At 40.6% G+C, this 60948-nt stretch overlaps 2 protein-coding genes across 5 annotated transcripts; one reads left to right on the top strand and one right to left on the bottom strand.

The window, feature by feature from the left end:
- Window positions 1–1204: 1204 nt before the first annotated feature.
- On the top strand, window positions 1205–8427 carry LOC116964950. Of its 2 annotated transcripts, none has more exons than XM_033006289.2 (3): window positions 1205–1406; window positions 3669–3748; window positions 5464–8427. In XM_033006289.2, the coding sequence occupies exons 1-3, from the start codon at window positions 1264–1266 to the stop codon at window positions 6456–6458; spliced, it is 1218 nt and encodes a 405-aa protein (XP_032862180.2). In that variant the 5' UTR covers window positions 1205–1263; the 3' UTR covers window positions 6459–8427. The 2 variants fall into 2 exon arrangements, with proteins under 2 accessions (XP_032862180.2, XP_032862183.2); XM_033006292.2 differs by having other exon boundaries at window positions 1210–1488.
- Window positions 8428–19436: 11009 nt separating this feature from the next.
- Window positions 19437–52033, bottom strand: CNOT6 (CCR4-NOT transcription complex subunit 6). Of its 3 annotated transcripts, none has more exons than XM_033006152.2 (12): window positions 51853–52033; window positions 37936–38049; window positions 35189–35375; window positions 31283–31368; window positions 30175–30279; window positions 30020–30088; window positions 28385–28542; window positions 27720–27874; window positions 26907–27061; window positions 25751–25981; window positions 24201–24403; window positions 19437–23506 (listed from the first exon to the last, which is right to left on the bottom strand). In XM_033006152.2, the coding sequence occupies exons 2-12, from the start codon at window positions 38045–38047 to the stop codon at window positions 23294–23296; spliced, it is 1674 nt and encodes a 557-aa protein (XP_032862043.1). In that variant the 5' UTR covers window positions 38048–38049; window positions 51853–52033; the 3' UTR covers window positions 19437–23293. The 3 variants fall into 3 exon arrangements, with proteins under 3 accessions (XP_032862043.1, XP_032862044.1, XP_042646122.1); XM_033006153.2 differs by having other exon boundaries at window positions 30190–30279; XM_042790188.1 differs by lacking the exon at window positions 51853–52033 and adding an exon at window positions 50698–50847.
- Between the last annotated feature and the right edge of the window lie 8915 nt (window positions 52034–60948).

The following is a 60948-nucleotide window of genomic DNA, read 5'->3' as shown; positions in this document are numbered from 1 at the left end:
AACGCCGCTCCCTTCCTGACACTCTCTGGCATGTTTTTAGATACTGGCTCACAGTGTGGGAGCAGGGTTGTAGCATTTTCCAGTCGCACACCAGTCACTAGTGGTTTGCTATGTTTACCGAAATGTTTGCCAGTTTACCGAAGAGCCTCGTTTCTGCAGGCAGGACCATGGCAAGACGGCGTGCACGGGCTGCTGGCCGTCCCTTTGCAATGTTGATGCCTTTGGGTGCTGTGGCTGCTCCGGGAGGAGGAGAGGGCAGAGATGAGTGGAGGCAGATAGCTGCCAAGCAGGACAAAAACTGCTTAATAAAAAGAAAAAAAAAAAAAAAAAGTTGTGGGTTTTTTTTTTTTTTTTAAAAAGTGATTTAACAATTTTACCAGTTACTGGGAAAGATTGAAACTGGCACCCTAAGTGTCCCTTGGAGACCTCATAATCAGAAAGTGAAGGGAACAGACCTTCGGTTTAGTGTCTTTTTGACCCAGTTTTGGCAGCAGGCACAGCCTCCCAGTGCAGCAGCTCAAAAAACTGGGATTTCTTTCAAACTGGGATTTTGCTACTGCAGCCTGGATCAGTGCTGCCTCCGTCCTGGTGCTCAGCTGTGTCACCGCAGACATGAGCAGAGCAGCAATGTGGCATCACTGAGCTGTCACCCCAATGCCACTGGGTCTGACGTGCATTCAGTGAGTTAGGCTGGATTTTACTCTTTCACTTTTCTGTACAGATTCATTATTTTGGAAAGCATAAGGTGATTCCTCCCCCCCCCTCCAATAGATATTCTCTGCAATATTCCAAAGCAAAAGATATTTATGAAACAGCCTTGTAAGGGCTGGTGCCCATCAGGGGGACATTGGCTTTAGCCAGAAGTACTGATGCCATTCCAGAGCCCCTATTTGGCACGAAGATTCTATTTTTCTGAGAATACCCAGAATGGGAATTGACTTTGATATCCAGTTGAGCTCCCAAAGATTAATTGGTTTGTTTATCTGAACATCAACAAGCTTCAAAAATGCCCAGAGGAGAGCTGCCAGTTACACTTGTGCAATTACTAAATTATTTGAATACAAGGCCTTCCCCAAAACTGGAAGCATTCCAAAAAACCCACTAACAAACAGAAAAACAAACAAAAAGTAACTCTCTAACATTTAGATCTCAGACACTCAAGCAAGTCTTGCAGAAGTAATAACTCATGTTTTCCTCAGCAGCTTGGGCACTGCTACTATTGCTGTTTTCTTTCACTATTAATCCCATTTGGTTACGGTTTTCATGAACTCAGGAATGCTGATCCGCCACGGTCTCTCAGAGGAGTATAAGAACAAGAGACCAGGATGGTTTACCCAGAGACATCCTCAGAAGTGTTTGGAAGAAGCCTACAGCAGTTTTGCAGAGAGACAAACAAGTGTTCAAAGGTGCATTTTTTTTTTTTTTTTTTTTTTTAAATTAATATTTTTCAGCAACCACTCGATGAAAGAGAAAACCAACTGGCTGTGGGTGAGCTAAAAAAACAAAGTATTACTGTAAATTATATTTGGTTAATGATCTACTTTTTAAGCTGTATCTGGTATATTTAAATTTATATTTCAGTCTTCCTATTATCAAGGATGTAAAAAAGATGATAGAGAACAAATAATTTATAATGGGGTTATCCAAGTAATTCTAATAACTGTGATTCAGATAAATGTGATTTTCTTACAGTAACCCCAGATGCATAGGGGAAACTAATTTCAGTAGATAGAAGGGATTTTTATTGCAAACCCATATTTTTAGTGCAATTTCATAAAGAAACACCTTACCTAATCACACTTTGTGAGGACCTTGATCACTTTAGAGGCTCTTGGGCAGCTTCTCAGTGCAGGGTGTGAGATCTCCATCACCCCGTCCTCCCAGGGCAGGCTGCCACGTCCCACCACCAAAACCATGCAGAGAAACGATGCTATGGAAAAGCTTTAGGGGAGACCCTGACCCCCCTTAGATACCTGATAACCCAACCCTGAGCGTAATTCAGCTGCAGCCTTTGGGAAGGAGACATCTCCAGCAGGGAGGAGGAACTTTCCAGGGGAGGGGAATGATCTTGAAGAGTTTTACAAAGAGAACAAATGTATCCATGCGCATCTGCACATGTGGAATTTTTTTTCCAGCTCAGTGATTTTCCTCATGAAATGACTTTCATAAGTGTTATACTGCAGCTGCTTAGAGTAGCTGGGGTCTGAGGTGCTTTTTTTTTTTTTTCTTTTTTTTCATTTGCTGGTAATTAATGTTGCCTGCAAGCAAGAAGGAGAAATCTAGGCTCTGAATTGTTACTACAGCATGATCCCAACCAATCATTGCTGTTCGCAAATTTAATGCATGAAGGTTGAGGGTCATTTCAGCTAACTTCAGCTGTTTGGTATCAGAAGTTCAGACAAACAGTTTAAGCTTGCACACCTTTATATGTAAATACTAAGGAGTGGCTATCTCCAGAAAGCAAATAATCTCTGCTTTGAACCATATCCTGAAGGGATGCACGATGACCAAAACAGCAGCCAAAGCCAATTCCATCCTTAACACTGGGAATATTTGCATTAATTATAAAGCAGTGATTTCAGTCTAGGGTTTCTACTTTTCTCTCCATCCGTCGCAGCAGCTCAGGACAGGCAAGCAGCAAGGTTCTGAAATGCAGTCACGTTCTCTGGCCTTGGTTGCACAGAGATGCTGTGCAGCATGGCTCTTCCCTGATAATGAGTAACAGCTATCGAGGTTCCCTCTGAGGACAGTATCGGGAAATAAAAGCAGAAGGAAGGTTCTGCTGCAAAATAACTATTCCCCCCTCCACCCAACGTATGCTGCAAGAGAGGCTACAGAGGGATACTGGAGTTATATGAGGATTGCAATCAGTTTGCAGCATGTTAATAAACCAGAAAACAAAGACAAATCCCTGCTGCCCGGAGACCCGCAAGGTTGGATGCTGCCAGTCCTCCTAGAAAAGCAATTCGCCATAAGGCACTTGTGTGGTCCTGCTCAGAGGGCAAAATGCAAACGGGTGATGCGGGGGGCACTGTGGGGGTTAGAGGAGCAGAGCCCAGGGGAGGGGACAAGGCTGCCAGTGCCACGGTGGGGCCGGCTGCTGCTGTGCCTCCGCAGCGGCTCTGCAGCTCTGTGTGAGACGGGGAGCAGGGAGGGAGGACAGGAGGGATAACGATGCTGCAAGCACCCTCCCTGCTGCCCTCTTGGGCAAACCTGGCAAAGTGGCACGAATTTGCTTGTGAAATAAGGCAGAGAAGGAGCAAAAGCAGCCCCAAATCCAAGGAGACCCTCCCACCACCACATCCCCCTTTCTGCAATGAACTGTGATGTTACTGCGGCTCCTCTTTTCACACCCCCAACTCAGAGCAGGGGCACGACCACGGCGCCGTGCTCTCTTTTCCCCCGGGGAAATACGACAATGCAGTTGAGCAGTGGGGATTTGTCGTGGACTGTCCCATTGGGGACAGGGTGGCCCTGCCTCCCTGGTGCCCCTTTGCTGTCCCGATGCTATGCGGCGTGTGTCAGATGCGGGCTCTGGGGCAGGGCAGGCAGACAGCGGGCTATATTTAGCAACAGCAATGAAACAGGCAGCCAAATCAGCTGACTGGAGGCAGGGAGCCCAATGCACGGTTTAGTTTTAGACAGCACATATTCTGCACTGAAAACAGGGAGGGACAGAGCCGGGGAGCGACGTGGGAGCCTGGGGAGCTGAGAGCCGCCCGTCCCTCCGCACCAGGCAGCAGCGCAGGTAAGGGGAGGGCGGCCCAAAAGCCGGGGTCTGACATGGGCTGCGTCTGGGGTGTCACTGGGAAGGACCCGGGGTGGCCGCAGCGGTGATGCTCCCGGCGTGGCCGGGAGGGGAAGCCGCAGGGCAGGGGGGGGTTGTGCTCTCGGGGGGCTGCGGGCGGGTGGGAAGGTGACCTCGGCATGGAGCGGGGCTGTGCCCGGGGCGAAGGGGATCGCCGCCGGGCTGGGACCGATCCATCCCATCAGAAGGGTTCTACTGTAAATGGGTAATTTATCTTCCCTCTGGAGGAAGGGCATGTTGACAGGACTTGGTTAATGATTAGCGCTACCGTAAGTTAAGACGACATGCCCGTGCCCGTTAGCTGAAGCATCCGGCCGCCAGGCCGGGGTGGGAGCAGGCCCAGATCCTGACCCTGCCGAGCTAGGGTAGGCGGTGGGAGGAAGGGTGGAGGAGCAGGCCACCTCCCTACTGCCTAAAGAAGTGAGAAGAATGGCAGAGACCGAAAAAAGGAAGGGAAACAAAAAGGCCATATGGTTTAAAACAAGCATCTCCTCTCAGATCAACAAATCCCAGCTTGGCTGACTTTACCAGCACTACCTGAGATGAAAACCAGTAAGAGCCAGCAGTAACTCAGGGAGGGATGGATACCCCATGTGCTCTACCCTGGGCTTGGAATGAGCTGCTCACTTGTGCTCCATATGTGATCTGCAGCTTTTCAGGGAGGGTCAACAAAGCCATATTTATTTCCAGCAAGGCATTAACATAGCTAATAAAGCACTTTTGTGTTTAATCAACAAAACAAAGCTATATTGTGTTGGCAGATTATTCACAAATAAATTCCATTGCAGTGGGGACAGTGGAAAAAAAAAAAAAAAAAGGACCTAGGCTATGTGGTCATTTCTACCAGAATGGGAGATAAGCAAAGCACAGGGGAGAGTATTTTGAGAAAAAAAAAAATATCAGTACAGTTAGAAAACACTGCAACACAAAATATTTGTAAAAAAGTTTTACCTGACTGTAGTGGGAGCAATCTGATGGAAATCCATCCTAAAAAGAGCTGAGGATAACTATTTGAATATAAAAGACATGAATTAAAGCCCTTTGACTCTACGTACGCATTCAGAGAAGGATCTACAACTCCATAACTACATTTATGAACCACTGGCAGAGACAAAAATGAACATGTTTGTACATTATCACCTACAGTTTATAGAATAGATCAGCTGCAATGTCACTTTATCTACATGATGCTCCCCACAGGTGTAGGTTGGCTCCTGTCCTGTTGAGATCAGCTCTTGCCTGTTGGGACACAACAGAGCCCTGTTACAGTGAACAGACCAGCGGAGTATTCAATAAGCAGTGTAGTTTGTCCCTTGCTGCTACAACCCGGGCAGTGCTCCCGCACTGCACCGCTTCAGCTCCTGACCCTGACATTGCTTCAGAAGGGAGCACTGTTGTTGATCTCTTTACTCAACCTTTTATTTTCTACTGGATTTAATCACTTGGCTTCTTTTCTATATATGGGCTCTTTATGAAGCCATGGGTATAAAAGTACTGCCAGCAAACTTTTAAAATGCAGTTTCTGTAAACACCACTATTTGTCACAAGAAAATATTGGGTGGTTCAGGTAGCGTAGGCTTTACAGAAACAGGCCCAGAATTTTTTTACCACACCTGGCTTTCACATGCTGATCATGTCTGGTCTGTTCTTTGCAGCTATGGCACCCCGGATAAGATTGAGTCTTTCAAAGCCTCTCCCAACCATATGCGAAACCCACGAGGAAGCAATGGAAGATTCAACGAGCAACCCGAAATGCACTGGAAGCACTGCAGCCAGCCCAGACTCATACACCAGCGATGATTACATTCAATCCATCTGCCATCTTGCCAGACCCACCTTCCCGGGCCTTCCTGAAAATAGCCATAAAGCTCAGGACAGAAAGACCCTGAAGACCCCTGAAGACATGTCATGGTGTCCATCCCTTGGTGGGACACAGCAGGAAATGTCAAAATGTAAACTGACCAATTTCATCTCAAATATGGTGCCGCTGGGAAAAGTCATTCCTACAGAAGCTGACTTTTGGTCCAGAGAAGACCCCCTGGCACAGATTTACACCCGTGCAGGAAAGCTCTGCTCCTCCAAAGCTTCTTTGTATGGTAAAAGCTCCAACACTGATTACTCATGGTGCAACTCTTCTGCCCCAAACAGTGAACTTCATCCCTCAACCATGAAAGAAAAAGCCACAGGGAAACCCAATTTTCCACAAGTGTTCAGTTTTCCAAGGCTTCCCTCCCCAAGATTGGTGCAGAAAGATGCAGTCTGCTCAGAGCTGAAGTATCTCAGAAGAGATGAGGGAACAGTTTTAGGAAGTAACCACAGTCAGAAAGGAAACGGCCCCACATTCATTAATAGTGAAGAGCTATCACCATCCTCAGCCAGAGGGAAGCTGGTAGGAAACCCAGTCTTGCACTGCTCTGTAAGAAGGCAGACTTATTTGTTCAGTACAGCAGGCACCGATGCAAAAGAAGGGAGACAAAATTCTCACTGTGACAAAAATGTAATGGGTGATGTCTCCACTAAGCAGAGATACTCCAAGTGTTTCCAGGTACCTAAAAAAGCCATGATCCACAACTGGATTTCAGAGCACAGATGCATCTGGAAAGAAGCAAAGGTAAAAGCTTGTTTGCTCCCAGCCATTGCTGAAGTGTGAAAAAGTAGATGCTCAGAATCATTTTATTCACAAGATAGAACCACCCTGTGCTCTAGAAGCTCTCCCTGGAGTCCTTACACAGACAACATGGCTTGAATGTGCATGCAAGTGAGGCAGACTTTTGTGACCCATCGTATCCCTCATCAGTGGGCAAAGGGACAATTCAGAGTCTCATCCACTAAGGAAACAGCAATTAATTCTCATTTTGGAAAGGCAACAGTTCATAAAGCATCTCCCCCCAGCTATTGCCTAGAACTGCCCTGAGCATGAAGAAAAGCTGGCGAGAGTACAAGCCCCATGTGTTCTGGAGAAGAAGTGGCCTGTGGGAACATCAAACTACTGATGTTTTCCAGCAAATACCAAACAGCCAGATGTTGCTCACACTTGGGTACAGTTATTCTGAAAGGAACATTTTGATCGATGCTTGGACAGTACTGAATGCGCTCTCTCTGACATAGACATTTGCTAGGAGACCCATTATAGATCACTGCCTCAACACCAGAATACCACTGGTCACCTGTTAGTGCAGTAGCATAAAGAAATATTTTTAAAAAATAAGAAGTCTTTGATAAGGATTTACTAGAGGGCAACATGGAGAATTTTACATCTCTGCTGGTTGGGGATTTTTCTGTTGCTTACCCTGGCACAACCCTGTTACCTTTACTCCTTGATTTACCCTTGGCAGGAGGAGAGCTAGGAGCCCTGGGTGGGCATTGCCATGCTGCACTGTCCTGGAGCTGTAACAACCTGTGATGCCAGCTGTGAAACACCAGGCATCACGCTGGTCTCTGCCGTCACACCCGCACCAGCCGGGCTGCACGCCGCGGGCACCCGCAGTTCGCTGTGCGGGTGCAGGAGCCCCACGAGCTCGCACGCAGCTCTGCAGCCTCAGCGGCACGACAAGAGCAGCTTTGGCTGAGGGGCCCCCTGGGGATGCTGGGCTGGTGGTCACAGAACTTGAATGTAAAATAATAATTTCTGGGTTTCCTATCTGTGCTTCTGTATGCTCACTTACCTGACCGTGCTTCACCTGGTGAAAAACACAGCCTGAGTGCATGGTACAACCATCCAGCACATAACATATCTAAACCAATTCAGCTGATGTTAGTGCTACGTGGGATGTCTGTAGGAAGAGAAACATTCCCACACCGCTGTAAGGTCCTGGCACGGTGTGGTGAGCATGCACCCAGGTCATCCCTTGCTGCTGCGTGGAGACATCTCCATCCAGAGAAACTGTCTCTCATCGGCGCTTCCCCCTCCAGTCAGAGCAACCTCACGTACCTGTGTCTGGTACAGCACTCTCCGGAGCCAGCCAAGAGAAGTAGGTGAGAAAACTGCAAAGCAATACTAGCTTAATTATCACTCCTACTACTATGAATAAATCTTTTTGTCACAGAAGAAAGCAGAGGGACCAGGCTGTTTGTTCAACAGCAGCTAAGATGGGAAATACCATTGGAAAGCTGCAATTATAAAAATGCTCACAAGTGATTTCCAAACCACCCCCTGAGCAGATTAAATCAGAAGGCAACTTCTACTTAGTACCAACATGAGTGTAAATACACTCGAGGATCAAAAGGTGAGCATATTTGAGCTTCTCATTCTCACACCTCTTACCTCAAATATTTTTTCTCCTGTTGAAACTCATTAGCACTATGGAGCTGAATTGCTTCTCATCTTCTTTTTTGAACTAACCACACATCAAGAACAAAAGTGAAAGTGGCTCCAGCATTTATTAGAGCTGATGGAGAGAGCTGAGTCGGGGAGGTGCTAGCCCACTCTGCCTCCTCCACATTTTTCCCTTCCTTCTCAGGTTAACACTGGGATTTAAGTGATGCTTGTCCTCATTGCCCTGCTGACGTTTTAATTTCTCTCCATGTGAATATTTATGACATTAATGCCTAGCAAGTCTTGTGCCAACTGCATGTATCACTGCTTTTGTCAGAAGAAGCAAATAAAATCATTGCATCAAGTTGCTGTTTCCATTACTGCAGAACCATGGGTGATTATTTTCACGGCAGGGCTGGGCCACAGCACGTGGGTTTGTGACTTGCACCCAAACACCTTCTCATCCCACCAGGTCATCAACTGAGACAGCTCCCAGGATCTTTCCCCATACAGTCAATGTCTTGCAAAGCTTTTCTGCTTTGTCAGGGTCAGGCCCTCCATGCCCAGGACCCAGGAAATTGCTTCCCTTAAAACCAGCCAAGCTGTGCATCAGCAGGTCCCCCTTGGACAAGCGCTGTAGCTAAAATACTCATTCTTGTGGCAGAGGCACAAAATGGCCTTCACACCTCACCCCTCTGGCAGCAGATGCCCAATGCTGTGGCTCCTTCTCAGCTCCCACATAATCCTGCGAAACTCTAAAACCCTGAAACCCATCAACTTTTCCAGCAGAGCTCCCTAAAGACTGAAAGCTTGCAAGGGACTGGAGCACCTATATGCTGTGTCCAGAGGAGAGCCCAGCCACAGGGCTCACAGCTCAGCCATTCCTGCTGCTCCTGGCTCTACAAATATTGCAATATCCAGAGCAAAGAGGTGCAGGAACAGGTTAGAGCTGCAACTCAGGACACCCTAGGAAAAGCCCCCAATTCCTCTTATGCAGGACAGGGAGCAGTGCTGTGGTCTGTGGGGTTGGGGTGAATGGCAGGGCTGGGCCCAGTGCCGGGGGGCATTTGTGAACACAGCAGTGATTCCAGGTTTGCTCAGCAGCAGGCTGTGACGTGCCCGTGGAGCACTAGGTGTTCACTGTTAGGTGCAGCAGGGCTTGGAGGAACGAAGCTTTGGAGTGAACTGGCTTTTTCTGCAGCATTCTTTTTCATTAGTGAAAACTGAGGTTCTACTCAAGCAACTGTGTTTTGTGAGAGAAGCCAAAGCTGCTGGGATGCAGGAAAGATGGGGACAAACAGAGGCACGGGGAAAATTAGGGTCACAGGAGTGACAAGGCAGCAGGGTGAGAGGAGGGAAACACGGAGTCGGTGGTGCCTGCAAGGGGGGCAGCTCCCAGCCGGAGTGGGGTGCTGGGGGCGCTGGGCTGAGGGGATTCTGCCTGTGCAGTAAAGTCTGTGATGGGGGTGAGAAAAGGAAACCTGGTTTTCATAGGACAGAGACAGAAGATAGGGAGGGTTGTTTCTTCAGCCACCCTTCAGGTTCAGGTAAATCCTGTTCTGAAAAGCACAGCCCTCACCTCCTTCACCATTGCCTCTGTTGGAAACAAGCACATTGGCCCCCATGAAATCGGTGGGCAATTAAATACTGCAACAGTTCCCGTGATATGGCAGCTCTGCAGCCATACAAAATCATTTACCTCCCAGGGATGTGCTTTGGGCCGGCTCGGTGAGGAGCCAGCGTGTGGGGCAGCCCTTTCGCCCCATTGCTGCTGGTGTCGGTTGCTGTAGCAGCCCCGGTGCTCCCCCACCAGTCCTACCAGAGGAAAAGAAGTGGAATGCATGTGGAGGGGGTGACAGGACACTTTTCTCCCTGTTGCCCCACTTCTGCGACCATTCTGCCCCCATGGATGTACATCTGGGGCTATTGCGAAATGCTCCACCCTGTGTTTTCCTCTATACGAAACAGCAGCAGAGGAATCAGCAGTCGGGATAAACCTGCAGAAGTCACAGCCTGTTCAGAAGTCCTCCCACACAAGAAAGAAAACCTTATCTAGGAATTTAGGTCACGGCGTGAGATAAAAGCTGTGCTGCTTCCATGGCCAATCTCATGGCAGGCTCTGCATTTAAAGTCACTGGCAGCAAAATCTCATTTATTGAGATCATTGGAACTGCCGAAGGGATTTGGATTAATTTGAATGGGGAATTGGTATCCAAATCCCACCGGCAGCTTTCAGTCTCAGCCTTCGCAACCAGTTCACAAGCAATCTACAGGCTAACGTGCAATTTTGCTTGCATGATTATGCCGCCCTTTACTGCTGCAAACAGTAAATACATCTGGACACAGAAAATCACAACCAGAATTTACAAAGCAGAGATGGTGAGGTAGTAACAAAACTGTCCCACTCCTACCTCAAATGCTTGTCTTTGAAGTGACAAAGATAGCAGTCAGCTCGAACCAAAGGTGAGGAAGCAATGGCTCTGTGAGCCTCGCTGATGGGCTCTGATGATTAGGCCCGTACAATGCAGATGCAGCTCAGAAGCTCCTCATCCAGTGCAGAGGGGCCTTTCTGTGCCAACAGGACAGCCAGGAAGACAGATGTTGATTAGAAACTAAAATATGAGCCAGTACAACGTGGTTACAGGCAGGGATAAGTCACAAATGGGTCTCTTTCAGCGAGGGATCGTCATGACCAGAGACAAGCTGGAGCAGATGTAAGGGCTGAATGCAAACAGGTAGCTGCAGGAGGTGGGGAACTGAGGTTAGCAAAACCAGTTTCTCAAAAGGTCTAACTCTGGAGTTAGGATAGAAGCAGCTATTTTTGTTTTAAGAAAAAAATCCCAATCTTAAAGCTCCAAGAGAAAACACAGGACCTAAACAAGGGGATCAGACCCAAGCCTGAGGCAGAACACAGGGTCTCTTTGCTTAAAACAGGGGCTTTGTGGATAGTGCATTAGGCTTTCCCCATGCCCTGAAGTGCATGCAATTGTGTCTAATTGCTCGTTGAGAGCATATTTTAATTAACTTTGAGCCTTCCTAAGTGGAGAGTAATGATAAATGGTGTACAATGAAGTTAAACTGCATTTAGTGACTAAGCAGGAATCCCTTAGCTTTGAATGAAAACCTCGTATGTCCCATCAGCATGATTAATGGCAAAGTGGTTTGCATTTGCAGCTGTAAGCATGGGCAGAAGAGAGATCTGAAATGATGGCTGAAAGCTTTTCTGTTTGTGTTTGAAGAGTCAGATCACTTAAGCACAGCTCTCTGTCTCACTCACCGGAGCCCATGTGTGTGTTTGTGGCTTGCATCACTTACATGGGCCACAGCTGACACCAGTGATGACACCTGAAGCACCACATCTTGGGCTTGTGGCCTTTTCCCGTGCTCTGGGATGCTCAAGTATCATTAAAGTTGCCTGGCATGAGCTAGAGCTGATGCAAAATAGACATTGTGTAAATACAGATATAACATTCCTGGCAACTGTAGCCTTCCTGGAATTAATGCTCCTGGAGGCAACATTTCCGAGGACTATTGTGAGCAGCTGATGAAAAACTGGACATTTTTGGAATACCATCTAGTTGCTACACAATATTTGACCAAATGCCATTTAAAATCAGAGGGGGCCTGTAAGTGCTTTGCAATGGGCCTGCAATGGGAGTAAGTTTTTGCTGTATTTAAAGCACAGATTTCTAATAGCAGATGATGAGGAAAATCAAATTATTAGTTTATTTATTTGTGTGTATTAGCCTTTTGTCAGCCACTTCTTGACTTTGCTTTTAATTAATCTCACTGAAAGTCCATCAGCCTGCTGTGAGCTTAGCAAACACTGTGTGTTAAGCACAGTGTTTGAGCTGCCTGCACTTCGCACCACTTGCAGTGGCTTTTCCCCTCTGCGATCAGCAAGTCTCCGTTCTGCAACGTGGGGTGGTCACGCAAGGTGAAAGCAGAACTAACCAGCAGGGAGGCTGCCACATCGCATCTGATGGCAGAATAGGACATTACAACTCAGCTGAGTTTAGCTGAAGGTTTTGTTATTTTTCCCTTGGTCACAAGTATGTAGGAGAGAAAATGGCTTCTGGTTTATACCAGAACCTGCAATTTTTATATTTTTCCAACTCACTCGATGGAGCATTGGGTGGAGCTAACGTGGCTTGTGGCTCACCTTCAGAAAAGGGAGATGCCACATCTCAAGTGTCCAGGCTCCAAAGCAATTACACAAGAAATACCAACTTTGCTCAAACGGCTCTTCATGTTCTCCCTCAGGTCATGCTATAGAAGCATTGAACTGTACAGAAAAAATTATGATGTTTGCTCGCAGATGGCCTTCATGGGTTAGTAACACCAACTGCCCCATCAGGTCCTGCTCACCTGCTCACCTGGGTGCTGCACAAATGCACAGAGAGTGGCTGTCCCCAACTTGCTGAGCCTATGAGCCATTCAAACCTCATTAGTGAGATTAGCTGGCTGCTTCAGATTAAAGTTGATTTGCACAAAGAGCAAAGGAACCTGTGCATGGTCCTTGCTCACAGCAGAGCCAGCGCTGTTAGTCAAAAATATTCCTGGTCTTTAGGGCAAGCAAAGGCTTGATCGTGCCCAGTTTTGAATCCAGAAACATCCACATCCTACTCAGGACCCCGGTTTAAGGACAGGTGGATGTCTGAGCAGCTGACACTGCAGTTAGCAGTGATTTGGTAGCGATGGCAAAACAAATTTCTGTTCCTGCCCAGGAAGAGGAGGTGAGGATGGGCTGGAGAAGCTGCAGCTGGGGCTCTGCTGCTGTCCCCAGGCCTGGTTCAGCCCCAGCACACCCCAAAACATCTGCAGTGCCACTTCAGCAAGGTGCTACGAGGTGACATGCAGCATGGCCAAGGCACTGTGATGCTGGAGCTGCTCAGCCATGGTGCAGCGTCCCCCCTCCCCGTGCAGCCGGGTGCGAGGCACCCCCAGCCCCTGGGGCACAGCCCCCCTCCCCAGGCACAGCCCTGCCCCTGCTCCAAACCTGTTTGCTTGAGCAAAGGTACACAGATGGAAAATGAAAAGTAGACAATTCAGAGAGAAAGCACCAGACCTTCTTGCTGTGCAGGGTCAGCTCCTGGAATTAATTGCTGCAGGATGTCAACAAGATAAAATTTAACAGGATCCAAGAGAGGATTAGACAGTCCTGTGATCAGGAGCATTTGTGCAATGCTAACTGGGTCAAAGAAATATGAGAGCAATTAAGCGCTGGGCTTCCCTGAAGGGCTGAGCTAGTACCAGCTGGATTTAAAACAGATTCCTCCCCACTTCCCCTTCCCAATCTTTTTATAGCAACAAGCAAATAGCAGGATCTATTGCAAAGTGTTTTCTCTTTTCTTAGAATAATAAAACATTGCCTGCTCTAGGAAGTCCGCAAAAGCCACAGTGATGACTGGTCCATGTATGATGTGTGGTGAAAACCTCCCATCGTAATTTTAAAGATCAGAAATGGAAGTTTTACCTTCTCTGCTGCCTCTAAGCTTCAGATCAAGTAATTTCTCAAGAAAAGAATGAGCTGCACAAGAAACCAGCTGCAATGAGTCAGTTAGGTCTCCACCCTGAAACCCTTTCTAAGTATAATTAACCAAATTAATTATTTAACTGTATGATAGCATCAACCAGAAAAACATGCAGGGGTAACAGCTGAATCCAGAAGGCAACACTAGTGGAATCATAGGGGAGTCTCCACGGGCGAATGGAAGTGGTGGTTTCTACCACCAAAAAGATAAGAAATTGAGTCTTGCTGCAAGTAAGCAAAGAAGCAAAATCCTCGATGAAACACAGACTTCACTCTCCAGGTGGGCAGATACACACTGGCTGCTCCATGGTGGTAGCTACCATGGATGTAGTAGCTGGCGACTGGGGGACCCATTATAATCTTTCCCAAAATTTTCTTTTTTGTTAGAAAGATGCCAACAAAAATCTATAGTCTTTGCACATTTTTCTGATACTGTAAAAACACTTCTGGCACAATTGGCCAGAAATCATGACGCACTGCACATGACAGTAAGGGTAGTACAACCTGCTCCCAGCTCATCAGTTCACTTCATTAAATTTCACTGTCTTCAACAAAAGGATTCTGAGAAAAATGTCTTGCTAAGGCTAATGCTGGCAACAGAAAATTACCTGGTAGTCTCAGTCAGGCAGCAGAAATCTTTGGATTCTGTGCACACAGACAAAACCTTCTTCCTACAGTCCATTGCAAGAAATATGGGATAGAAAGAAAAACAAGTCAACATTTAAATATCATCCCATTAGGCTTGGCAGAAATTTGGGATGCCCATTGCCTTGGAATTTTTGGTATATGAAAGTAAAGATGAAAACAACTGCTGCCAAAATTCCCGAGGAAACAAACCCCCTCCTCAGCCTCCCTACCAAATTCTGCTGCATCCAATGGTATTTGGTCTATTCTAGCAATTTCATTTAAAAATTAATTTCAAAATGTTTTGCAAAATGGTATTGTGTTTCCCATTTTCCTTACTTCCCGCTCTTCCAGGAATAGCAACACTTAATACAATCTGCCATAACTTCGTCAGACTCAGACACTGTGGGGCTGTAAGGACCTAGGTATCAAGACAGAACTCTCTAATTAGGATTTATTAGGATTCTTTCCTTTCTCATTAACGGTATCAAGGGCTACATTTACATAGCAGTTTGTCACTTTTTTTTTTTTTTTTTAATAATAGAGAAGTGTTCCTCACTTGGATCATAACTTGGACTATAAGATTTTACTGCTTCGGGTACAAGCACGCACATCCTGATCTGCACTAGCTCCCAGGCTATTTCAGCTCCATTGTACTTCAGCAGACAACACAGATTTATGTATCTTTATGGATCATGGACTTTGCAGGCATATTTAAGGAGCCACTGCTTTCAGAACCTTGTACAAAGCATTCCATGCCAGCAGTAGAGTATTTTTAAAATCACTAAGAAAATAAAACGCTGCACCACACACATTTCCCCCACTGGGGACAGGAGAGGACTGAAGGCACATTGCTCAACATGCTGTGGAGAGGTACTCTGGACAGGACATGGCCACAGCTCCGTGCTCTTCTCACACCATTCCATGTACCTGAATGCAGAGTAATTGCATCCTTGTTATGTTCCCTCCGCTCACTTCGGCTCCCGGGAGGTGACTGATGCTCACCCGCAGGACACGAGGGAGCTGAAACAACTGAGGAGCCGGAGCTGGGGACCACAGGCATCACCCGCTCCACAGTCCGGACACCTGGGACCTTCAGCAAGTTACTGTCTTGTTATTTTTGCTTTCTGTAGAACGGGAGTAATTCTTACTTAGGGGAAGAAGAAGAATTTGTAAGATCAGCCAAACCTATAAGAAAAAATGAATGTATAGAAACAGATTTTTCATAGCCAGCAAAGTATCGCGGTGGTGAGAGAGGAGCACGTGCTGCAGTGCTGTGTGGGTTCTTTCTCTTTATTCATTTCAATAGTTCCTATAGGACATGACTAATACAAAGACAAATGTAATGAAAAAGCTGGCTGTCTACTGAAAGTGATGTAACTAGATGAAACCACAGTTTTCACACTGTCAAATCTGAAAGCTTGATTAAATTGTACAGCTGCCCCAAAGACTCAGGCCTGGACCCAGCAATGTAAACTCAGTGCAGTGGAATGTGAATTCCCATGTTTGGTGCTGCAGGTCACTCACCCTCCCTGCCTGCGGTGGTTCAGTGGGTCAGGACAGATCTCAGGGAAGATAGTCTGTTCTATATGCACATGTGGTAACTTCATTTTTCTGTACTCCTGGAATATTTGTTTTCCCAGTGAAATCCCAGTGGAGTTAATGGAAAATTTCCTGTTGGCTGTCTTGGGCCAAGACCCAAATTTCTACCATTTGTTCATCAACTTCCTCCCTCACTGGTCCCTGGATGAAAGATTCCACCTAAGGGAGAAAACATTACCAAGAGTAATCCCAGACCTTCCTGTAGTCTATTACTTAAATTTACACCAGAAATACTTCCGGTTTAATACCTGAATGTGTTTGCAGAAATAGCCCATGCTGATACAGAGGTACAGCCTCCCAGAGGGCAGCTGTGGAAGTATAAACCTTCAGCTGTTTTACACATTGTCTTAAAACATTGCAAAAGGAACGAAAATACATACGTTCATGAACAGAGACTCTGAAAATCAAAATGCAGTTTGAAAGATAAGTATGTTTGGCTCACTCCTTTGTCTCTGGGCAATGCACGTAGACTTTCTACTGAGTATAGTTGCTCTTATTCACTGGAAAAACTCATGACCGTGCTGAGACAAAGGAAGCTCAATCTTCAGAGGTGTTAACCAAGACAGATATTAAATATCTCCATTCACTTCCTTTGCACGGTAACCTGTAATTCATATTTCTGAGGCTTCAGCAGCAGCTCTTTCATGACAGCAGCATACGCGCCCCATGACCTGCATGAGTGCGTGAGTCCAACTAACAAGAACAGGGTTCACAACATCCCAACACCATGAAACTGAGCTGAGTGGTGAAGCACTCTGATGTACCACTGGAGCTTGGCTTATGTCCCCACAGAGCCCAGAAAACTGCAGAGAACAACTAAACGAGAAAAGAGAAGGGGTAGCCTTGTCAAACGACTGGCGTGTTAGAAGCAACAGCCCTGCCACGGGTGATACCGTATTGCCAGGCACAGTGTCAGGCAGGGTGCTTCACCCCACACTGCTCACGAGAGCAACTTGTAGGCAATCCTAACACTCCTCTGCCACTGCTTTATCTGGGAGAGGTGGGAGGGGAGGACAGGGTGGAAAGAAATCCTTGTGCATCAATAGGCATTCCCCCATCTAACCTGCACCTTGGTGATGTCTTGCTGCCAGGGTCAGCAAAAGCAGCACATAGCTTGGTTTGGGTCTTTAGATAAAACAGGTCTTGACTATCTTGGCCAAAAAGCAGACTATTCACTGATATGCTATTTTTTGAAAAGGAAGAAGGGAAATAAAGTCAATAAATCCAGTCTCTGAAGAGCTATCAAGACCGTTAGCCACAGCAGAGAAACTACTGTTAATTCACTGTTGTCACCCAAAGGGAGCAGTCTGTGCCTTGAACTAGAAAAAACTAGAAAAACTAAACTAAAGTAACTAAGAAAATAGAAAGTGTGCTAAGAATAATTAGCTGAAGCTTAAATCACTGTGATCATTAAAACCCAGCAGGAGTATATATAAGTTTTTATTTTCTGTAATGTATGTTTTTACAACATCTAGCATTTTTAAAAGAAATCTATACTGTCCACTGACACGCTGGGAAGATTTAACCAGAACATACCTTCCTATCTTTTAAAAATTGATAACCTGTGAGAATACCAGGCTTATTTTGGAATAAGAAAATATTCAAATGCACCAAAGGTCCCCATAGGTTAATTAGCTTTACTGCTTTCCATGCAAACAGAGTAAGTGAACATTTAGAGAGTGAACAATTAGTGCCTCTGGTCTAGGAGGGGAAGATGAAAAGCAAGAAAGTAACCAGAACACTCACCTTTAATGAAGTATGATTTCTCCCAAAAGGTCATCTGATGTACCTTGCATATTCTTGTCCTTTCCACTTATCTTTTTCTGGTTCTTCTCCTTCCTCCTCTCTCTTCAGGCTCGATTTCAGATGTTTTAAGGCTCCTATGCTCTACCTGTGTCAGAAAAGAAATGCCATGCAGTCACCTGCACTGATTTGGGAAATTCCCACCCTACAAGGCATTTTTCCAACCTGTAAGAACCCTATAATCCAACTTTGTACTATCACTGAAGTGCCAGTGGCACAGAGTATGAAGGACCAGTAACTTGGAGTTGGGCCAGAGTGATTTTGGGATTCAATTATATTAAGATAGTTATAATTATTTTACTGCAAGCTAAAGAAAGAAATTTTCTCCTAGCTGGCTTAGGACCACAGGACGCAAGCTCAACTCAATCCTTTGTCTTTGAGTGAGATTCTTTTTTCCATATGCTCTCTCTGGACAGGGCACCAGGCTCTCCATTAAGTCAGGCACAGAGTTTTCCTACAGATAGGTCTCCCAATACTTACATGCCACGTTAGCAGATATTATTTAAGAGCTCAGAAACTCCACTTTGGAACCATGTAACAACTATACTCATCTTAAAACATAATGTTAAGATTAAATGGAGCAAGCAAAGGCCCTGGAATGATTTTACCACTGAGGACCAAGTAGGTCATTTTTGTTCCCATCATGACAGCTGGATTTATAAAGCCAATATTTAATCGGTATAGATGTTACCAAACCAACTGCTGCCACTGGAAAAGTTCGTTCCTGGGCCAGAATTCCCACAAATACTCCAAGTAATTCTACAAGCCCTGCCTTCTGGACAGGTTCACAGCAACATTCTGCGCACATGAAGCCTGTGTTACACACACCATCTAGTGGCAAGGCTGCCAATGTGATGGTGGGAATTAAAACTTCACCCACTAGACAGAACCAAAGAGAAATCATTGCTGAAGTCTGTAATGGACTCATCGCTCTGTTGGGGACTTACAGCTGCTTGAGGACAGCAGATTTTAAAACTACAAACAAGCTGAACACCCTGGGGCACGTGGTATTCATGGAAACACTGAACTAGGTTATTTATTTCAAAGCAAAGCAGTGCCAATATGCTGAACATGAGTTCTGAAGAGAGGCAGGGGTGCCAGTGAGAAATCTTGTGTGCTTCAGTGCTTTACACAGCAAGTTTGTTCAGAAGTTTTGTGTTTGTAATGGGAATATCATATAAAATGTCAGAGTCTGCACTGTTTACGCATATACTCTGATACAGAAGAAACCTCCCCAGAAAGAATGTGTTATTAAAATAAACTAAGGCCAACAATTAGTTGAATCTCATTCCTGAAAAAAAAAAAAAAAAAAGTAAGAAATCTTCACTTTGTTCCCCTTCCATGGTAAATTAAACCCTTTGAATCCCTTCCTGCTACCAGACCCCAAGTCTACTTTGGCCTTTCTGGGGTGGGAAGAGGAAGGAAGGTGCAGGGTCTACAGGACCCAGACAAAACCTGTGGACCCTACACTGCACAACTGACCTTCCCAACTGTCTCAGGAAGGTCAGAAGATGGCCAGATATGAAGACATGGGGTTGAGATCTGAGCAGGTTTGGACACAAGTTTTCCACAAACTCTGGAGGCATTATTAATCAGGTCTTAATTTTGCAATCCAAACCCAACTGATTCAAGCAGCTTTCTGGTCTGCAGATCTAGAAAAGTAACAGAAAGTACAGGAAAGTCTTTCTGGGATTATTTTCTTACATGTTTCCATTTTACCCTTAACGCACTTTACTCACTTTGGCTGTAGGTGCAACTCTTCAGGAAAAGCTTCAGGAATTAAGTTAAAATATGAATTAGACTTCAAGAAGGTTTGAAACAGATATTGGATTTATTGGTCAGCTATGAGTAGGAAAATACATTGGTAAAGAAAAAGAAGACCCTGTATATAAATATAATACTAACTAGTTAAAATTTGACCAAGAAGAAAGTTCCACTGAAGAGAACAGTAAAAGCCCTTGTTTACCATCAGACCATATTCAGTTTCCCATTTATCTTATTGAAGAGCTGCCTATAGACAAATGCAACATTCTTTGAGCTTAGTGCAGATAATGTGCTGGTTTTTGTTACATGAATGGTAAACAAGAGTTAGTCCAGTGCATTACACATTATACAGAAGTACTGTGAATAAAGACTAAGGTATTCTATTTTAGACACTACTTAAACATACCAAGACACTTAAGTGTTACAAATTTATGCAACCAAAGGAAAAGAATAGCAGTTAACATACTAAAAAATACTGTGTGTGGCTGGATGAAAAAGGCTTGCTACTTAAGCGGTTAACTGAAGTTTTTTAAGTTTTACAGTGTAATTAGTTGGGTTTTTTCCCCCCCAGTGGTGTTGTAATTATTTTGTCTTTCATACAGGTTTTGTGGGGTTGAAAAAGCAAACCATAAGCTATTTTCTAAGTCTTCTCTAAAAAAAACCTCGAGAGAGTTGCTACAGTTTTATCAAAGATGCAAACATACAATGTTCTTAAAGTCAGTTTTGTCAAAGGCTAGCCAAATTTACTTTTTTTTTTATCTGCTAAAAGGACAAAATAATTACCGCACGCACTGACTTATATGCTTCCCCCCCCTACTCGTGTTATGTTAAAAGCAGTAACTTGTGATATTAGTCTTTTATTCTAACCAATTCTTTTAGTTAAAGGTATATTTCAATTTACACTTTGACACCCAGAATTCTTGGTAAATGTAAATAAAACTAGACAAGATATGGCTGACTGTACTTTAAGTGGAAAAAAGCCTGGTCTAACCTAAATAAATTCTTTTAACCCCAAGGACGTTCTGTGACTTCTGCTGAATGTGCTTTTACAAGAAGAACACTGAAGTTACATTATGGCAACACCCAAAACCACCTCAAATAAAATATTGCAAAGAACCATTTTATGTTAAAAACTATGAAACAAACATTTTGATTTTGTGAAGACACAGTTTATTGCCTTATTCTATGTTATAGCTGGAAATTGAGACTTCTGAGTTAGATTTGTTTGACACAGGAATATATTTTCTTTGAAAGATTGCTTGACAAAGTTTATCTCAGCTCTGTTTTGGTGCCATCTGATCTTTCCCTATATTCAAAATATTTCTCCTTCCTTCAGCCCCTGAGTCATAGCTGCAGTCCAGTTAAAACCCAGTGAAGTCAAAAGGAGTGTCTGCAATGTATTCAGTGGGTTTTTGATTGGGACATAATGGACTAATAGAAAAGCTGGAGGAAACGGTTATTTAAATGGACCCTTAGCCTGTAAGGTGACTAAGCAGGAACAGACTCCAAAAGCAGAAGGGGCCCTATCTTAACATGCTGTCATAAATTCAAATATTTTTTAAGACTAAGCAATACAGGAGAACACATATTGGATAAAGCTCAAACCTTTAGAATCTAACAAGTGCACTCAAGCTCCAGCATCTATTAAAGTAAATTATCCCCCTCTAAGAAATACAAAATGAGTAAGTGCTTCCCTTCCCCTTCTGTAAAGCTTTCTGGACTCATTACACAATCCAGATAATCAGAAAAGAAAAATAAGTTTGCTCAGTCTGACAAGCTGATTTGGCTCATCATCACTGGAAATTATCATGATGTACATTACCAAGACATCATTAAGGAAACAGGAGTAAAACACCTTTTATTCACACTTTACAAAAAAACCCAAAAAACAAACAGAAAAAAAAATAACACTACGCATTAAGTCTACTACAGCAATACTACCAGCATTTCAATGTACTGATTATAAACTGGACATGTTTGGTGTTTTCACAACTAAAACCAAAACAAAATAATCCCAAGAGATCAGGTCCCAGACAAGGATTCAAGATCAAAATTTCTCATATTGAAATTTTAAAATGTACATTTTACATATCAGAACTGTTTGTAATTTTTACTTTCAGATTAAAACAGAACTGTTTGAGCACACTTATGTGCTGACTACTTTTCAATAAAATTTTGATTCATTATTACCAATCCACTCTCTTATATATAAAAATTCACAATATTTAGAAAGTTTTCTCTTAATGCTCAGTGTCCTTTTGCTTCCCTGCCCGCAGCTGAAACAAAAGCTGTTTAAGACCAAGCTCTCTATCTCACATTTTTTTTTTTCTACATTGATTATTCAACTTGTATTAGTTTAAGGAGATGATAAATTCTCCCTTTTAGATAGAAATAGACAAGTTAAATTTATAAGCTGTTATATACTTGGCTTCGTGACACAAATGGCACTGAGGGTACACTATAACTTTTGCTTGACACTTTAAAACAAGACTTGGTCACTTTAAAAAAATGATCTGAAGAATTGTCTTTGGGACCTGTATTGAAAATGCATTTATTTTACACTGCTTCATCAATAGAAAATGTGGGGTTGTTTCTTTTTTCTTCAAGGAATTATACTCTCCAAAACTGAGGAACACACTTAAATGAAAGAGAATTCACATGATAGTAATTCTTAGTGGGAAAAACTGCACTGTGCAATGACACTGAAAGAAGCAGTGCATGGGTATTAGAAGCTAGAAACTGTGTACCCATAACCTGAACATGTTCAAAAAGTGTGATATTCAATGCTTCACAAAGGAAAAAAAGATGCCACAGCTTATACAAAAGTATCTTCATAAAATTTTCACAAGTGTTAACATTATTTAAAAAAAATAAAAGAGGATGCACAGGATCTCTCTGCATGCACAGGCAGTGCTAGTTGAGAACAAATTTAAGCAGGCACAGTGGAGATAGGACAAGTATTTAAAACAGAAATGAAGAAGCTGTACACAAGTATTCCTAAATTTTACTTCAAAAGTTAGAGATGAGAAAAATATCTGAGGGTATACACATCAGCAATAACTTTCAATCCATACAGGTCTACTTATATTCACTGCTTAGCTTATCTGTTCTGCGAGAACTCCATGCTTTTCTCTCTTTTTTTTTTTTTTTTAAATGAGAAATAGACAGAATGTATTTCGTTATCTCTGTAAGATATTAAGATTTTATAGGTTTGGATTTTAAAAGCAACGTTCTCAATTGAACATAAAAGTAGTACAAAAGGGCTAACAAAACCCTAACAGTGCAAATCATTAGCAGAGAAAACCTGTGACAACCTCTTTTACAAGCTGGCCTTTATAACACATGAAAACAGATAAAAATTTAGCCTTAGTTTACAATACAATCATTTTCCAAATCTGATTTTTCTTTTTTTAAAGTACAAAATCTCATAAATCAGGTTTTCTGTTGTTCATATACAATCAATAAAGGCTAAATTCAAATTCTATATTTTACAAACAAGTCTGAAAAAGGAGGGAGTGAAGTACAGAAGAATGTTCTGTGGATGTTCCTACTGGCCTCAAAAAAGTAGTGCTACAGATAACTGTGCAAAGAGAATATACTGTATAACAATTCCCTATTTCAAGGCATGAAAATGTCATGTTGGATAGAAGAAACAGGAAGGTTAATTGTAACGTATTAAAGGTGCAAAATGCACCAATTGCTGACAAACAGTATACAAAGTATATTGGGCTCAGAATTGTGTCTGTTGATAGCACCTGGCTTTTACTATGTCTTTAGCAAATAATTAGATTTAAGATTAAGATTATTAAGAAAAAAAATCCCTGTTGGCCATACCTCACTCCTCTATATTCAGATTTTACAATTGTACAAGTTAGATTGAGGTTGCCCTCTAAAATGTACTTGACTACCTCCTGCCAGGGAGATGGATTCCATTTACAGGAGGCAGGAAAGGCAGCAAAAGCTCCAGTTGTGCAAAAAGTGAGAAGTGGTCAGAAGGGATGAGTGGATGTGGACAACCACTTATATTGTTCTCTATTAACCAATGATGATCCAAAGGTCCAAGAATGCCAAGTATGTTTAGCTGAGGTTTAGAGTAGAAGATGTAGTCAATAATACCCTAAAATGAGAGAAGAAATAAAATTGATTATTAGTATATATTCTTGAGTCAAGATATTCCTCCAAACAAAAGGTGAGCTCAGGATTACAAGTAAAAGAAATGCCACCATTCCTTCTCTATAGCACATCATCCATTTAGGTGACTTCTATTTCCTATATCCCATGGGTTGCTTGATACAGATTAGGAAAACAAAAGGGAAAGCCACCCTGTATTACTTCTGCTATGATTTTGTGGGTTGCAATTTCCAACCTCCTACACAGCTTCAAATGGTATTTATCTGATTTTGAAGAGGAAAAGAATCATCTTTGTTTCCCCTAGGCAACAGAGCACTGAGAGTTTTCCAGTAACAACATGGATTATTTCCTTGCAGTTGACAGTTTATGTGCCCCTGCTGTACTATTTAATTTAGCTTGGAGTATTAACATACAAAATCTTCCTATTTACAGGGAAAGCTAACAGCGACCCAAACTCTTGCAAATCTATTGCAAGTTACTAACAAGAAAGGAAAATTTTGTTTCTAGGAGACTGAAGTGCTGGGCACTCTAGCTTGAGATGTTTTAAATACAAACTTGGTGAATTTACTGTTAGCTACCCAAACAGATTAATTTCTTTGTTAAACAGTTTTGTACAGCGAATCACATTAGTTAAAATTCAAAACTGGAAAGCTTTTCCAAAATGTCAGCCAAATCCCTACCTTGAAGTCAAATGTGTAATTTGTATAAGGCATTAGACCATTCTCATAGGCACTCTTCAACTTGAAACCATGTGTAATTCTTCCATTTGTTGTTCCATTTTTTCCATTACAGCTGAAGTTAGTAAGACTTTCATTGTATCTCAGTTCCTTAAAATCTTTGTGGTTTGTTTCCACTCCACCAGTGCTCAAGTACTCAACAACACCTATAAGGAGACACACATACACACAAGAAGGTATTAATAAGCATTCAGCAAATAAGTGTGTAGGTACTTCAAGTCATACATGCAACTTTATGCTTTATATAAGCAAAACCTTAACACATACACAATGCAGTCAGCAGTAGTTCTTTTAACATTGCAAAACAATGTATATGTATGTCAAGAACAAACATCACCTAGAACAAAAAGACATGCGTTGATCAGAAAAAATGGAAAGGTTAATAAGGTACAGACTAGGGGTGGAAGATGAAAAAAGTGTAAATAAAATTCTACAGATGCTAGGTAGTCATCTTCCTCCTCTCCTAATCTCTATGCTCAACTCCTGGCTTTTAATGTTTTTCAGATAAAATGTTGCAAAAAAGTCAACTTTTGTAACACTACTTCAAATAAAGTTAACTTTAACGAGGTTGCAAAACCAAACTGACAAGATTTATGTCCTGGAAAACTATGAATGTGCCTCTTAATTTCAGAATAGCTGTATTAAGGTTCTAGAATATAAAAGCAGCAATTAGTTGTTCTGAAGACACAATCAGACACATGAACTGGCTACTGCAATAGTCACTAGTGATATTTGTCTTCCTGGTATCAAAAAGAACAAAATTTCCATTAATGCAGAGCTGTAACTGTTCCTATCAACCCTAACATATGTTAAGAGTTGCCAAGCAGAGTCCAAAAGGAAGGGGGACCAAGAATGGAGATTACTGTATTGGACAACTAGCAATAAGAAGGAAGGATGGGCCTTGAGTTCAGCAGTTCAACTGGGTACCTGAAAAAGCCAAGAAGGCGATCACTGAATCTGTTCTTTTCTTGCCCTTTATAAAGTTGGCACCAAGTGGAAATTAAAAAAAAAAAAAAAAAAAAAAGGTTGTAGGCTGGTAAAGAAGGAAGAATCCTTTTCTGGTAGGAGATGTATTGAGTTTTAGAAGTCCTAAAACAACTGAGCTGCAGAAAATGATTGTATGGTGGCAACTTTAAAGAGAAGAACCTATCTTCTCACACTTACAGTTAAGAAAACACAATTATCAGCAACATACTCATGTTACCAGTTATTTTTGGAAGATATCTTCCTCCTTTCCATTCCTGTATTGTAAGATAACAATAAAAATGCTTCTGAAAGACGAGATGTAGCTATACTACTGCATAGGCAATAAGGTCACTCACAAAAGAAAGTTCTGTCTTCTCACTCCTCCTTCTATTTCCTTAGTACCTTCAGAGCGTATGATATCAAACAATGTATTCTCTAAATTGAAAGCTCCTTTAAAAAGTGAGACTTTAACATTTAAATTGTTACACACTTGAAACAGTCTGAAAAATAAGAAATAGAACTCTTACCAGAGTCTGGTAGAGAATTGAGATCTGCACACAGTACAAGTGGAATGGTTCCAAGTTCTCCCGAAACACCAGGTTTGAGACTACGAGAAGCTTTATCAATAATGTTCTTTACCTCGGACAGGAACATCATAGTCTGAACAAGCTTCACATCAGAATAATCTGGGTCCCAATGCATATGTGCATTAGCTACAAGTACTAGCTGCTTTTCCATCCCAAGATGTGGCTTTCCAGCTAAAATTTAAAATCAGGTATTTACCTTACATGGTCAGCAACAGAAAACACTATTATTGAATTTTAAACAAGGTGTTTGAGGAGAGGAAAAAAACATTTAATTTAAGGTCGTAAAACTCCTCTTACATCTACTAAGTATTTGAGTTGATAGAAAGCATTTGGAGTAATTGTGTTCCACATTCAAGACCATTATCAGACAGACTGTCTTGTTACAGGTAACGGTTACGTATCTAAGAATACTATGAATTAACATAAATAACATATAATTCTAATTACAGGCAAATAGTGTTGTTCTAAAAAATTACAACAGTTCTCTTCATGTTTTGATAGTAAACAGGCACTGCTCTTGTCTTATTAAGCAAGGAGCTCTGAATTTTAAGTGATCCACATTTTAAGTTACCTCTCTTGCTAGAAGTGCTTCTTAAAAGGCTTGTTCGTTAGAATCTGAATTATATAAAATAACATTTGGATAAATATAACACGGGTTGAGTAGGTACCCACTGCGATACTTGTAAAGCCAATTTACATTTCCTAAATTAAGAATGACAGGGCAGAACAAACAGGTTGTATAAGCATGACAGTGAAGAAAATAACAAGCTAAAATGATGCAGATACATGACCCAGAAACACACAACTAACACCAACTGATTCTCTGATACCTGTACATAAAGTATCATGCAAAAATCACTCAGACTCAAGTTTTTGTATTTTTTAAGCAGAAAGGTATAAGTGGAAAAAAACAAATCTTCATCATTTAAGCAATATCACTTTACCCAAATCCTCTTTGGAAATAAATTTGTCTGAGCCTACAATGTGCAGAGTTATATTCATCTGTAGAACCTAGTTTCTCTGGTTTACTATGACAAAAGTTTTTTTTCATGTACAAAATACAATCTATTAAAAAATTAAACTAAATAGGACTTACATGACATTTCTATCAATTCCTTTCGCAGTTCTAACAACACAGCAACTCCAATGTTATCTTTTGTCATAACTCTGTTCAGCATAGCTTCTGAACCTTCCGAGTTTGCCATAGCTAGTTGATTGAACTCAACAGTATGTTTCTGAACCAAAGTAAATCTGAAAGAGAAACATCTTATGTATTTTTTTCAGCAGCCAGATACAAAAGGAAACGTTATAGATAATTCTCCTTTTCACTAAAGCTCAAACACAGTTATGATGTGAAAATCTGAATGACATAATTTCATAAAATCCTAAACTGAAATCAAAGAATATAGTTTTCCTAGCAATTTTTATATATAACACCTTAGTTTCAATTAAAAGATCTGAGAGAGAAAAAAAGGAAGAGAGAGTTTGAGAGACTAAGAGACTGTAGAAGAAGAGTGCTTCTTTCTAATTCTGCACCAGTTTCTAGTTCAAAGATGCAGGTTTAATAGAGGGACTAAATAACTTTTCTAAGCCAAAAGGTATTAAACCTGGCACCGACATTTACTTGTGGGCACAAAAGAATGGAAGCAGGAGGAGGAAGAGAAGTTATTTCCTCATATCCAAACAGTTGTATAAGTACAATATGATACAATCAGTAAGTGCTGCAGCTCTTAAATAACAGCTTTTTTTTCAGAAGCAAGCAGTGACATTAGGTGCCTTGTCTATTGCTTTATCGGAAGGCTACAAAAAGGGCGACTAATGCCAAACTGCTTGAGCTGCAGACAGATCTGAGAAATGATGTGAAAGAGATCAAGACACAATAGAAGGCTTTGCAAAACACATCACTTACTTTTCTGTTTTGAAAAATATTGCACAACCATCAACATGTTTTCTTTCCTGTTCTGACATTGTCCTAGCTCTAGATTTTGGACTGAAGAATCCATTGTAGCCACGTTCTTTCAATTCTACCAAGAAAAAACTGTAGTACTGTTCTGTTTCAACCTCCTATAAAGTTATAAGACAGCACAGCATTAATGTACTATTAGCAAAATACAGAAGACTGATATTATTTAGACTCTTCAGAAGTGTAAATCACTTTCAAATTAGATTTAAGGGAAAAAAATTGTAAGAATTAAATACATCAGAGAATGCAAATTTGAGAGCAATATCCCTATTTTAAGAAAATATAAATTAATTTCTGTAATCCCTAGAGTTAAGATTATCTCAAGACTTTGATTTGAAAATGTGTCAGTTATAGCCCCACATACACACACAGGCACAAAGACACCCCCACGTACATTTCTTTGATCAGCAGCTGCTGGTTCACACTCCAACTGTGTGGGCTGAAAAGCATTCTTTTGATGTCAAGCAACAAATAATGTTCTAAACACCACTTCTTTTTTCTTTTGTTTTCATAACGTTTTGAAAACAGATCGTTTACTGTAAATATATTTAATATAAAGAAACCAGCACATGGGAATGGAAAAGGAAAAGAAATAACAGTATATCTTTTACCTGAAGACTTATGATGTCAGCATTGCAGCTCAGGATTTCCTGCATAATGGCTTTTTTTCTATATTCCCAGTTCAGTGCCCAAGATGGACAATAGCCATACAGCTGCCGGGTAGCATATTTATCACAGAGTACGTTGTAACACATGACAGAAAACAAGGCTGCAGAAAAATAATTTTACTTACACACTGACATATTTAACAAAAACAACAAAATGTACAATTATGTTATTCACTTTTGTCTTCTGCAAATTTCTTAATTAATGCTTCATTTGCTTCAATCAAAACACAGCTCGTGTATCTACACTGGAAAAAAAAAATTGTTAGTCCTAAACCGATAATTACAAGTTTGGAATTATGGCAGCTGTCTTCTAGCATTTAATTAGAAAACAAAAAACAAACCTCCTCTTCATATGGTTAATGCAGTGAATATCAGACAAATGCACTTTAAGCTAAGTTGTGCTCTACTGTGAAAAGTCTAAGACAAGGCAAGTGTATCTGAACACTTATATTTGCTAGCTACACAAACGTTTGCAAACTCTTCAAATAGATTATTTAAAATCTTCCTTAATTATTACCACCATGAACTGTAACAGAAACATAGGCAGTGTAAGGATCCCTTTGCACAATGAAAAAGTATAGGCAAAATAAACCCCTAAATGTTTCCATATCCAAAAGCTTACAATTCAGGTGTAAAGATAAGATATATCTGCTCTGTGTATTCGTTTGGAACAGGAGTGATAATTAGAGAGTTTGTGGCAACTTGACAGGTAATCCAGCAGCATGGATTTGGGGTTTTGCTTTGTTGGGGGGTTTTTGTTTGTTTTCAAAAAGCACTAAGGAATTTGCAGTGCAACGAGATACTTGGAAGCTTATTGGGAGCTCCTCTCAAATGTGGAGTGCAACTCTGGAAAAAGAAACAAGACAGTTGGTGGAAGATTTAGCAAATTGAGGCAACAATCTCAGGCTGATTGAGAGTCAAAACCCAGTATTTGAAAACAAACAGGTGACAGCAAAAGAAGCTGCATTAACATCATGATCTCTGAAGCAACTGCCTTAATAAAATCTACTGGAGAAAATAATGTACATCAATCCTGAAAGAGGGGACACTGCAATAATTGAGAAATACACTAAGATTTTTGGTGTGCAGGTAAACAGAAAAGGCTGTATTTTAGACAATTCATTCAGAAAAAGTAGCAAACAATTAAACATGAATCCCAACAGCAAGAAAATTACAGAGTCAAAGATGACACATTTGTTTACTTGAAGGAAAAAAATTCTACATTTTTTTGAAATTATGTTCACATTCTTGCATTTTTTTATTCTCCAACAAATGTTCAATTAAGGCTATCATAATTCAACTATTTAATTTTAATTGTGGGCAATGGTTTCAATTCCTGTGAGGAGGTTATTAAAGAGAAATTACTTTATAGTAAAAGATGGGCAAACATGAAACAGGTCTCCCAACTGAGACAGAACTACTTCAGCTGGCTGATCAGCACTGCACAGATGATTGGTTAATTTGAGCATGAATGTTTTTTCAGTAGATAAAGATCAACAGCTTTTATAAAACAAAATAAAATTTAAAAAAAATAAAAAAAAAAAAAAAAAGGAAAAAATCCTTGAAGTGTTACAGTACCTGTTGGTCTTGTACGGTCTGGTTCTTGCAACATAATCCAAGATCTTGGAGGTGGTTGTTCTGTTGAAACTATGGAAACATTTTAGAGATACAACAAGTGACAATCACATTTATTTTACACAGCAGAAATAAATGTTTTAAGAATGATCACTTACTTCTTTTTGCAGTACCTGCCAAATTATCAAGCAAATAGTTCAGTAGCCTTCGCGTCCCATCTGGTTCCTGATAAAGGTTCAGAATATCCTGTGTAAGTGGATTTCCTGCAAACAAATTTACAGAAATATTGAATAAAATATACAGAACCATTATGAACTTACATATCAGCGTTTAAAGCTGGCATCTCTCAGAAAAGATACTGCACCTACTATGAACTACTTAAAGGTTTCAGATCTCTGGTCTTCAATTCCCCAAAACATTAGATGTGTGAATAGCTCTAGTGAAGTTAACCACATTCCCTCCTGCCTCTGTCCTCTGACTGACCACCCCAAGGGCTCGTTGGATCCAACTAGTGAAGAGCTGGCGTGGCACAACACGCAGGCAGAGCGGGTAAGGCTGAACACAGGAGCCACCTCTGCTCGCTTGGCTCCACACGAGTGAAACATCCACCGTCAGTTTATTCACCAGTCGTGTCTGGGTAGAGAGTCTACCATCTCCCAAATGCATAAAGTGATTGTAAAAGTTTTCACAGACAACACACATTGCAATTATGTAGTTTTAAGGGCGAAAAAAAACAGACTTTTGAGATTTAACAGTGTTTAGAGGTACTGTATCACTCAGTGCTCCTGATTTAGTGATGCAAGTTCCCCCAAGGTCAGTAATTTTATAGCTAGAATCCATACAGTTCAGAGGAAAAAAAAAAAAAAAAAAAAGGATTTAAATTGCTGTTTGCATAAACTGCACAGTACCCTACAGCAGTACAAAGCACATTCCCTTTTTGGTTGGAGTTGAATACCTACAGTTAACAGCAGACTATTTTTTAGTTAAAGCAGCATTGCATGCAACCCCTATGCAAGTAACAGAAAGCTTCTGCTCACTCTGAAGAAAGAGAAGCAAACATCTTTATATGTGGAGTGCTTCACTAAACTCATTCTTTTTCTTTTTTTTTTAAATAATCCCTAAATAACGATATTTATAAGTGCAAGTAAGTAGCTATATCTGAGATTTCTATTCAATAACATTTTATGAACCAGCAGTCTACACCCATTACATCTCAGAAGCAATATCATTAAACAAAGCACGGATACCAAGAAAAAGTAGTAATACCTTTCAGACCCAAAGTCTGTAACTGGAACAGTTTTCCCAGCTCAAAAGGTAAAACTCGTAACAGGTTGTTATTTAAATGTAGTTCCCTGTAGACAGAGCAAGAATCATATAGGGCTGAAAACAGACCAAAATTTGTCTTCAGCAGTATAGTATAAGTTTAACTAGAAGAGAAACAATATACTAGCAAACCACAATACTGAAAAACTCAAAGACTAAACAGTAATAGTTACAGAAATCTTGCTGCACTCAAAAACACACACAGAGACAAAACACATATTATTTTGAAGTACAGAGAAAAGTAGCTGTTCCATTTCATCTTAAAAAGTCTGAAAATTTGTAAACATCAGCAATAATTAAACACTTTAGTAACTACAAGTGATGATACAGCAACAGCTCTGACAAAGCAGACCATGAAACAGTTCGGCTATGATTAAAGGCCAAATAAAGGGAAATTATACCCCAGAAGACAAATAAGCAAAAAATTCAGGGTCACAGCAGAACGATTAGAGCTCTGACAGTACCATGTAGTCATTTAAAATAGTAATTTCTGGGCTTTTTTTGTTTTGGTTTTGTTTTTTCCCCCCCCTCCCCATAATTTCAGTGTTAAGACAAAATACATGCTTGTTAACCTACAAAACCAATATGCAGACAGGAGCAGAATTCATGTCCTGAATTCTGATAGCCCAATGAACTAGGCTGAGAAAATGGACTTGTTAGGAGCTTTTCACTTTCTTAAATGTATTCCCATCTAAGCAGCAGAGACCTTCCTCACCATATTCAATATAAAGTTGCTACTTCAAAGTGTTTACAACTTAGTGCCTAGAGACTTGAAAGTATTTTGGAACAACAAAAAAGGGAAAAATGGAAAAAAAAAAAAAGAAGGAAACCTGGATGCCAAGAGTCACCTTATCCCTTTTAGATTTCTACAAGACAGCATTTGAAGCAAAGAGACACAACTCTTCTCCTAGACTCACCTTTCAAAAGTAAACTCTGCCTGGTCCTTCCCTAACAAAGACTTCCTGAGAAATTTTGTTTCACTGCATATTTAGAAACATTGGTAAAAGTCAAGTGGCTTGTTCCAGAGGCACTCCGTGGTGTGTAATAGTGAAATAAGATACAGGAGGGGACTGTCTTTTTATTTCACTGGGTTATCTAGAAATGACAAGACTGCTTGCCAGACTATAGAACAGCTAGCCAACTGTTTTTTTTTTTAATTTTGGTGGTTTTTTTTTTTTTTTTCAATATAAAATCCCATAGACAAAAGCACATATTTTAGAGAGCAACTCAGCAGCCCACTGTGTCATTCTAGGGTTTCCAAGTACGAATGAGGCACATGGCAGGTAGAAAAGAGGATGGGGGGGGTGTGTGTGTAAAAAAAAACCAAAACTAAACTAAACAAAACAAAACAGAAAAACAGCATCTCCATTAGTTCTCAGTGCTTCCATAGACATTTGATACTTAAATCGCTATTATTTCTACAGATGATATTCTATACATTATAAAGCTACTAGTTTATTCTTTAGGAAGCTTTTTTCCTCTAAGAGTTTTTCAAAGCCCCGCTGAAGTCTAAAAATAGTTACGTATGAATTACAAAAAAATACACAAAACTCTTCTAGAGGAAAACCACCAATCTGGAAGAATGGCCCAGTAGTAGGTATCATTACACTTTCCCTCTTGGATGAAAGAACTATTTTCTCTAATGATCCTTGCCTCTGCAGAACCCTCCCCCTCTTCACAGCAGAAGGGATCACAGCAAATCCCACTAGTTCTTTCAAGCATATCAGGAGAATCTGTTTTACAGCTGAGCTTTCCAAGATAACATGTTACAGTGTTTATTTTTTCTCCTCTTTCTGTAAAGATCAGAAATCTTACTACTCTGACACCTTTCTTCAAGTACCCGCAGTAAGAAGGGAGATGCAAACCCAGAGCTTCAGATCTGGGAGCTGTAAGACCTGTTATCAATTCTCAAATGAGAGAGCACAAATGATTTCTGTGGCTCAAGATATTAGCAATGCCCAGTGTTGAATTACCGTTAGGTTTGAACAACTTCCCAGAAGCTATGGGAAGTATCTGCAGTAAGAGACAGCCTGAAACATAAATGACAACACTGCTGAGACCTATCACGTCAGATGCGCTTAGGGTTTTTTTTCCACTTTCACCCCAGTGAAAAGAAATCATGGATCAGCTGCAATTACCGAGGACTGAGAGAGCGCAGTGGATCAATGCACTAGCTTTTCACACCTAGAGACCTGGATTCAATTGTTATCTTTAGGTCAAATAGAAAACTAGTGTGTTTCTAGACCTTAGCTACACATTTCACATTCACAAGATTTAACCTCCTCTGCTCAGAAGAGACTTAGGATTTGGAAGAGCTGAAACTTCACAGAATCAGCCAGAATAAATTCGGAAGAGTGCTGAGAAGAAGGCATAATATCTTTTAACATTACTGATAACTAAGCTAACTCCATGTCATGAGTATTATGTTTACAATAACATTTAAAAGGTAAAAGACTGATGAAAATAAAAGGATGCTAATGAAGTAAAGAAGAATTTGAGAATATTCCAGTACATTTAGGATAGCCAGCTCATAATACCTGAGGAGCGGATAAAGGAGGGAAGAAACCTGTTACTAATAACTGCTTTTAACTGAAAATCTAAAGAAAGCTTTTCATTAGTAACAGACTACTTCACAGCTGAGAATAACAATACAGCACACTACAAAACAGAGCTTCCAATTATGGTCTAAAAGGTAAGGTCTCTTTGCTCAGCCCCCAAGGTTGGGACTTTGGAATTTGAGCTTTTAGTACCAATTTAATCAACTAGTTTAATCCTCCCCAACAGAACGGACTTTTCTAAAGTAGAAGAAAATGCAATGGCTGATATTCCTATGTGCAAAGTTGCTTTGCTTCCAGTTTCATTAGAGCTGTTCTGGCAGTCTATTTCTCTATTGTCTTCTTTACTTCTAATAACATTTTCATTACTCTTAGACTCAGTGTTTTCTGGATTTGAGAAAGTTCTCCATAAATGTCTTCAAAATTAAAAGCAATAAAGGCAGTTACTGGTACCTGTCTAATAAACCTAAGATAAGGCTCTTCCTTTGGGTCAAGGGCAAAAGGGTTTTGCCTGTGAATATTTACTCATATAAATTATTTATTTATTTACATAACAGTGATTTTACAAAGTGAAATGATGCAGCCTTAATTATAATCTAAATAGGCACCACTATTCATGTTTCACTTCCAAAAGGAGGTATCATCCCATGCAAACTTTGCACATCTTAGCACTGCAAAACTGAGAAAAAACCAAAAGGTGTGTTTAGAACATTTTTTTTTTTTTCTCCTCCACAGTTTGCACTGGAATGCAGTTACATGATAACAAACGTGGGAAGGAGATATTAGACTAGTTGCTGTTGTTATAAAAGAAACAGAATAAAAACTATCATTACGAATGATTACTACAGATTAATAAAGAGGAAAAACTGTAGTTAGCATGATTATGAATGTTTAATCTGACCTCTTTCCTACCTTACTATGAATTAAAAGCATTTTTTTTTTTGTGCAGCAGTATTTGTTAGAGAAAAACACCACAAAGATTTGTAAAAAAAGTCTGGAAAGAGATGAGTAAGAGGGAAAACCTGACTTGAAAAAATGTAAAATGGGTGATTGCTATCATACTGAGCACTTCTGAAGCTCATTCTGTACTGTCATACATCGGAACAGATCACAGAAAAGCCAGCATTGCTATAGCTGCACAGACCATATCAAGTATTCAGGGTGACACATAAAAAGAAGTGAAGAAGGGGGAATTTACTTATGCTTACTAGAATATAAAAATTATGCTGAAATTTCAAGTCGTACTACAAAGATAGTAAGAGAATAATTTTAACTCCTGTTAAAATTTACATACCTGAGTGACACCATGTTTCCGAGCTCTGCTGGTAAACTGCGTATTTTATTAGAGGACAGGTCCAGATATACCAGATTGTGAAGCTTGGCAATGTCTGAAGGAATACGGGATAAGGAATTGTCACTGAGATGCAAAGCTGTCAAATGGGTCAGTGTCCACAATGATGAACTTAAGCTTCTCACTTTCCCTGCAGAAGGAAGGTACAAAAGAAAAGAGAACATTTAAAACATACAGGTTTGGCAGTAAGTACACATTTTGTAAGTATGTAGGGAAGGGTTTTGGGGGTTGTGTGGTGGTGTGTTGTTTGGGTTTTTACTATGTTTTTTATTATTATTTTATTCAATGAAAAAATCCATTAATCACGAATTCTATAGATCAAAAAAATTCAGCAATGCATAAGAGAATGTAAGGTGTTGCCAAGGATACTTAAATTGTTTTTTCCAATCCATACTGAAAGTTTAAGCATTCTTCTCAAGTTCCATACAAAACAAGACATATTTACTGACCATTAATTCAATAATTAACAGAGGTGTAAGGAACAGATTTTTTTCAAATATAGTTTAATGTTTGAGATGAAAGATGCTTCTTCAGTTTGCCCCTTGTTTCTGCACAACTTCCAAACCAAAAATCTTTATTCTGTGGCATTAATCCAGCCAAGAACAGATAGAAGCACTATATTTAGGGTGACTAAGATGCTTAGTTGAGAACATGGATTTCCATCTGGCATTCAACTAAAAGCTGCATAAACCATTGCCAGATATTTAAAAAAAGGGTACAATTTTTGTATAAACTGAAGGGTGGAAACATGGATTTGTGTGACAGAATCAAGATTTTTACATTGCCATATGCAAGGAATGTGAGATATCAAAGGTCTCAAAACATTTATTCTCTCCAAGCTTTTTCTTCCCCGCCAGGGCTGGATCCTTTTTCATTTACAGAAGTCATCTCACTATACCAAAAGCATTAGAAGAACAGTACCAACATAAGTTTGTCCTAAGCAAAATGTTACTTGCAACAGCCTTTAAAAACTCCACCACGATTCACCGATACTAAGAATGGTCTGGTTCATATTATACCAACATACACACTTTATAATTCCTTTCCTTAAATTATTTTCTTCAAAATAAAAAAAGTCATATTTAGTACCAGGGGAAAGCTAAAAGCTACACTGATACATGTGTATCTGGGACCCAACCCCTGGTAACAAAAAGTTTAATACAGGTGTCATTGCCAATGAGCTATAAGAAAGTGAATGGCATAAAAAAGCCTGCAGTGAAAAAACTCAGTGATTTAAATGAGAGCAGTTAAAACATTTGTGGCTTTCTGTATTGGAGACCAAGTATTTAGCATGGAAAAGACAGTGTGAACGTTAATAAAACAAAAACATCATCACATTTTGTTTTGCAAGGCAAATGCATACAGTTCTTAAAGTATTCATGCTACCGTAACACTCATTAAATAAAACTTTTGAAAGGTTGTATTTAAAACGTACAAATCAGTAGTTCTTTGCATTTTAAAAACTGAATTAACACCTCTTCCCCCTGCAATGCAAACAGGTGACTAATCAAAGAAACCCTCGTAGCTGAAAGGATTTCCAATCAACATCACTGATCCATCCCCTTCACTATCACTGCCTCTTTTGGCTGGAATCAGCCTATAGTGAGATTACTGGGCATGAAGGGAAAGAGCCATCACTTAATGCATTTCCTATACAGAGGCAGCAGATGTCCAAATAGATATCCAAGCCTAATGCTGATATATAATACTGATTCCTGAAGCAGCATTTAACTAGGTTCTTGCACCTGTAACCTTCAAGAAAAGAATGCTATTCACATGTTAAAGCACATGGCACTTGGAAGACACAGATTCAAAGATCTGAATGGAAAGTCTCTTCACAATTCAAAGAACTCTATTTGTATTCTTCCTTCCATAAATTTCACTATTGGACACTCATTTAGAAATACCACACGCAACTTTTGCAGTCTCTTAAAGAACCTCCATGTTTAAGCAAAATTTATAACACCACAAAATAATTTTAAAATACTTAAAATATTTGCTCAAATTTCCTTGTAAACACACTTTATGTAGCAGAATCAGAATTTACTCTACAAATCAAGAGAGACTGGTATCCCACACCAGCTGGAATTAATGTTTATGAATTCTGAGCATTATCTTACTTTCAGTAAAAGATCCAAAAGTCAAACAGTATCTCAAGGCTAGCACAGTTCTTGGAGAATCTTTTTCATTATTTTTTCTTTTTTTTAATCTTGAGAACAGAGAAAATATTTACAAATGCTTTTAAACTGAAAACTACTTGTTCAATAGAAACTACACTGTCATGGACCAAGACAATACTGTTGTTACGTTACTTAAAGAAACAGCATATGTCTATGTATCTTCCCCCACTTCATCCTCTTCTCTTTGACAAATCAGATCTTAAATCCACACCCTCATCCATCCCATCCTCTTAAAACACAAAGAGCTCACATGCAAATCCTCATCTTCCCAACTTTCCTATGTGTTAGGATTCTCCACCTGCCTCAACTTACCTCTCCTACAGCTCCCTACATTATCCCAACCCAGCCTCTTCCCTCAACACACCCAGAGGCTGGCAGCTGCTATGCTGGTGTGCTGGCTCACTCCAAGGTAAGCAACTTCACTCAAGACTTCTTGTTCAAGCCCATACTACACAGGGTAGTCTTAATTGCAGTCAGTTCATAACTCAGGGCCATTCATCAGTTTCTTACCACTTATTTCCAACTCTGCCCAGTGTGATTTCTTTCCGTTGGCTGCTTCCTCTGAGGACATAATTGTGTACATCCTCCGTGGATCAGGTGGATCGTACTTTTCCTTGGGCATTCCTGACAAGATAAAAAGACAAATAATTAAGATATTATATACTGAGAATTCTTTAAAAGATAATTTCCCTTTCAGTTAAACTTTGTGTTGGATGGTCACTCCAAATACTTTTCAAAACTTCAGATAAAGATAACCCGTACCCATTTACAAACTTCACTGAGTGCAAAAGACTGCTATAAAATAGAAGAACCCAGATTCCTGATGCTCTTAGAATGGCAGACAACAGCCTAATTCCCCAGTGAATAATTTAACAAAACCTGTAAATCAACATAAACATTGCATGCTGCCACCTTTCAAGGGTCTGGCACCATGTCTGTCAAAATGAATCCATCCCACTGCAGGCACAAGCACCAAGCTACAAAATTATTTATATGAAAGAGATAAATTAAACCTAGACTATCAACCAGACTTATTAACTGTTTATTGAGTTTACTGGAAAGTGGTTACTCTGCATGTTAAAAAAACGACAGAAAAAAACCCTAAACTTTCAGCTAATTATGCATCTTAAATAAACTAAAGCTTTTAGACACCACACGCTTACTTTAATACAACAGCTCTTTTACTAATTCACACTCCTCCTTCCCTTTCCCACTCCCACTACTGGTAAAAAAACAGATATCTGCAGTGAAAAGAAATTCCCCTTTAAAAAGTGAATTGTGGGTAAAAGGATGAGATTATAAATAGCAGCTGGGTGGAGCTCCTTAAAGAATGAAGGCACTTGAGTACCCAGGGTACTGGAATCACCAAGTGTAACACTTTCTTCTTCAAACTAAGCTAATTAAAGGAGATAAAACTGGATTATAACCCTTGGAAAGGTAAAAGCATAACTGCTCCCTGCAACAGCTATGCAACTAGTGCAATAATATACAGCAAAATAATGTCCAGAGCATCTCTTCTCAAATTGCTCTATATAATTATATATAATTCACGAAGACCAATGCCACATAGGAACGCTCCAGTTTGTCAGGAAACATTTACCTTCCTCAGTCATTTGGTGCTTTTTCTTCCTGCAGCTTCCTGAACTAATAAATATGTTCCAATTTTTCAAGAAACGAAGCAGGTATACTAGAGACAGAAACCTCATTCAGTACAGAAACACGAATGTTCCCCAGAGCACACTCAATCACACGCACTAATTAACAGCCTTGCTGGTACCAGCAGCATATCACTCCTTTCTACCAGAAGAGGATGACATACTTTTCCGGTGGGTTTTGTTAATGCATGCTAAAACAATTACAGATTTAAGAATTTGAGGTTTTAACACTGAATCCTGGTGACCCCGCACTCCTGGTCCATCCCTGGAACTATTCTCCCTCTCGTTAATGTTCCTGCTCTTGATGGTTTTCCCTTTCTCACTGCTGCGTTTCACAGTGGATAATTCCCTGCTGTTTAGGATTACCAGGAGCAAAAAAAAAAAAAAGCAAATGCTTGAGAGACTTGTGGCTGAAGGAACTGTTGATGACCAACAGCATCACTGACATCAGCCACACCAGAACACTAAGAACACTGTCACACCAAGAGTTAGCACATCTTTAACCATCACGTAGAGCTCAAGATTTATCAGGATCTCACAGCAAGGCTATATTTGGGTCGTATTTCACTGGACATTATAAAACATGAGCACGATACCTTGAATTGCATTTTAAAACTTCACACCATGGAGTAGCTCAAGAAAATCAGCTTCTTTTACAAATCACTGTCTCTCCTCCTTTCTCCACCTCCCCAAATCCAAACTTAGAGCCTGCTGAGCTGCTACAGTTAAATGTAAAAACTGAGGTAAATATCAGATTAAGTGATACAATTTTTTCAGATTAAAGCAATTTTTAATAAGACCCATAAAATGGTGTTGAACAACCTTGAAGCCATTGGTAACTGCAGCTTTAAAATATCATGACCGTCATTTTCAAAAGAGCTTACACCACCTGTAACTTTCAGCTGCACCAACACAGATGGTGGAAAGCACCACTGAACATTAGGCGGTTATCACATACAACAAGTTAGTTCATAAAGGAGAAAATCTTTATAAACAAAGATATGACATGGATGCCGGGAACACACCCCAGACTATATAAATTTAATGAAGAGGATATTTACATATGTTTGAATGCAAATGACAGTTTACTATCTTGCACCAGGTTATTAAAATTGTTATTTAAATAGTTGAAAAAAAAAGAAGAGCTTGAGAGTTCAAGAGGAGTGTGGCTGCCCATTCCCACCCTGGGTCAACACCAAATTAACATCCTTTACCCCAAACAAATGGAGGTAAATGAGGCCAGTAAGATCGACAGTGGAAAGGGTCTGCCATATGGAATTACATCTTGAGTCTTCGGTGCAGAGTTTTAAGCCCTTGTTTGCATGGAAGGTACTGAGAGAAAGGCAGTAGGACAGGGCAAGAGAAAGCAGAGGTAGACAAGCCCCTTTGGGGAAAGGTGCTGGGCAAGGATGATGAGGATCAGAAAAGAAAGGAAAAACTGAAGGTTGTAAAGTCAAGGGAGGGCAACCTGTTACAAGAAAAGCTGACGGAGTTGGCTAATAGGATGGAGCACTGGCTCTGGCTTCATCCGGGAGCAGAGTACTGAAGACAAAGCCAAATGTTCCCAGGTTGAGGTGCACCTGTACCCAGGGCTGCCTGTCTCTCCGGATCAAAGCAATGAGTGCAGTCAGGTGATGAAGAGCCAGGCTAGGTGTTGTTTTAGAGAACCAACCTGGACAAGAGACAGGGTGATTACCAGCAGCCATGCGAGTGGCGTGCTCCACTCCTGAGGAGCGCTTACAGCCACAGCACCGGTGCCATGACGGGTATGGTGTCAGGAGGAGTTGGTGGCCTTAAAAAGAAGACGTTGCCTGAAGGCCAAGCTGTTTTAGCTATACTGCTAGCTACAGAAGCATGAAGAGTTCAGACCACTGCCTGACAAGACTTTTGAAATGGTAAGTCTCCTAGGCTACAGGCATGTGCAAAGTAGAAGCTGGACTATGAGGTAGTTAATGCTCCAGATGACTATGTAAATTACCAATAAATAACACCTCTAAAGTGGAGGAATGATAGTCTGGGGAAACTGCTTTGAGTGACAGGGCAGGAAAGACAGTGACTTTTTTTTCTGTCCCTCCCTTCTGCCAATTTTATGAAATTGGAAGATGGTGTGGAGAAGGATTTGATCAAAATAGGTAGGTGAGCAGTTTTTTTTTTGAGAGTAAGCAGTAAGTAGTAAGTTTTAAAACAAACAACAAAACCACCAACAGAAAATACTACAACAGTTCTTAATCTCCTGAAATGCTTTCTATAATACCACGGATAAAACTAACTCAGTTTCAAAACTAAATATATTAGACAACTCCTGGAGGCCAAGTACCATCTACCTTTTATAGTATTAGCTTTACTACAAATGCATATATCAAGTTTGCCGCCAAAACTTCCCTAGAAACATCAATTTCTTCCATATCAGAATTTAAATTAGGTGAAGAAAGCCTGAATTCTAAAACTTTGTAGATAATAATGAACAAGTGAGAGCAGTGTGGGTTAGTGTTCAGACACAACTTTATCTGATCTAATCAACTGTTCTGAAATAATTATTTCAATACTTACTAAACAGCACCTACAACTCCCATTTACAGATACGCGAATACCTTTAAGATATACATCAAGATCAGTATGTTGAAGCATTATAACTCTGCTTCTGAAACTTCTTGACACATATCTTACTTATCACTAATAAACTGATGTAGAGCAGGAGGGGGAAGTAAACAAAGTAGCACCACACCTGATCAAGTGCAGAGTTACTCAAACTTCTTGCTACTTTAATTAAAAACAGTGAATAAACTATAAAAATCTAGATCTAACAAAGCTAGAAATAACAAGATAATTGAAGTATATTTTCCAGTTACTGATGCAGTACAGTATTACTTGCCAAATAAATTACTTTTGCATTGCTGAAAAGTAGCAGGATAGAAAGCAATCTACAGTACTTCCTATTAATTACAAACCATTAAGTTGCTCAAAGATTTTGGTAAGAAAATGATAGCACATATGAGAGACTTTTTTTTTTCCCCTTTCTTTCTCCAAACCCTAACACTAGAAGCTCATCCCAGACCATTCATTTGTAACCTTGTGCCTTTAACGATGAACCTCTTTTTCATGCAATCCAAAATTTCATTTGAAAATGGGTTCCAATGACTTCCTCCACAAATATAAGTATTTCTTAAATTGACTGATACCTCTTGAATTCAGAGTTAATTTAGGATCTTCCTCACCTCTCCACACCAGCCACTTGCACTGTGGTTTTACAGTGCATGAAGCAGAACTAAGCTGGTCCTGCCGCAGTTCCTTCCACCCTAGGACCGTGTATTTCCACTTCACTCTTGCATCAGCACTAACTTTTGTCCGGTAACAAAAGGAGCTGGTGAAGAGAATTAAACTGGCTAAAAGCTAAGGGGAAGGAGTCAAAAAAAAAAAAAAAAAAAAGTTTGAGGGAGCCTAGGTGTGGATTTGTAGCACACTTGTTTATGGACTGAAATCAGGACAACATAATTGTCTTTGTGGCCACACCTACCCGAAATATTTTCTTGCATAGCAGGAAGCAAAAATCTTGCTTTCAACTACTCTCATCCATGCGTTAGTTAAATAGTAACACTGAACAAAGTCTGAAATCCTAACTGAAGTCAAAGTACACTGCTTTTTAGATAACTTACATCTGTAGCAGTTCTACCAATGTATAGGCTAATCAGAAATGTTAACCTGTATTTAAAGTGTTAATCTTGAATGTTGAGCTTTATTGGAACGAACAGAAATTACTACTTGAAACTCTAAATAGTGACCCTCTTCAAAGGGAATGTAGAACAGAAATACATCTAAAAGATACCTACTCTGCTTTGGAAAAACTTCTTGAAGGTCATCTCGTAGTGTTGTACTTCAGTGTTTATCATAAAACTCAAGATTTGCTGAAAGACCCATCACCCGTTCTTTAAACAAGTGCTTTTCCAAAGTGGATCGATCTTACTGCTTTCACCTTCTTGTCACTGGTGGCACTTTACTCAGCAAGTTACAAATTTCTATGGGAACTTAATCACACTGCAGCTTCTAGTACAGGCAAATGAAACAACAACCCTGCCTAAACAGGCACTGTCCCTGGCCGGGATGACAAGGTGCAACATCTGTCTTCTCACAGAAAAGCAACAGAAGCTTGAACAGGCTTATGATAAAGGTCAGTTCCTAGAAAATTTACACACTTGAAGAGTTGAGTCAACAACTCTATTTATCCTCAGTCTATACCATGCATGGGAAACAAACTAGACAGTGATCTTAATACTGAAAAATTATGGAAAAATATTCGTAGGCAAGATACCACAATGAGGAAAGGAAGCAAGCAAGTACCAAACACACCCCAGATAAACCTCAAGTGTCACGAGAAGCAAGTTTAATGTGCTTCAGCTAAACTCTTATTTAAAATTATTTGGGCCACCTCCCCCTACCTCTGAGACATAAGCTAGAGAATTAGATGTTTTTTTCTGTATGCCTCATACTGTTCCTACAAAGCTTCCTAAATTTCATGTCAGTCTTACTTCTATCAATGTCTTATTCAGAATATATTAAATTGGAACTTTTTTTTTTTTTTAATAAAATATTAACACACAACTACAGTTTTGGATTTCCCAACAACTAGCAGGTATACAGCACAATATGGAAGAATACTTGCATCCTGCTATGAAATATAGCTTCTGGTTATATTTTGCTACAATGCAAAACTGTGCAATTAGATAAACCAAAGTTCAGAAATGCAGGTGTAAGCTACCACCTAAAAGAAAAAAAGATGAAATAATTAAAAATTCCTCAAATTAGGGGAATTCATACTAAAGCACATCAGAACTAAAATAACAAATATTTTGATGCTGAATAAACAGAAATTTGAGGACATGATTATATACTGAAATACAGCCTTACACTTTGTAGCAGTAAGATTGCTCTACTGAAATTTACACAAAAACATCAGTGTTGGGAGAAAACACAGATTATTTTTGTTTTTCCTACAAGCATGCTACTTTTAGGTAAATATCAAGTCTACTGTGTAAACACTTATTACTTGTTGATTAGTGCAAACACTCTTGGCATTTTATTTAAAAAAGGCTGTTCGAGTTTTGTTTGTTTGGTTTGTTTTTTTTTTTTTAAGTATATAGTATTGAAAAAATAAGACTAGGAAAAGTCCAATTGGGAAATTAGCTAAAGGGTAACACCTGCATTTTTCAGAATACATGCTGTGAATTAAAAATGTCCTTTTACCTTGTGTGGGGAGGCATGGTACGTAACAGCTGTGTGCCCAGGCAGAACTAGAGCAGCACAGGGGAGCAGCACCAGAAACGTCTCCTGAAAGACTCCCCACCCCCAAGAAACTCAACTATAATGTGTAGGAAAGCATCAAGATCCCTTTAGCCCAATTTATAGCTTAATGCTGGAATAATCTAAATTAAAAAAAAAAATGAAAGTGCTGTTGAGTCAACAGAAAGTCAGTTGATTCATTCCAAGTGCTCTTTTTCACTTGGTAGGATCACATTTTAGTGGCTGTTAGCATATTAAGATTTAATGGCTTCATCAGGGAAGTAATGCTTCTTCATCATATTTTGAGGACTTCTAAAACTAGAATTTTACATGACTGCCAATATAAAACCACAAGTTACCCTTCCTCTTTTTCAGACTTAAATAATGCAGTGGGATGTGAACATGCATTACAACTTTGTAATAATAAATACAAGATACTGTTTAAGTCAATACACATTAGTTCATGGGAGTATATCTGGAATATGACTAACCAGAGGACTTATTTATTTTGCATATGTAAGTTCTACTACAGAAAACTCTGAAGTTGACAAATGGTTTAATATTCTTTCAAAAAAAATCTATAAAGCTGTAAAAGTTCTGCAAAACCCTTAATCTAGCTGAAGCTGACTAAAATGAGACATAACCCTCCTGAAACTTAAAAAAAGCAAAGCATCCCAGTTCAGATCAACTGGGCCATAAATGCCAAAGGATAGATTTACTGTTTTCAAATCAGAAAGATTTGATCAGACTAGAGAGCTATACAACACTGACTAGATGAGGCTTTAAATTTTACATCCAAAAATCAGTCAATTCATATTTTTAAGATGACCATATTATTAAGTTTTGTCCTGCAGATATTTCAAATTTAATTAAGGTTTCTTTGTCCTACTTAACTATTTTGTTTATAGAAATGCAAACTAGCTGGTTACAAGTGTGTGGCAGGGATAGGGAGGCTGCCATTTTCCAAACCTCTACTTCTCCTGCCCAACCTGCCACCCCTCCACTCCAATTTCCTATCTCATGACCGACTTGCAGCCTGGTATTTTAACGGTATAGATGTAATCCCCTAAAACTTGGAAGGCATGAGAAATTTATTTACCATAGTTTCACTCGCACAAAAAAGCAATTTTCACTTCTATGTTCAGTCGCTATAAAGACCAGCTTGGGTTCAAAAGAGAACTCTAAAATGGTCAGAATACTAAAGGCACAATTCAGCACAGAGGTCCTTGACTGTTCCATCTTCTAGACAGACCTACAAGATAGATTTATTTTATCTGATTCATGATAAAGAACTCAAATTCGCACCCCTTACCCTGCACAATGTCTGATGATTAGAAATACTGTGTCCAAATGTTCTCAGTGTAGCACAGACATAGTTCAGATTATTAGAATAGTTCTTAATTATCAGCAATTGTATGTAATTATGGCTATAGTAAAAGGCTGCTGTATACAAAACAAACATCAACACAAAACCAAACTGCAAAGCAAAGGCTGACCTTTAATTGGTATCCCTAGAAACACTTTGGCTAGCTAATGAGCACTATACAACACTCAGATTTTTGCATTTTCTGTTTTAGTGTGTTCTGAAATGCCAATGCATTAAAAGATCAGTCAAGTTCACTAATTACTTGAAGAACTTACTTGCATTACATAATTATATACAGTACAAGTAAGATGGAACCTGGAAGATTAACTTTAAAAGGAAGAGTTCTGTCATAAAATAGTTAGCTTCGAGTTTTAAAAATGCAGATAGGCAGTAAGACCAAGACCTAAAAACTTCACCTACAAACATCTTCAGAAAGCTACTGAAAATGATCTTACACTCAAAAACGTTAATACAATACCAACTCTCACTCCACAGGTTGTATCCAGACAATCGTATCTGACAATTTAGTTATGATTCTTAATGCTACATGGAACATTAATTCTTGTTTAGAGTACTGAAGAATTTCTTATCTTGGTCCAACTCAGCAGCTATTCTAAATATTGACATGTATACCACAACGTTCCTTACCACATTTTCCTTTATGCGTCTGCAGAACACTTACCACATTTCTGTTGTTTTGTGGGTGAAAACATGAAGTCACAGCACAAAACATTATTCTCTTAGCCTTGCAATAGAACTTAGGAGTAAGAGAGAACCTAGCTATTTTAAATTAAGTTTGAACATGAACTCATTTTCAGTATTCCTGCTACAAATCAGAACAAGAGCTTGACAAGAGGTGTCAGTATCTAAATTAAAAAATAAATCTTTGCCTTCCTAAAAAACAATCTCTCTAGATATTTAAATTCTTGTTAATATTAGAGCTGCTAAACTAACTGAAGTTCAGGATGTAACAGAACCCGTTCATGCTCTAGCCATACAGCCACATCCTGATAGAAGCAACCAGACTATTCATAGATTGTTTTTACTTCAAATTAAACAAGCAAGCCTGAGAATGTTGTTCCACAACCATGCTCTTGCGCAGCAAAGCCAAATTGAGATTTCTTTCTTGTCCCTATGTTCCACTTTATCACCTCTCTCCATTGTGTTGATGCAGCTGTTTGTGATATAATGCTGAAAACCACCAATGATACACAGCTAAGAAAGTGGGGTTTATTGTTTGGTTTGGTTGGTTTTGGGGGGGGTTTTTTGGTAGGGTTTTTTTGGTCTTTTTTAGAAAAAAAAAAAAAAAAAGTATCACCACTCCAGCCACATCACTGGTTGGTTTTCAGCATTACTCTAACAACAGTTGTATTGACATAGATTCTGTGTAGTTAATGAGCAACCAAAGTAGCAGATTTCCAAGTTCTGCCACTGGAGAAAAGCCCTGACATACTGTACCAGAAGAAACCATGGGGTGATCTAGCCCATTGCTCCCTACACAGAAGTTATCTATGCCATGACTGACAACTACTATACAATCAATTCTCATATCTCCAGAGATGGATCTCTCATGATGTTCCTCAGTATAGCAAGGATTTCTTCTTAGTTTTAATTATTCTTCACACAGATCACTTGTTCCTGAAAGTACTCTATTTACAGAGGAATTGTGTTTAAGGTAGCACTGAAACTCCTCTTAGTCCACAGGACCTTTGCTTTTTAAGCAAAGCTCTTCCATTGGGTGGACATCTGTTAAAACTTCTTTAAAAGAATATTAAAAAGTGTTAATGGTCAGAGCTTGGCATAAAACATCTTAATACATTTTATTATTTAGCCACTACAATGCCATCTCCTTATTCTGACAGGTGATACACTTCAGACAGTGCATGCTCAAACCTAGCTGTTTTAGTCTAGTTTCAAGCCTTTCTGTCTTTGTCGGTGTTGATCCAGTGTGGTTTTTGTTCCAAAAAGCACATAAAAGGATACGTCTCTGAAGCACAGCCAGTCCTTAAAGTTTTTTTCTGATCCTCAACTCTGCAAACTGATACACTGATCTATGCAGAGATACACTTTTGTGGAGCACCATTTAAGTCAGATCAACTTGCAGGATCCATGCCTCACTCATCAATATACTCCAAAATAGCTCAAACACTAAAGCTGCACAGATTAATTGTAATATGCAGTATACTAAATTAGGGTATACTTCACAATCTCCTCACTATGGCAAGATGCTGTACCTAAATGACATGAGCTACCACTTGGATTGCTTCAGCATGTTCTAGAAACATGCAATTTTCAGACTGAAACTGCTACCTTGCTAAGGAATGGGGGAAAACTCAAAGAGCTGAGGGAGGCCTTGGAGATACTGTTATTATAAAATAGCATAAGAACTTTAGGATGGTCTTAAGGTAGGAAGCCACTTCACTCGCAGAATAAAGGTTGCATATCAGGAACATGAACTAAGACACACAAGAGACATCAAAATATCCAGGCTTGATCACAAAATCTAGATGGTAGCCTCTATAACGTATCTAACAGCTTTCCCAGTCCAACAAAATAATAATAATAATAATTTAAAAAAAAAATATTCAATCTCTTCACGGAGAACTCCATTGTGGCATAAATCTGAATACCAACAGCAAGTATTTTAGTTCTAAAGTAAACAGCTATGTATACATTTTCTGCTCCTAGTTCCTCCTTGATTCCTTCACTTAAAAAAAGCCCTCTGAGGCATTAACAAAAGGATTCATGTTGCAGACTTACAAAAGAAAAAACTGAGTTGTTGCCAATTTTTTTTTTTAATAAGCACCATCTTGAAGTGTAATTAGTAGCTCAAAAGCACGCGTTAAGTACTTAAACAGCTTTTTCTATGGGACCTGCCTAAGCATTTGTAAACTCTTTTAAGTCTTCAACTGCAGAAATCACTCAATGTAGAAATTCTGAGTGCAGATCCCCAAACTTATGCCAAGCTCCCCTGTTCAGTGGACTTCTACAACCCAATTTCTATGTAGGAACATAAATTATATCACTTAATACAATGCTAATAATCCTGCAGGATATTGTACATCAATCACATTTCCAATTGTGAACCACCAACACTAAGGATACAAAACAGATGAAACCCTGCAGTGACTCAGTTTGATCAATTTATGTATAAAGCTTTCAAAATTACACCATGAAGAAGTCTAAATTTAGACTGGATTCGGTAATCTCAGTATTTTGAAACAAAGTAGTGTAAAATCTCAATATAGGGATTTAAAAAAACTCAGGCGCATTGTAGGCAACAGGGCAAGGGTGAACCTCTGTCTCATGCAACTAGGAATAAAATCTAGAATTAGGGTCTGTTCAGCTTATTCTTGTGGGATTTTAAGGTCAGTGGTAGTTTTTTCAAGCTCATCATACACAACTGTAACCTCTGAATACTATATATTTCTCCTATCAAAAAAAATCCTTGTGGAAATAAGTGACAATTCTTGTATATTCTTTCAATTCTGAAGACTGAAAGGCATCTTCATTCATAAAGATACCGCCTGTGTATAATCTTTGCTTAATGTGGCACCATTTGAGCCAGGGATGTAATGGTACAGAATGCGCATATACACATGTACAGCTAAAATTATGGGACAAGAACAGTAAATAATTTAAAACTCAACAGTCTGTTAGCAAACAGAACCAGGGCCTCTGCAGCAGGGACTGCCTGTTTTAGCAGGTGTTGCACGAGTGGAAGGAGGAATTCTGCTTCACCACCCGGACTCCTAGGCACGGTGGTAACCCAAACAAGATGACACACTACACTACAAACAGAAATCCTTAGCTTTTTGGGGAGAGATTAGCCGGACCGTTTTTATTTACACTGCCATGCTTTTAAAAGTAGATGCTTTTGTTCTTCTGTTGGGAAAGAATTTTTAGTTTGCTTAAACTTGGGAGCATCGGACCCCATTTTAAAGACAGTGGTTTCCATCATTAACATCCCCCTTGCTTAGAAGAATGTCTTTCTAATATCTACTACAGCCTGATCTTAATGATTTTTACCTTGAAAGGTACCATACCATGCTCATTCCATTTGTGACCCTTTGTAACATGTTTTCAAGTCTTCATACATAAAACATCAGTATTTTCCTACCCATGTAGTATTACAGTCTCATCTATTTTTCTATTTCAGTTCTTCCTCTAAAATTTAAGTAAACTAAACAGCCTGAACACATCAAGACTGTAGTCAGAGTTCAACTTCAAAATGTAAACAGAAAAGAGATGGATGGTAGTATCCTTTTTATAAATGGACTGATCCAAGCAATTCAGGTGAAAGTGAACAAAGAGTTAATCCAAATGCGAACGGCTCCATTTCAGTAATAGCATGAATAAACCCCCACAGAAGACTTCACTGCTAACAGCAAACTCCACAGAGTCCAGATGAACCAGCAGGAAGAACAGAGGGCGGATTATCCTGTAAAATTACCCCAGTGGAAATGCTGATAAATTCCCAATTACGAGACCTGCTCTAGAATGAAAAAAAAATGCAAGATACAATACAATTACCAGTCAACACTTGCACATCTTTGTATTTAAGCCAGACAAATACCGCAGGTATTTCTTAATCCCTTGAATTTTGAATTAGTTACACACTGTGGAGAAATCTAGATTAAGAAAATAAGCCCCAGAAGTCAAATGAAAAACCAGAAGATCTACAACTCTAGCTACAAAGTAAATACCTGTCTGTGATGTTACATTTTCAGTAATAATTTTCTATGCATTTATAGAAATACAAGTATCAGTACTAAAAAAAAACAAACAAACAAAAAAACCACAAAAACCCACCACAACATTCTGTTGCACCATATTTGTTCTGAATATATTTCTTATATTACACAAAGTAAAGTAGGTTGTGTATGAATTTCTGATGTTTGCGGAAAAACTGTCCATAGAATACGCATTCACAATAAATACGTTTAGCAAGATAAAAACAGATGTACAGATACATACTTTTCTAAAGCCTTGACTGATCCCAGGCTTAGAATTCTCAACAAAACTCTAAACGAGAAGAGCTGTCCTGTAGGCGCGATGGCAGATGATGGAGCACAGGAGTTCTGCACCCAATTCGGGTGCTCAGACCCTACACACCTACCCCAGAGTCAAGCAAGAACGATAAACCCCCACACACACCTCCCTAATTAGCTCAATTAAAGACTAATTGCCCCGCGGGCCCGCCCCCCCCCCCCCCCCGCCCCAATTCCCCTCTGTTTATCCCTACATGCGCCTGTCCCGCGGCCTCACGTGCCAGCGCCCGGCCCGCCTCCCGCGCTCTCCCATTGGCCGCCGCGGCTGGCAATCACTCCCCGCGCCTGCCTCGCCGTTTCCCTCCGCCGGAACGAGCAAGGGCCGCTCCGGGCCCCGGCGCCAGCCAGGCCTCGGCTCCCGCTGCCGGCGGGGCGGGCGGCTCCCTCCGGAGCGGGAGAGGCCGCTCCGCTGTCAAGCAGCGCCACCGCTCCTCGGCGCGCTCTCCGGGAGGCGCATCGGCCTCCGGGGAGGCAGAGACGCGGGGGGGGAAAAAGCCGTGCGCCGAGGGTGGACGAGCAATTACCAGATTGATGTCATTTCCCTCTGCCTTTGTTTAATTATTTTAAACCCCATTGCACAGTGAGGAAAAAACAACAACAAACAACAACAACAAAAAAAACTTCAGGCTTCCAGATGCCATTATGCTAATTTCTCTTAATTGCCTTCCCGATGTAAATAAGCCCCGCGAGGCGCCGCCCGGCCCGGCTCCCCCCTCACGCCGGGGGGGGTGTTTGGCCTCCGGCCGGGGCAGGCTCCCGGCGGCGCAGCCCCCCCCCCCCTCCTCTTCCCCCGCCTCGCTACCGGCCATTTCCCACCCGCTTCCCCGCGGCGCCCAGCTTCCCCTGGCCGTGTCCCCGCAGCACGCACCGCGCAGGGCCCAGCGCTTCCCCCCCGCAAGCCCCCCTCACACCCAGAAAGGCCTCGCCCCCCCCCCCCCCCCCCATGACACCCCACGGGGGTGGGGGGGGGAGGCCCCCCCCTTCGCCAAACTCTGAGGGAGGTTCTTCCCCCCACCCCCCTCCCAATCAGTACCCCCCCCGCGGAGTACTGCCCCCCCTCCAGGCGAAGGGCCGCCCCTACCTGTGGCTGCAGCATCCCCGTCCCCCCGCCGCCCTCGCTCCGCCGCCTGCCTGGCTCTTTGTTTCCTGCCGCGGGCCGGACGGGAGAGCAGCTCCCCCCCGCCTCCTCCTCACACTCATTGAAAGCAAACAAGCATCATGGCGGCGCTGGCGGCGGCGGCGGCTGCGGGCGGGCCGGCCCTTCTCCTCCTCCCCCTCCCTCCTCCTCCTCCTCCTCTCCCTCCGCCCCGCCTGCCCGGGCCGCCCGCACTCCGCGCAGGCTCCGCGGTCGCGGAGGGGCGAACGTGGGGAGGGGGGGGACAAGAGGTTGGGGCGAGCTGAGGGGCGAGCGCAGGTGTGGGGATAGAGGGGGCTGCGGTGGAGTTGGGGAAGGGGTAGAGGGGCCGTGGGGGTGATAAAAGGCGGGGGAAGGCGTTTGGCGGGGTGTTTTGGGGTACCACCGTAGGAATCGGGGGGACGTGGGAGAGGAGGGAAGGGGGGGGGCAGAAAAGTGTGGGAAAGTAACGCGTCAGCTGGATCGTAAACCACGAAACCGATATAAATGGTGTATCGCGGGGAAACGGTTTCTAGCAGCAGCTCTGGCAGCCTGATTAAAATAGTCACTTGTTTGAAAAAGAACTTTAAATTCTCCTGCAGAAGTCCGGATCAGGAGCTCAAACTTGCAGTGGACTTGCTTAGGAAAAATGTGGATGGTGTGCTGAATGCTTTTTAGGAAAGAGGATTATCTTTTATATGTTTGTGTCTTTAACAGCAAAATAGCGCCCCAGACCCTTTGCTATGACACTTGCACAAACAGTGTTTACCATGAAATGGCCACCAGAATTGCCATCAGCATCTTTGTGAAACTCAGGCTACGGCTCAGGTTGTTTTCTCCCTCGAACCAATTAATGGATGTGCACAAAGATATTTGAAAAAATAAAGGACATTCTTGTTAAGTGTTCTTGCTGCCCCTGTGCAACAAGAATTTACAGTAAGGTGAGAGATGCTATGTGAAGTTGTGGTGGGGGTGTGCCATGCATGGTGTTATACTGGCCGAAATCATACATAATGACTTCCAAATGAAGGCTTTTCTCTGATTTTCAGGGAGTTAAAATGTTCAAGCATTGGTGATGTAGCATCAAACACACGCTTGTTATGCACCATCTCACCAAAAGGAATAGTAAAGAAGGACATTATCCCAGATATATAACCCGATTTCTGAACTAGGAAAGCTGAATAAGAATTGAAGCCTCATTTGTTTAAGTATAACTGGATATGTAGCTGGAAGTAAATGGCACTCATACTGTTGTGCAACAATGCATTCTCTTTTAACATAATTTAAAGGAGGATGGTACCTGATCGTGCTTCTGAGGAACACCACCACCAACCATCGAGAGGAACAGCACTTTGAAAAAGATGACCCTGGCACGCTGCATACCGAACCCAGTCGCAGAATGTCCTCCTTTGAAAGGCTGAGCCCTTTGGCACTTTGTTGGAAATAATCCTGCTATACTTCAGATTTCTGTTCAGCCTTATCATATCACGTAACTGAAATGCTCTTGGATGGTAAACTATCTCCTCACCGCATGGTGCAGTCCTGTGCTAGAGATATCTGAGCTAGCTCCGTTACGGGATGCAGCACAGGCTCTGGCAGAAGCGCGGTATCTGCTTCCCAGGCTTGGCTGGCTCTGGAGAGCTGACAGTCATTCAGAACTAACTCGAGTAGCTCGACATGTCATTCTCCTGTGCTGCATGTCTTTTCTTTCCGATAACCACCTGTCCCACACATTCTTCAGTTAATACTTTATAGGTCAGATATGGCCTCAATAGACTGTATCATTTTGCCCAGAGCTAATTCTCCAAAAGCAGTAGGAAAGTCTTTGAATACGTTGCAGGATTTTCCAGGAATTGCTGCTCAGCAAAGAAAATTCAGCTGATCATAAGTCTCTCGAAAAACGCTTGCAGGGAAACTTCATTCCTCGGGGATGGATGCTGGGGTAATATTACAGTAGACTTGGAAAAGTCTACCAGCGAGGGCCTTCATTGCTGCAAATGGAGAACAAATGGCAGAAAATACTAGTAATTCTCAAATAACATGTAAGCAAAAAGAGCATTAGAGGAACTAATTTAAAAGCAATTAAAAAATAGTTCTGTATTATTGCCCATTATATAAACTAACAGGAGATCCCAGCAATTTGGCAGATTTGAAGTTAATTAACTTTTTGATAACTTTACAGGTTATTAAAACCAGCAATATTTGAAGAGTCTAAAGTTATGGCCTTTTATGTCAACAATTTTTTCTTTGAACCACCAGCTTGCCTATGTGGTTTGAAACAACAGAATGAGGTATAAACAGGTATGTGGGGTTTTTTTTTAGAAACTGTTATGCTCCACTGAATTTCCTGTGCAGAAGTGCTGTTGCTCATCTGTACGTATGATTAACTTTTGCTCCCTGTAAGTGTTATCAGACCTGTAACCAGGCAAACACTGGAGCAGATGGCCAGTGCCAGTATCGGTGTTTCTGGTCTGGGTGCTTAATGAGATCTGAGAGTGTAATATGAGCCTCTTTCATTTTGTCTGTCTGGTATGGCAGATATACTTTGTGCAAGTGCTCTTGTTGCTCAAGGTCACAGATTCATCAATCAAGAGAGACCCGTTCCCATTAATCTTTTACCTGCCCATGACAGTTTCCATACGTCTCAGGAGCTGCCGTGTCGCATGGAGTGCTGTTGTCCTGAGTTCAGGACAGTACTGCCGTGAAAGGCAATCAGATTGGAGCAGAAATTGGTCACTTTTTAAAACACAGTGTTAAATTTACCACAGTCTGAGAGCAGGTTTTCATTCATTAAACCCTAAAACAAAAATACCTTTTTGTGCTGTGGAATAAGGCTTTTGGTTGGGCTTGTGACACAACCACGTGTCCCACAAAATGAAGGTGAATGGCCTACAACCTTTCTGATGTTACACCTGGAGATAGAAGTATTTGCTATGAGTAGTTTAAAACCTCTTAGAACGCCTGCCATCTCCCCTCTTCATGCATACATCCAAGGAAGGAGCTGGGGACTGTGCCGGGGAGGGCTGCTTGGTCCATCTTACCAACACTTACAGCTGGTCTGAGGTTCTGTTGCCTCCATGCCTGACAGAGGGATGTGAAACTTGCGGTAGAGAGTTGTCTTTGTGGCTGAGCTGTGGTGCTTTTTGCTTTGTTTAAATTGCCAAATTTGGTGCAGCTATACTCTTTTGAAGTATCTATATTCAGTTGTACAGTAGAGGCTTGTCTGACTTCTAAATTATTTGTAGTAGAAGATGTATCCTTCATCTTGTATGGCTCATACATGATGGGTGAGCTGAAGAAACATGACCCCATCCTGAGAGAGAACGAGTACAGAGCTGTTATGGCTTGTGAAATCTCTCATGTCTGGTGTTACAGAAGGGGTGAACAAGTCAAGGCTCAGTCCTCTCCGCTCCCCCACTTTCTGTGCCCAGTAAATGTGAAAAAAAAACAACATAATTGGAGGAAAGAAATGAAGCAGAAGAGGAGAGCAGAGTTGTGGCAAAGCAGGGGAGATAATGAGGAGGAAAGAAGGGAGTAACTGGGAGGATAAGGATGCCTAATAGGAGAGCAGAGCTTAATTATGGTCTAAATTTTCTATATATCCAAGTAGAGAGACAGGGATTAGAACTGCAGGATAGCTTCCATAGCTATTGAGATCAGTGGGATCACTGCTCTGAACATGGGATATTCCTAAAATGATAGGTACTCTGAAAAATGAGGACTTGGATCATTCATATTGTGCATCTGAAATCATTACAAGCTTAATGATTTCAGCCTTAAGTTTTATGGCCTGTTCTCCATCTACCAAGTGAATGTAAGAGCATCTTCTGTCACAGTTGAATAGTAAAGATAAATCTTTGGTGTTTATTGAGCATTAAAACTACAGTGAAAGCCCCTGAAAACAAAAAGCATTTAGACAATTAATATTCCTGCTTTCTTCTGCAGGGAATGGAGTTTAGTGGTTTCCAGAAGACTTGTATGTAAAAAGGCAATTGAAAACTCCCCTAATGCATATCCACAACAGTGCTGAATTAAGGAATTTTAATCCTGGGATGGCACAATTTGTAGTTAAGGGCTTTGCAGCCTTAGCATTACTTTAATATGCATTGTTACACAAAAATGTACCAAAATGTACAAAAAAGTACTTAAAAAGAAGGTGAATATGATCAAAAGCTTTCTTCCTAGAAATATCTGCATTTAGTATGAAGACTTCCATAGTGAGAGAAGAATTTCTAACTCCTTTTTGCCATTTATGGATACTACTACTTAATTTTGCCACCACCTGAGATGCTTGTATGCCATATTTAGATGACTGTTATTTAGTTATCTGATCTGTTATCAAGATTATAGTAGTTTAAAATGTGTATTGAATCTTGTTCTCTACCTCAAGCTCCCAGGTTTGTGGAGCATTTAGTCATTAATATTCTCTAGTGTGTGAATATGTGTTATACTGTAGTAGTGAAGTAACAGATCTAAGAATAACATAATTCTTACTTGTCCTAATCAAATACTGAAGTCTGAGCACTGTTAAGAAGCTGGAATTATGAACCATGATATTGTTTTCCTCATTGTAATTTTTTAGGGACAAGTCGATTCTTAAAATTTTTGTCTCTAGAATCACCATTCCGACTCTTGGTTACCTTTCTCCAAGAAGATTACCATCTTTTCGTATTAAAACTAAGATAATGATATGAAAGAGAAAGATATGACCTGCATGTATTCATTACATGGGCAGAACTCCTGGTTGCATTCAAAGCAGCGCAAAAGTTGCACAAGGCTTTGCCTTTCACGGCAAGAGCTTTTATGTATGTTAGTGAATAGTGGAAATTGCTATGAAATGCTTGAATACCCAGTTATGGAGTCACAACTGAGAGGTTAAATGCCAAATAGTGGCATTACTGATGTAAGATGGAAGGATTCTCATTAGTGGAAAGCCAGCGTTCAAACTACCCATCCAACTTTTTGGTCCTTTCTACCATATCCTCTTCTCTTTGTACCCATTTTGGCATTTTTTTTCCCTTCTTCTGTCAGCATCTTATTTTTCATCCTTATTCATTGTTGTTTTCTATGCTTTTCTCTAGCAACAGAAACATATTTACTTGCAAGCTGATCCCATCTGTGCTCCTGCATTGTAAAGCTTCCCCCTGCCGTGGCACTGCATGTCTGATTTAGTTTCGTATGACTGCAAGGAAGCTCCAGCCTTCAGGAGTGCCAGGAGTTCACAGTGTGGATCAGACAGGCAGGGTACTGCCACTTGGGCATGGTTTTTAAAAAAAGGGGGTGTGCAGTTTTTCTTGTGTAGGAAAATGCAATAATATTATAATAATTTGACACTTGAGAGTTCACTGAAATGGAAGACTGCTGAACTTTTAGCTTAATTGGGTCTCTCATGCTTGCACTGCTTCCTGCTCATGAACCAGAATATATGGGGACTATAACTCAAATATACACTAAGCTGTCCCTGCTGCAGTCTCATACCTTGCAAATTAAGTAGGATCAGGACTCAAAAGAGATAACTAAAGAGACCTATGTCCTGGAGGAAATTACCATGAGTTATAAAATGATGGTTTCTCTCTTAATGAAAAATGAACTCATGCTCCAGTGTGACACTATGGAACTCTCCAGTTTATAAAGGTACTGTCTTTCAGGAAATATATATGATAATCCAGCTGTCATGCATAAATTCTTATTTGAGGCCTGATCTAATTCCCATTGAAGAAGAGATGGACTCAATCTACTTAAATTTCTCCATGCAGTTTCACGGCTTTCCACTATCTTCATCTGTTGTATCACATTACTGTGTGTGGGTAGAGTTGCCACATTCCACCCATGACACAACTGTTTCAGTGGCAAGTGAAGTGATATGTGCATATGGTATATGCAGTCTTTACACAAACCGTATGCTTTCAGACAGCTATCTATGTAATTGGGGGGAGCTATGGAGGCTTCTTGAATATTAAGTCCATTTGCTACATTATTAGAAGATGTTGCAAATTTCATTTATCATTCCCATGACCTTACTTTTGGTATTTGAGAGAGAGAATGAGTGATCGATTGTTTACTTTTTGTTTATTAGTAACTCAGTTTAATTACTTTGAATAAAATGGTGACATGAGAGGTTTAGAATCATTCTCTTTAGTTTTCTTATTTTTTGCATCAAACCTTAGGTCCAAATTTTAGTTATATAACAGTAAGTGACTTCATAAAATTTCCAATTACAGTTATATATAGTCTTCCTTTTGCTACCTGTTACACATTTCCAAGATGTTAAATGTCCTCACTGCTGAATGTTTTGTATAGGAGATCATTATTTATCTGCAGAGTTTTGGCTAAGGACAGTCTCTAGTGGGGAAAAGAAACCTCCATTGAATTTATAAAATACACTTTAATCATGAGGCTATTACAGGTGCTAATATTTTTTTTTTCATTGGCAGTTACAAAAAAAAAAAAAACACAAAATGACTGAATAAATTTAGCTAGTTGTTAAATGTGTATATTTCTATGTTATCTGAATTGACAAAGTACTTTCCTCATGACACTAGGTTTGCAGAGAAAAGACACAACATAGTATTAAGAGAAACACCAACATAGCCAAAATAATTAAATACTAAAACTCGGCAGCTTCTCATGGAGCTACACATTAGATCGCTTCTGTCCTGCAGAGCTGGGTCCGTTGCTCTGGGACTCCCCAGGGCAGGACTCACCTAAATAAGCATGGGCATATATTGTACGGGTTTGTGAGCGGCTCACCACAGGCTGCCTCTGTAGTTGGTGGAGGCTACAGTACGCATCCTTGGGGCTGTAATTCAGTTTTGAAGGCTTTGAAGGCAGGCATTGGAGCTGAAATTATGAAACTGGAAGAGGTTTGTTTCCAAGCACTGGGAGACCTCAGTGATCTGAATGAACGCAGGGTGTTCACTGCTGCAAAGTGGAAGGGGTTGTTGACTCAGTGTCTATAGCTATGCTGGCTAAAAGGCGGCACCACGAAACAGCCCTTGCTCAGAAAAAGATGAAAATCATTGCCTGCTTCTCAGGTCATCACTGCAGGTGACAGCAAGATAATTTGTCCAATGTTTACAGCTGATGATTGGTGTGGTGCATTAAGGGTTTTTCCACTCCTTCCAAATTATTAAGCACTTTGAATAAATGCTCTCAGTTGGGGCAAAATGCCAGGTTGAACAAGCCACTAATTTGACCTGCTGTTGTTTCCTCTGTGTCCAGAACTGTTGGGCTGTGAGATTAAAAAAAAGGACAAAAAGTTGTAGGACAAAAGTCAAAATGTTTGAGCCTAATGCAGCAGCCTCAGGCTAAATCACGTTCCCAAAAGTGTGGCTTTCAATATCAAGCCTACTCCTGAGGAACTGGCAAATGCTCAACGAGCACAACACGGAGACAACTGGCAGCCTGAGTCATTTTCGCATGTGATTGTTGAATGTGACAGATTGAGAATAGCAAGGAGTACGAGTTCATGCTATGAGAGTGAAGTAACCCAGCATCCGCTTGCTGGCTCAAGCCTACAGATAGATGTGGAGTGCTGCGGGAGAGAAATGCCATCGAGGTTTTTTTTTTAAAAAAAAGGGTTTCGAACATATGTTATTTTCTTCCTTTGCTCATTTTTATTTCACTGTAAATTGTTTCTTTCTTTTCTTTATGGCAGATGGAAAGTAAGAGAAGAGCCCTTAAAACATATTTGTAAAGCCTGGACTGCCATTAACTTATTCCCCTTTTTGCTTTTTCTCTGAATACCTTTCTACTTTACACCAATGCTGGAATGGCCATTTTTATTCCTTGGTAGTTGCTGCTCCAGCATGTTGGCTGAACAGAAACTGTTTCAGATAAAACTGGGGTAAATGTGGTTGTAGAAACAATCACTTCCAAACCAACCTAGTGGAGGTTTGCTTTCAGAGCAAAGTGCAAAAGGCTTGGGAAGGCCAGGGAAGTTACTGATGAAATCTCTGATGCATTCAAACCTTCTGTTGCAGTTGATCAAAATATTGTATTATTAAAGAAATTTAGCCACACTTTATTTTCATACATGTTCTTGGAAAAGGTAACATCTTTTCCAATTTTTTGTTCATAAATGTTCAGTGCATGATCCCTGCCAGCACAGCTGAGCCCATCAGCCGTTCAAGACAAATCCATATCGTGGTCTGCACCGAGTTGGTGTTTGAAGTTTGCCGCTCAGCTATGTAACGTTGGACGTGAGGGATTAGTTCATTTAAACTTTGTAAAACAGTGTGATTGATTAATTAGTTGTAGAGGTGTTTTGAAGTGTTTGGATGAGAGGCACCATGGACTAGTGGCACCAATGACACGTTGCAAAAGAAGCAGATGTAAAGACTTTGAGATGTGTAACTTTGATGCCCAGGACCCTTGCAAACACAAAAGCCTCTGCACAGAATGAGAAGGATAAGGGTGGATTTTTGATGTGTCCAGTTTTTTCCATTCTTTTTCTCCTGTAAGATCTTATGTGTAACTATGGGTTCAGCATGTATGTGGTTCTGGTCACAACAGTTGAAAGCAGATCTTTTTTTCTGCTTTAATTCCCCATTCATCAAGACTTGCGTAGGATAATGATTCCTAGGAGTCCTTTGGCTGCTGTGAATGGTGTGTACCTAGACTGACTCCACTGGTCTCCATTTTATTTTACAGATAAGTATCAGTAATATGTTAACACAAGAAGAGCCTGACCTTTGCTGCCTAATGTACTGGACACGCTCCATTTGTTCACCACATCAACAGAAAAATACCTTCTTTGTGAGCTCTGAGTTGTTATTCTTGCGAGCCTCAGGTGATTTCTTGCTTCAGATCTGCATTGCTAGTTTAGAGTCTGTGGCCTGGTGGGGATGTGTGGAAGTGAAGTGACCTGTACAGAAATTTGTCTCTATAAATCCATATTTATTCAGTGAATATCCATATTCTTTTGCTGTTCTTTGCCGTGATGGCTGTCTGTAACAGCAGCCTGTCAGTGATGTGCGAGTGGATGACGACAGGCCCCAGGAGAGCACCCAGGATGTGGGTGTGTGGAGCTGCCATTGTTCTTTTCTCCATCTTGGTACTTTC

The sequence above is a fragment of the Tyto alba genome, unplaced genomic scaffold (genome assembly GCF_018691265.1).
Source record: "Tyto alba isolate M040663 unplaced genomic scaffold, T.alba_DEE_v4.0 Super-Scaffold_17, whole genome shotgun sequence".
NCBI lineage: Eukaryota > Metazoa > Chordata > Aves > Strigiformes > Tytonidae > Tyto > Tyto alba.
The sequence above is the reverse complement of the archived record's forward strand: the minus strand, read 5'-3'. Positions and strand labels throughout refer to the sequence as shown.

What these genes read in the sequence shown, in the direction of transcription:
- LOC116964950 (XM_033006289.2), top strand. Translation starts at nt 1,264, where the DNA reads ATGAACTCAGGAATGCTGATCCGCCACGGTCTCTCAGAGGAGTATAAG. An exon ending in AGACAAACAAGTGTTCAAAG is followed by an intron (nt 1,407 to 3,668) that starts GTGCATTTTTTT and finishes CACTGAAAACAG; the next exon opens with GGAGGGACAGAGCCGGGGAG. An exon ending in CGCACCAGGCAGCAGCGCAG is followed by an intron (nt 3,749 to 5,463) that starts GTAAGGGGAGGG and finishes TGTTCTTTGCAG; the next exon opens with CTATGGCACCCCGGATAAGA.
- CNOT6 (XM_033006152.2), bottom strand. Translation starts at nt 38,047, where the DNA reads ATGCCCAAGGAAAAGTACGATCCACCTGATCCACGGAGGATGTACACA. An exon ending in ATATTTTTCAAAACAGAAAA is followed by an intron (nt 27,062 to 27,719) that starts GTAAGTGATGTG and finishes TTTCTCTTTCAG; the next exon opens with ATTTACTTTGGTTCAGAAAC. An exon ending in GGAATTGATAGAAATGTCAT is followed by an intron (nt 25,982 to 26,906) that starts GTAAGTCCTATT and finishes TTTAAATTTTAG; the next exon opens with CTGGAAAGCCACATCTTGGG.